The sequence below is a fragment of the Toxotes jaculatrix genome, chromosome 22 (assembly GCF_017976425.1).
Source record: "Toxotes jaculatrix isolate fToxJac2 chromosome 22, fToxJac2.pri, whole genome shotgun sequence".
NCBI lineage: Eukaryota > Metazoa > Chordata > Actinopteri > Toxotidae > Toxotes > Toxotes jaculatrix.
In genome coordinates this window covers 11,124,748-11,195,971 of record NC_054415.1, presented here as the reverse complement: position 1 = coordinate 11,195,971, position 71,224 = coordinate 11,124,748, and the positions used below count along the sequence as shown (strand labels likewise).

General features: G+C 42.8%; 4 protein-coding genes and 1 non-coding gene across 8 annotated transcripts; 2 read left to right on the top strand and 3 right to left on the bottom strand.

Moving 5' to 3' along the window:
- Window positions 1-21,381: 21,381 nt before the first annotated feature.
- brd1a (bromodomain containing 1a) lies at window positions 21,382-34,988 on the bottom strand. 4 transcript variants are annotated; one of them, XM_041030305.1, is made up of 13 exons: window positions 34,681-34,988; window positions 32,330-33,749; window positions 31,708-31,876; window positions 31,158-31,289; window positions 30,906-31,034; window positions 29,450-29,762; window positions 29,036-29,365; window positions 26,572-27,159; window positions 25,955-26,096; window positions 25,389-25,522; window positions 24,335-24,444; window positions 23,809-23,963; window positions 21,382-23,187 (listed from the first exon to the last, which is right to left on the bottom strand). In XM_041030305.1, the coding sequence occupies exons 2-13, from the start codon at window positions 33,730-33,732 to the stop codon at window positions 23,004-23,006; spliced, it is 3,789 nt and encodes a 1,262-aa protein (XP_040886239.1). In that variant the 5' UTR covers window positions 33,733-33,749; window positions 34,681-34,988; the 3' UTR covers window positions 21,382-23,003. The 4 variants fall into 4 exon arrangements, with proteins under 4 accessions (XP_040886239.1, XP_040886240.1, XP_040886241.1 ...); XM_041030306.1 differs by having other exon boundaries at window positions 31,720-31,876; XM_041030307.1 differs by lacking the exon at window positions 24,335-24,444 and having other exon boundaries at window positions 23,034-23,187.
- trnak-cuu lies at window positions 30,027-30,099 on the bottom strand. The gene has a single exon. It is a non-coding gene; the product is annotated as a tRNA-Lys (tRNA).
- Window positions 34,989-36,040: 1,052 nt separating the features above from the next.
- zbed4 (zinc finger, BED-type containing 4) lies at window positions 36,041-42,779 on the top strand. Its single transcript, XM_041030062.1, has 2 exons — window positions 36,041-36,179; window positions 37,984-42,779. Exon 2 carries the CDS (start codon window positions 38,175-38,177, stop codon window positions 41,958-41,960), a length of 3,786 nt encoding a protein of 1,261 aa, XP_040885996.1. The 5' UTR covers window positions 36,041-36,179; window positions 37,984-38,174; the 3' UTR covers window positions 41,961-42,779.
- Window positions 42,780-42,796: 17 nt separating this feature from the next.
- On the bottom strand, window positions 42,797-46,201 carry alg12 (ALG12 alpha-1,6-mannosyltransferase). The gene is made up of 9 exons (XM_041030063.1): window positions 46,007-46,201; window positions 45,368-45,500; window positions 45,066-45,239; window positions 44,749-44,943; window positions 44,555-44,658; window positions 44,177-44,400; window positions 43,868-44,037; window positions 43,497-43,572; window positions 42,797-43,401 (listed from the first exon to the last, which is right to left on the bottom strand). The coding sequence occupies exons 1-9, from the start codon at window positions 46,163-46,165 to the stop codon at window positions 43,110-43,112; spliced, it is 1,527 nt and encodes a 508-aa protein (XP_040885997.1). The 5' UTR covers window positions 46,166-46,201; the 3' UTR covers window positions 42,797-43,109.
- Window positions 46,202-46,488: 287 nt separating this feature from the next.
- Window positions 46,489-50,217, top strand: creld2 (cysteine-rich with EGF-like domains 2). Its single transcript, XM_041030264.1, has 10 exons — window positions 46,489-46,844; window positions 47,014-47,096; window positions 47,502-47,612; window positions 47,867-47,958; window positions 48,106-48,282; window positions 48,408-48,506; window positions 48,832-48,915; window positions 49,088-49,183; window positions 49,395-49,535; window positions 49,830-50,217. Exons 1-10 carry the CDS (start codon window positions 46,701-46,703, stop codon window positions 49,886-49,888), a joined length of 1,086 nt encoding a protein of 361 aa, XP_040886198.1. The 5' UTR covers window positions 46,489-46,700; the 3' UTR covers window positions 49,889-50,217.
- Window positions 50,218-71,224: the final 21,007 nt, after the last annotated feature.

Sequence of the window (71,224 nt, the reverse complement as noted above, 5' to 3'; positions counted from 1 at the left end):
CGGGTGAGGTCGTGTTCGGCCCGGGATGCCGCTCGCTTCCCGCTGTTGACTGCAGCTATTTACCGACTGTGCTTTACTGACACATACAGCCTGGTCAAATAGATCCAGATAATCTATGCAAATGTAACACAGTGTTTTCTCAATCAAAAGCCATTTAGCCGCCTGTGTATCTTCCTGTACGTGTTCATTGAGACGGTTCCCAGAGGGCTTCCAGTGGTGCCGGTTTGGTGATATGAGACTGATTAAAAACATTACAGAGTGGTTTGTTTAGCTGCGAGAACGCCAAACAAATTTGTGTTCTTTTAATGTACGCTGAATGCAATATTACAAGGATGTCACAGGCTTGTTTCTTCGTTTTTTTTTTTTTGTGCTGTTAGACTGTGGGAGAGCAGGCACCTGCAAAATAAAGGTTTTCAGGCAGAGAACTTAAAGCTGCTCTAATCAATATCTTTAAATCAACAACAGTTCAGATGAGTATGTGTAATGTGAAAAGTAGTCGCCTGTAGTGACGAATCCACAGAGAATTACCCCCCGACTGCAGTTCACCTCGGTTCTACAGAGCTTTACATTTATTTTATTTAACCTCTGAAGCTGGTGGAGCATACCTGCTCTTTCACAGCGGTGCCCTGTCAAGATTTCAGTAAAGTACAATCAAAGAGACAGGAACAGACAGAGACCATAAATAAAACAGAAAAACTGACAGTGAACGAGGTACAGACTAAGTGTAAGCAATTGCAGGCAGAGAGAAAACTCTTACTGCGGATGGTTAAAGTTACAGGGAGGTATATGCATTTTGTTTTTTAGTTGACACTGCAGATGTGTGGAGAAACAAAGAGGAAATTTTGTACTAAAAAGACCGAAACTGTGGAAGATGCCCACTTGTGGCAAACAAAGCCTGCGCCTCATCTCTAACATCAGAGTTAAATTCGTAAAGGATCACTTGGATCACTGTGGATTTTGCCAGTTTTCACTTCCAACAGAACTTCACCATGACTGGCACTCTTTGCTCGAAAGCAGCCCTTTTTCGAGAATAGCTTCCATGGGTTTTATGCCAAATAAAAAAAAATGTCTGCTGTAATTCAGTTTCGCTTGCATTGTACGTCAACCGTGTCACATTTTTCAGCCATCATTTAGACTTAGAGCCTTTATCTGTCATAGTCATCCTGAGGGATTTTCAGTGACTTAGCAGAGTTTGTGTCTTGCTCAGGGGCACCTGCAACAGCCATCATGGCTGCTGATGGATATATGCTGGCTATGGAGGTCTCAAAATGGTCTCGAATGCATCTTTAAGTGCTAGCACACCCTGCCACACGTCCACTTCTCTTCACCCCCACTCTGTAGTCTCCTCTCTGCCTGACACCCATCGACGCCGTTCCTTTTTGCAAGCCAAAAATCATTCATTCCTGTCCTACTTTCTATGCAATCCCCTCTCCTCAGCACAAGGCTGAGCTCAGAGCCAAAAACCTGGCTCTCCCAACCACGCACACCTCCCCCTCTCATCTCCTCCACCTCGTCTATCTCTCCGTCTCCTTGCCCTCCTCTCCTCTCTCCCTCTCCTCCTCTCCTGCTACAAACTCCAAGTCTCCTAATTCCTGTCATGCTAATTGGAGCTGACAGACACAGCTAATTATGCGCAGATAATCTGCTGCATCTGACTAATTATAATTCCCATTAGCTGCCGATAATGCTCATTAGATTAACTTTCTCCAGGAGAAATTGGAAATAATAGGCCAGGCTCAACGCTGCATCTTTTTGGTAATCACGGATACGGGTTCCTTTGGCAAGGAGGGCCGGTGTTTGTTTGGCATCAGGGAGGCAGGCTGGTAGCCCTCAATGGCTGAGGTGGAAACAGATATACCATCTGATACATCGTGACTACTGCCGCAGAAATTCAGAGACAGGGAAGCCGCCGAGAGGGGGGAATTATGTGGGTCTGTGCCAGGTCAGAAATGGAAACTAGGAAAAAAAAAACAAGACAACACAAAAGAGTATATATATAATATATATGGTTTTCAGGGCACTTGCAGGGACAGTTTTGGCAGCGATTCTGTTTCTTGGTGATGAGTTAAGAAGCTTCAAGTAAAAGGAGACACTGTTGGAGTTGTCTGTGGGCTGAAATACAGCACACGCACCTCTGGTAATGGCACTGCTCACGGTAATCATACATATAACAGCACATATCTATAACGAGCCCTGAAAGTTCAGGCAGGAAACTCTAGCTGGCTGCAGTCCATTAGCCCACTCTGCGGTGCGATCACTATAAACCACCAATCACACTTTCCCCTGAACAGAGGAAAACTATTTATTTGTTGCCCACTCAGTCTACCGCTGTGCAATCCGCTCTCGCTTTTGCTGCATGATACGACAATTTTGCTGCTTTGGCTCACCCACCACCGCCAGTTACCACCTGCTTAGATGTGCTTTTTATGTGCTGCGGAGAGGGATATTACTTACCCTCAGATAGGTGTGCACCGGCGTCTGCAGGGAGAGCATAAAAAACAGTAACTTTAAAGTCATACCTCTGTGTCATCGTATTATGTAATTTCTGTAAACTGAAAATACACGCTGTCCTGACTGCTGCTAAAGTGCACTGAGTACATAACAACCGATGCTGAAGACAACAGTTTTGCCATGCACATTCCATCAAACAATATAAAGGCTCTTATTTTGAACCCTTCTGTTTTTGTTTTGTTTTTTTCAAGCCTTTTTTTTTTGAAGATCAAAATCCTTCCTTTATGGCTCACATGAGTGCACTAAGTGAACTGGTGCATTACTAAACAGATCAAATTCAGCGATAACCATTAAAACTGATGGAAGAAATTGTTGCAAGCATTAAAAATTAACAAGAGGAAATCATCGAGTAAGCATCGATGGTGTTTGACTACAAGAAATGGAGAAATCCTCTGCTACAGCTGCCAAAGCTTGAGGAGAAACTGGACACAGAAACCAAATGTAATATATCGATGCGGTGCGGGGCCACGGAGCCCAAAGCCTGGGGAACACACAAGCCCTAAAACCCACAAATGGGATATTGATCGCTTTGAGGAGGGGGGGGGGGCAAAAAGTTATATTTAACCATGGAGTGCTTCAGTTACTCTATCGAGTGGTTAACATTCTCTCCTTTTCTCTGCCTCTCTTTCTCTCCCACAGCCACTTACACATACACTACATTCAACAGCGCTGTGACATTCAACAGTGTATGTTCCTATGACAACCCATTAAATCGCCCATTGGGAGCAGGGCTGACAGCACCTCAGGGTGTTCAAATGAAAAGACTGATCTGAACTATACAAGATTCTATAGTGGATGTGCTCTGTACTATACTGCACTGTACTCTGTGATAGGACAAAAAGAAGAGCTCAGGATTCTTTGCTCCACTTGTGTGTATTCATCTTTTTATTCAGCCCCTGGGGCCAGCCATAATCCACTGTGCGTGTGTGTGTGTGCTGCACACGTGTCTGCTTGCCTCTGCACATGTGTACTCCCATTTGCAATGTCCTGAATTTGATCATCTTAACCAGCACATCTCGTAAACAATAAGTACCAGACAGCGTGAAAAAGAGCATCCACTCCGTGTGAGATGGATCCAGCTACAAACAAGATACGTTGGCTAATCGCGAGCAGAGGAGCTTTGCTGCAATATTCACTGGCATGTATTTTAAAACACAAGTCAGGGCTGAAACCATAGCAACAATGCTTTACCAAAGAGGAAAACAAAAGCACAGTTATTGTCTGCATGAAAATGTTCAAGCCCACCTAAACTGTGCCGTCTCCGTGTACACGTCCAGAAAATGCCTCTAAGTGGTGTTGTCCAAAAGAAAAAACAAACAAAAAAAAAACAACAGGAAAACAATACAAGAATGATTGCAGGACTGCTCACTCACTGCTAAAATACAAAAAGGGAGTTTGATTTGATTCTGCATTTCATATTTGGGTAGCTTGGGGCTTTCCAATTTTCTCTGGAACAAAACAAAAACAGTGTTGTGTGTCTGCAACAAACTAGAAAAGGCGAGAGTCACTCCACACAAGTTCCACTCAGAGGTAAAGACAAAGACACAAAGTAAACTTCAAAAATGATTCACCTTAACATGTCATTTAGTCACAAAATATGATATTTTTCTGAGTATAAAAACAGAAATATTTTGGCTACAATCCAAACCAACTTGCTTCAGATTTTTTTCATAGTTAACTTTGGTCTGTGGTTTAATTTTTGAACACACACACACACACACACATATATATATAAATAAAAACAGGTATAATTAAGAATTTTTAATTATCCTCTATAGCAATGAGGAGACAAACAAGTGGCTGGATAAGTGAATGATAACTGGAAAAAACTTAATAGAGGTGCTGGTAAACTTTAGAATAATCGGTGGTAAAACAAATCAGGATTCTCTTCGCTCAACACATCAGGGGCACCATGTTTAACAGAGCAAGTAGCTCATTTTCTAATGTAAGTGGTGACTAAATTAAATTCGCCGCCAGTATCAAGTGTCTTAATTCAAGACTTCAGAAGTGATTCTGCTGATTTGTCATTTAATCCTCCTCTGTATTTTCGCCAGCAGTAAGAAAAAAAAAATACACAGCTGGTTAAAGTGACTGTTTGATTGTGTGTAAAATGGGGATTTGGACCTGGTCTGCTCACTTTCTGTGAGTCCCTCTCGCCAAAGGGGACAGATAAATGCCTAAAATGTAAATCAATAGAAAATCCTTAATAGAGTGTTGGATCACTAAAGCAACTTCGGTTAGAACAAACCAAAAATGTCTACCTGTGTTTGAGGAGCTGAGATGCTGCACCACTCCGAAAAAAAATCTATTATGTGGTGTTTTGTTTTCAGTAACACTCCTATCCAGACAGATAAGAGCACAGGAGGAGGTGAGGTTTCAGTGTCTTTGTCAAGGGCAGTTTGATGGGACGTGTGACACATTTGGCTGTTGCCTGTGAAAACTGCTAAACTCACCTGTGTGTGTGTGCGTGCGTGTGTGTGTGTGTGTGTGTGAGAGACAGAGTGTGTGCGTATGAGAGAGAGAAAGGATGAGATTAGGAAGAAATTCCATTATTTTTGGCTTTGTTGATCAGAGAAAAAGAAAACACTCACATAAAGCAACTTGGGTGGAAGTCTGCTGAATGAGATAACCACTGCACTGAGTTTGTTTTGTTTTCATCTTCATCAAACCGGCCGGTAATGCCCTGTGGATGAGGGTGCTGAGTTTCTGCAAAAAGCAAAAATAAGTACATATGATTCCTGCTGCAGCTCTTATTTTTCTTGCGTCTCTTCTGAGCTGTTCTAATCGTTCTTGATTATCACAACAGTTGCAGATTAATTTTCTGTGAACCGACTACTGTATTTTAACTGCTTCAACCCTACATGCTGTACTGATTTACACTTTTGGATGTGTTGTTTTCCTTTATCCAGGATGCTACTGGTTTCCATTCTTATATAATTACAAACAAGCAGAGACTGACAGAGAGACAGACAGACAGACAGATAGACAGATAGACAGATAGACAGACAGGTAGACAGACAGTCAATGACATTTGGTCAGAGAATAAGCAGACACATTTACGCACTACTTATGCAGCATTTACATTCCCATAACTGCCAAATCAGAAGCCTTCAACAACTGTGTGTCTCATTGTGTCTGCTGTTACAAGCTACACAGTAACACTTTAAAGTGCAGCTGTCATTTTTATGTGCCCTTATAGAGCAGAGAATGAATACGGCTTTTATGTGCAACACCACAAGCCCTCATCATTGGTCATTGCAGGGGTGGGGTTTGGCAGTGGCGGTGGCGGTGGTAAAAGGTGGTGGGGGGGGTAATGACAGTGGTAGCTGGTGCTTTAGCTGCAAGCTGTCCGTTTATCAGCCGGGAGGGCCCTGTGTAAAGATGTCAGTTCACGCTTGATTCACATCTGATGATTATTGCCGTCCCCTGTCTAGCTTTCATACCCGGATTGCTGCCCATTCGGCGCACTGTGCTGATGAGAGATACAATAACCACCTTGAGAGGTGCTTAGTGGCTTTAATGATGAGGCTGAGAGAGTGGCGCAATAAGAGGATGGGGAAGTAGCTGTCTGAGTGAAGGGCTCTAGCCATCAAAACTAAGTACACCCCTGACCCCTCTGTGTTCCACGGTAGCACATTTTCAAACATGCACACATGAAGCGCAAACAGAGCAACACTTGAACTTCGTCATGAAGACCATTTTATTGTTTTCCGTTTCTCCATCTGCCTCAGTTCTCTCTTCCCTCCACATTTCTCCCTTTTTTTTCTATTTTCTTCCTCATTCAGAAGTGAAATGTGACGATAACTGACCTGCACCGTCCAGTCAATCTGTCTCTTTTCCTCCTGTTCATCTCCTATTTGCCTTTTCTGGCCGAATGCTGCAGGATTTCTATAAGAGGAAACAAGACATGGAAATGTTCAAAAGGCAGCTCAACTGTCTAAATCAGGCTTCCAGCAAGGGAGAAAGGACTATAGCGTCCTATTTGCATGAGCAGACAGAAGGTTAATAACACAAGCCCTGCTGTGACAAAGGAGAAAAAGAACATAGAGTAGGTAGGAGGGATGAAAAGTGCTGATCCTCCACTTCTGGCTCCTGAGAATCCATTTAAGACACAAGGGAGGAGCGTGGAAGTAATTAGAGCCCTGGATATATGATGGGTTTCATGTACAGTCCCACCTCCCCTTTTTCTCTACAGAACCTAATTTCCCAGAATGCATGTTGAGACGGGACAGCAGCTGCAGAAGAAGCACCAGTGGCTGCAGATCTGAAAAAAATCAGGAATTCCAAATCAGTGGTACTTGTACCCCAGAGGGTACTTCTATAGTTACTAGGACTACATGAAAAGATTGTGGAGTAGCTCAACTAATTTGGAAAAATATACATTATTTTATGATTAAAAATTAGATTATAATGTGCACGGAATAATGGAATTAAAGAACTTTTTGTTTTTAACCTAAATACTGAACTTATATTTTTTCAGTTTTAATAATTACAGATGGCTGGGCAGAAAACTAGTTCCTTATGAGCCAACACCAGGGAAGGCCAAGTGCAATATCTGCAGCAAATTGCTGAGCATGAGGGCTGAAACGGGGAAAACACCACAAACATCTGGAATCACTGGAAGCATTACCACCTCCCTGCTTATGAAGAGGCACAGAAGAAAAACGAAGATGCTGCCAGAGCTGACTCACCTCAGCTTTCTATAACACAGATGTCTGACGCTCAGAGAAAATGGCAAAAAATCAGATCCCAGGTCAAAACAAATTGACACTTTAATAACAGAAACGACTGCCGCAGACAGAAAGGCCTTTATGTTTGCTTCAGATGTGGGATTTCAGTGGCTGCCGGCTGTAACAGAACCAAGGCAGAGCTTTTAAAGGTGAGAAGTACTACTGCTGCACAGTGCACAAACAAATCAAAACACTGACTGCACCAAAGAGTACTGTCTGTCACCACAGAGCAGTGGTCTGGAGAAACTGAATCATTAATGACTAACACGTCATTTTATAGACAATGACTGGGAAGGAAACCAGGTAGTCTTAAATGCCAAGGCCATGTCTGGCTCCCGTACCAGGGACCACATCAGTGAGCTCAGAGACACTGGTGCAAATATGATCAAAGGCATGAGACTGGCAGAGATACCGGACCTCAGCTGCAGCGCACGCACTTGCGGCCCGTGGAAAACGAGGGCATGGGCAGTCAGAGAGCAGCGGGGGGACGTTATCAGCGAGCTGAAGATGCATGCTAACGCACTTCAACCACTCTGTGCTAGCAACAACAGCGTCTGAGGGCCATTCAAGAAGAACTTGGCCTCCCCCAGCATGGGATCATTCAAGCTGCTCCCACCCGCTGGAACTCCACTCTGCATATGTTGCAGAGGACGCTGCAGCAGAAGCGTGCTCTGAATGCGTACGCAGGAGAGCACGGGAAGGTTTACATGTCCAACTTCAACAATGGGATATCATTTTAAGTTTGATCAGGAGAAGGGGACAGGGTCCAGAAGAGGATCTCTCTGGTCTTGTTGACCATTCTCGGGGCTCACAGTCATCATGGAGCTCCTGCTGACACAGAGAGAGAGAGAGGACACCTCTGATGAAACCAACCTTAGCTTTCTTGCGTCACTGGCAAAAAAAACCACTGTTCCCATCGAGGGAATATTCAGTGAAGCTGGGACCATTTATGAGAAGAAGAAAAACAGCCAAACAGGGGGGAAATGCAGCAGAGAAACTTTGCTTCCTGCATTACAGCTCGCTGCTCTTAACTGGGACTAAACACAAGAGATGCTGCCACTGCGTGCACTACACTAACATTGTTTATTTATTTCTTATTTATACAAGCATTTGCAAATTTTCCATTCTCTCTCAGAAACCAGGAGACGCTGTTATCTGCTGATAAATGATGCTGTTAAGGGCACCAAAACTTTTTGTTCAGTTTTTTTGATTACTTCTGGACATTTTTTTTAAATTTAAAATAATACATAGAGAGCAGACCTACTTACATAACAATGGGCGGTGATGATGAAGGGTTTTCTGAGCTTGTCTGATAGAGCTGTGGTAAGTCAGACAAAAAAAAAAAAAAAAAGTTTGGGAACCACTGTTTTACATGATGCAGGGGAAAGTGATGAAAGCTGCGGTGGCTGGGAAAGAGTGTGACAGTTGTGTGTGGGAGGTGGCATCGAATCAAATGTCTTTCCTTCCTCTTTCACTGTTTGCTTTAGCGAGGGTAGCGAATTACTTCCTGACAATAAAGCATCTGAGTGGAGCAAACACACAGGCAGCCGAGTACAGTTAAAAGAGTGAAACAGAAGCTAAAATGTGTTATCAATCTGACACCTGTAAACAGCAAACAGTGAATGCAGCTCACTGGCAGAGAGCTTCTCTAAGCCATCCTCCCTCTTCCTGCACCGTGGCTGAAGAGTGCAGTTCAGAAGTCACCAGAGGGAATTGATTACCAACAGGCGGGGGCTGGATCCTTCCCTACTCTGGCATAATGAAGCTCTCTATTTCGGGACCATCAGGTGTTCTTTAGGTTTCTTGTCGCTATTCCTAGGCTCTCTTGCTTCTTCTCTCTATCCTCGGATCATACCAGCCCAGATATGAGAGCATTGGGAATACAGCATGAATACATTTTTAAGTCTAATTCAAAGTTACAAAGCTTTTTTTTTGGAGGGGGGGGGGGGGGGGGGTCTGGGGTTGCAACTAAATCCGCATTGCAATAGTTTGACAGTGTTTCAACTGCATGATGGAAACAAACAAGGACGGGGGGGCCAAAGCTTATATGCAAACACATACACAAGCTCCGGCAATTAAACACACACACATACAGGTGCACGGGCAACAAACACGCACAAAGACACACAAACAACCTATAAATAGAGGAGATCCATGGCAACCTGAGATTTGTTGTTTGCCGTCACATGCTGCTGAGAGCGGAGAGAAGAGCGGGGACTTAAATAACATTGGGAGATTGGTTTGTGTGAGAGGCAAAGTCAAAACAAATTACGCCTTTTCTATCACTTTGGGCCCCGCCGGTAAAGCATCTGAAATAGCTTTGTGCCTGGGGACATTTTACCACTGAAAGAATATGGTGGCAATATCCTCCGAGGACCTTAAAAAACAAAGGGATGAGGGAAGGAGGAGAGCACGGGGAATGAGCAGGTTTAGTTTTACTGCAGATCACAGGTGGTGCCTTGACCACCTAACTAACTCTTTTCACTTTATTCTTTCCCGTCGCCCGTCTCTTCCCATCTCACCACGGCGCGCTGCTGTCACACTGAAGGTCTCCTCTGTTGAAAAAATGTGGAATACCATCACACTGATGCATCTTTTTTTTTTTTTTAAAAAGGGGGGTGGTCCAAAGCAGGCCCAAATTACAATGTTCAATATAATGAATATGAAATTCATTCTCTTGAGAGACAGCCCTGAAGGTTTTATCCAATTTCTATCAACTCCAGCTTGTTGATTTAACTTATTTTTCAGGCAAACAAGTCAGAAAGAAATTTCTGCTTTTCTCCATTTAAACTGACCTTCAGCAGACCTTTTACTTTCCTCTCTCTTTCTAATGCAAATAACCACTTGAAAACCACAGGCTTTGCACTTTCCCAGCATTCTGTTTTCCTCTGCAACATGAGCGCTGCAGCAACATGAGATATATATATATCAGCCTTTAATTGATTTTTGTTTTGCAAGATAAAGTAATTCGGTGCAATTGTTTCAGTTTGGTGGCGTATTTGCACTCGCTCCCATATGCTGTTCATTAATTTGCAGCTAGTGGGTGATTTATCAACCTATTACACTTGGGCTTGCGCCCTCGCCACACACAGGCACACACACACGCACACACATACCCGCCTGCAGTTTGCTCCCCATGGTATCTTGGGGAGGCATACATGTGGCACCACTTTGGTGGCTGGTGCTGTAATGGCTGTGCTAAAGGGCTGGGAGCGAGCCAGGCCCTGTCAGACTGCAGATGGATGGACCCATGGGCAGCACACAAACACACACACACACTGGTTGCATGCCCTGGCCCAGTCTAGCCTAGACTGGACTGGACTGGACTGGCCCAGTCAACTTGGGAGCCACAGCCAGGGTAAATGGGGCAACCAGGACTAAATAAAAACTCCAATACCACAAGATTAAAATCACTTGTAATTACTCGATTCCATTGCAAAAAAAAAAAATTTGCACCTTTGTTTTGGTTGGGAACACACTGTGTCCAACATTAATTGATAAGCCATGAATAGGTGCAAATGAATTCATTAATAAACATTTCAGGATGCAATCTAGGGACCTTAAAGAGTCTAACATCTCTGGCTTCTTGACAAATGCAAAACAAAAAAATCAATACGGTATAAACAGAGTAGAAAATATTAATGCCTCCTGATTTTTCCACAAAATAAACTGACCCATAAAATCCATATCAAAGATTTTTTGTTGTTTGCTCTTACCTCTTCGTGCATTAGTTTGAAGCAGAGGGGAAAAAAACACATTTTTTTTTTAAGGTGAAAAAAAAAAAAACTGAGACATAATTTGTTGAAATTGGACGATGAGGCTCAATAACAGGAAAGTGGTCTTGCTATCACGTAGCTCTCATAGTATTTCTAAATATATTTCATCACCGGTGGTGACGTGTGGTGTTATATTGTGCTAACTACGGTGCTAAATCCCATGCTGTTGCTTGGGAGAAGCTCTGATAAGAGAGAAGAAAACATTTGTGTTGTCGTGATTGCTTCGGTGAGCCAGCTAAATGGGCCGGTTTTATTTTGGATCTTTCTGGTTTTCATTTATTTATTTATTTATTTTTAGTGGCAGTTACAAAATTACAAACTGAACAATAAAGCTGTCTCTGCCTGTGACGAGTGTCACGGGTTTTTCACGTTTCATAACCTGGCACACAGTGGATTTTCAAGGGCGTACGACACGGCAGACACGTTTGCTGCGTTTGTCATTTTGTTAAAAAATCAAGAAACCAAAAAGCAAATTTGATATGATGGAAAAAGGCAGAAGGTGTCTGTATTATTGATGGAAGTTTGAAAAGCCCAAAGTCTCGTCTTTTGAGTCTTTCTAAAGCTTCTTTGTTGCTCTACCTCACATTGTAAAACGTCTGAAAACAACAGTCTTTAGCCACCAGAAGCCACTTTCTGTCAGAGTCTACTGCAAAAAAAAAAAAAAAAAAAATTCTCCACTGAAATATTTTGTGGGTGGGTGTGAACTACATATTTCTCAAGCAAATAAATACACAGTCGTCAATGCTGGCACATAGATATGCTTTTCATTTCATAACATTTAATGGAAATTATTTCCCAGCTTCCAACACTTTTTTTTTAATTCTCTCTGTCTAATTATTTAAAAGTGTTATTATGCCACTTAAAGCAGTTTAAACTGTGCTTTGCCTATTTTTAAACAAATCTACAGTTTCTTTACAAAGGCATTTCATTTAAGAGCACAAGCTGTCTTCACTTTCTTCCACATTTAAGGACTTTGAACAAATAGCCGCTTTAGATGTCTGTACATTCATGTTTCAAACTGTATATACAGTGTCCATCACAAGTGCCCACATGTCCCTTCAACAAGGCACCAAATCCTAAACTCCTGCTGATGCACTGCAGTGCAGGTCAGCCTGCGCTCTCTGAAGAAACAACATTTGACGTTTCAGCCTTTAATCCATTCATTTTAATTAATTATGTTGACACTATTCACACACCCTGGGTCATAACACTAGGTGCTACATGTTACAGCTACTCCGGTTAGTGGGAAGTATATTGCACACTGATCTTATTGTAACTAGTGGCTTAGTGGTTGTCAGTATACCTAAACTAGCATAACACTCATTCGAGATAGTATCTGTGTGTATATATTCCTACTTAACACAAATACGTGGATTCATTTCTTTTTAATCAAACTATGATCTCTGTTTTTTCAAAGACTTTTTTGTGTATTTATTAAGACATTGGAAAAGACAAACTGCATTTATCTTCTATGTAAAGTAATCTTCATCCTACAGAGCAAATACTTCAAACAGAAACACTCATGTGCATCAAGGATCTGAAACTAGACTGAATCAGTTTTGATGCATTGGTAAAGCAAACAGAGACAGCAGGCTGTGATCACTGCTTCCTCATTAGCTCAGTAAGACAGATCTCCTTATATTTACATTTACTCATTTAGCAGATGCTTTTATCTAAAGCAACTTACAAGTGAGGGACGACACTCCAGCTTCAGTACAGTAAGAGACCTTGAAGTAAGCATGAAGTGCTCAATCCGCCTGTGCTCTAATAGCGTGTGGTAGCTCGTCCCTCCGTCGGGGAACCACAAACGAGAACAGTCTGGACTGAGATTAGCTTGTGTTTAAGGATGGCAATGCCAGACAACCTCCCTATGTCAAAGAGACAAGCAGAGATCCAGACTGAGACCAGGGGTCAGGTATAGGTGAGTATCATTAGCATGGCAGTGATATTAGAAGCCATGTAGCCATTAATATAAAATCCACCAAGACCCCCCTCCCCCCACCCCCCCCAGCCTCAGAGCCAATTTAAAACCACCCAATCCAACTCACACAACTACAAAAACACCATCAATCCTTAAGCAAAGAGACCTCTAAGCCAAGAGTGTTTTTATTCATTTTTGTGCAAAGTACGTGCAGAAGTTTAATCAACCTTAATTAATTCGATGCATGTTTTGCTACTTAATGAGCTATAACATGCAAAACCACTACCTTTTTCCCCCCCTTAAGGAATCCATATTTCCACTAAAGACTTTTCATTAGCCAACTGCTGCGATGGCCCTGCCTTACTGTTTAAATGAGGAAATGATGGATTTTGTCAGAGAGGCCTATCTAATGGCCAAATACAGATGTCCTAGCTGGATAATACTTTCTGTTTCCTGTGGGCTTCAGTGACAAGAGCCTCGCTTTCAGCTCCTGATGCATTATACATCGCAGGGTTAAGCCTCCAAGCAAGCCTGCACACACACATATACGCAACCACACACACAGACAGACTCGGGACGGGTATGCAGATGAAATCATAGCCGACATTAATAGGTAAACACACCAAAGTAAATAAACTCCATTAAAAAACTGACATGTTTAATTTAGCTGAGTCTTTTGCCTTATCAGCTCCACTGTGTTTTTGTTTAACGGAGAGAGGGAGTCAGCGAAGGGATGCGAGGAGAGAGTGGAAAGAGAGCACTGCAGGTAATTATACTCCATACACTTGTAATCTAGGGGTCAGCCCGAGTCCCTCCCCTTTGTTCTACAATCAATAGCCTCGGAGGAGGTGGTGAGAGTGAGGGGTAGAGACAGAGAGGAAGCGAGGGGAAGAGACGGAGCGAGAAAGTTGGTGGGTCCTTATATTCAGCATTAATCATTTAACAGCATGAGTGTGGGCAGGTGGGAGAGCGAAAACACAGCAGAACACAAACACTTAAGTAGTCAGGTGCAACAGGGAAATATCTGGTGGCATTAACAGGCCCCTACAGGAAGAACAGGGACTATACCCTGCAAGTGGATTTGTTGGAGGAGGGGGCACAATAAAGGAGCTACAGAAAGAGAGAGAATTACTTAATCCAGCGATCTGTGGGGAAAGAAACCGCGCTGACTTTATTGTCGCCATCTAGCAAGAAAACTTAGTGAGTTTATTTGACAGGAGAAACGGCACCAGGTCCAGTAATAAAAAAAACAAAAACAAAAAAAAAAACGAAGCAGAGCAGGAAAGAAAGTTCATCACTATTCCTCTTCTAAGCTGTTAGACAGACCATCCTTTATTTTTTAACAACCTCCAACCAGAGTGCTTCAATCAGCCGCATCTGCAGGTGCAACCAGAGTAGCAACCACCCAGGGAACTTACATGGACTCATCCCCTTGTCAAAATAAAGGCGTCACTGTATAACCCTCTACACATACATCTCTCATTTTGTCATGACCCAAAATCATTACACTTGTCATGGCTTTCCTCTTATAAACAAATCATTTTACCCATTTACGAAAACCAGCAAACAATTCTGAGAAGCTGAAAATAGGGAATTTGCTCTCGTCTATTTTAGATATAAGAATAAGATTAGAAAAGGTTCACTTAGCAGCGAAGCTTTGTTGGTGCAAGTGTTGCCGAGCGTTGCCTAAGAAGACAGGTGCTGGGGAACAAAACTCCCTCCCGCTGAGGGAAGGAAAGTTAGTTTGTGGCTTAATTTTATTTAGATTTACACATTAGATTACTTCTCTGAGAACAGCTGCGGAGCCCAGGTTTGCGTAAAGCTATTCATAAAGCTCCTGTAGTGACTAATAAAAACTGGAGAGCATTCTCCTTATTCGTGGAAAAACTGCAGGTATTAAAAAAAAACTGCAGGATCTTGCAAATATTCTGGATTTGTTGAACTTGCTTTAAATTATGCAAAACTGCAGAGGATGCCTGGAGGGATTAATATATGGTCAAGCATGTAAATTATTTATAAAGCACTTGTAATATACAGGTTGATAACAAAGATCCTCCAGGACACAAAGGCAGATTAAAACCGGAGCACATCACACTCTTTGTTTGCGCACATGTGCATACATATGAATGGATAAAAGGACACCACTTCAGCGGTGCCTCCACATGGAACCAAGATAGAAAGCCATTGTTTCCTTCTGAGCTGAATTAGGAATCTGTCTTGGTCTGCATTCGCTTCCTCTGCCTCCGAAGCAGACAGAGATAAGGAGGGACGCTATTGCAGTAATGTCAGTCTTCAGCCAAATGGATAAACCTGGATGGCAGGCTTTTCGCCGGCGATAAGGATGTTACTGCCACAGATCTGTGGGAGACAAGAGTCAGCTATCTAAAAGCCGGGGAGAATGGGGCCCCTGCTTGTATGCCCGCAGCTTCACAACACAGAGCATGGTGAGCTGATGCTGCCGTTTTCAAACATCTGAGTGGTATCGCAGTAACGACAAGCTCGAGGTATCTTTATTCTGGCTGTCTTTGGGATTGATGGTAGCTTGGTGTAAAATTCTGCCTCTTTATGTAGACGCTGACAGCTAATGTCACTGTGAAGGCTGTTCAGAAGCCTCAGACTCGGGCCCAGTTTTATTTCAGGCACCACGCTGCCATTTACAGACATGATTAGGCCTTGATTTATACACAGGGAGGGGAAAAAGTTTTGCCTGTTATGCAACCAGGAGTTGCCACACCACCTCACCCCAGACAGAGCGGGGTGCGGCGTTTCTGACAAGCCCGCCACAAATCATTGTTTTGTTTCATCTCATCAGTGCTTTGAAGCGTGAGGCGCCAGCGGGGGAAGTGCGATTATTCAGCTAAATTCTGCAAGGGAAATTACAGCTCTGTGGCAGCAGGTGCATCTACAACCCCCCCAACACACACACACACACACACACACACACACACACACACACACACACACACACTCCACTCCACCCCACCCCAATCCTCTGGCATAAACAGCCACGCAAACATGGACACATATGCCACAACACACATCTGTACATAAAATACATACGCACGTATCAAAACAAGCTCGCACAGTCACACCTGCTCTTTTTTTCCATTCCGTCTTTCACATGCACAAATCCTCTCCTACATCCCTGCCATCCCAGGGAACAAAAAAAAAAAACACACAAGCAGCACACAATCACTCAGAGACACAGATCCGCACATGATCTCACCACAATGCAGCAAGCAGGCAGGCAGGAGCTGCACCAGAAGAGGTAATACTGTTTCTGTTTGTTCGACAGCGAAAAGGGAGGGGAAGATAGTAGTGTCTGTGTGTGTGTGTGGGGGGGGGGGTGTAAATCTAACATAGGGGCCCCGTGGCAGAGCCCCCAGGATCAAATCCAATTCTGGCAAGATACACATTAAGCCCGTCAATCACAATAGTGTCCTTGGAATGCGGCAGAATGGTGATGAGAACGGCGGGGGAATCTCTTTTCCACGAGAGCTGGGGATGAAGCCACTTAGAAACACATCTGTGTCGGTGCATACGAGAAGTCGCATCACCCCGAGGGGTCCCCATATTTAACCCCGCCCTAACACACACACAGACACGCGCAGCTGCAGGACATGATCCACACGTCTGCATCTAAACTCAAGTATTTTTACACTCAATATATTTTAGTTTTACTACCTTTAGGTCAAAAGAGAAACAAGTAAAGGATTTGGTGTTTGTTCAGTATTCCTGGCAGCGTGGAGAGAAAACAGAAAACAAAACTGAACTCAACAGTTCAAATAATACAATATGAATAACTTAAAATAATTAGACAATTTTAATTAAGTTTTGGTATCCGTCAAATGTTTCTAAGAGGGGTGGGCACATTGAAGGGACTTATGACCTCAGCATATCTAAAATCCTGACTTCAGCCCTGGTGGTAACCCAAATGCCAATGCAATTAACAAACACACAGAATATAAATCTTCATACAGATCCCTCAGATAGTATTGCTTTCCTGTGACCAAGATATATTCCAAGCAGGACATTTTACAATTGAAAAATCCACCTGTCAGTGCTCTCTGGTGGGCAAACTATGTAAAAGTGACAGTTTTAAATTACATCGAAGTTTGTTTGGCGTTTCAGTACTGCAAGTTCTTATTATTTATCAGACAACACATAAACCAGCACCAACATATACCCGCAATATACTAATATCAGGAAACAAAATGTTTCCTGATATATGTTTACACGCACACATATGTCAGACCTGTGCCCAAATCCTAAATCTTAAATGCAACTTTCAGCACAGAGGAAACATGCCACGCTGTTTGGCTCGCAGCTTGGGCTCATTCAGGCTATAGTGAAAGCGACAGTTAGCCTATTTACTTTTATTCTGGACTTTGGCTAATTATCTTAACTACACAAGTAATTATCTTTCACATCAAAGGGCTGTGCTCTGAGTCCTGCTGATCTCCCCCCCCGCCCCCCTCCCCTTACCAACCACCCCTCTAACACACATAAACATTCACACACACACCGCCATCACCACCACGTTTCCGGGGCCAGCTGAATCATGGCTTTAACAGATAATTAGACGATCGGCTGGCTGCGTTCGATGGGGGCACATGTGACGAGCAGCCGTCTATGAGTCGAGTTAGCGAACAGGAATCCAGAGAGGTATTATTCACAGATTTAACAGTAGCTATTAGATCTCAGGTGTTAAGCCGCAGCTTCGGTGAAAGCCTGCATAGTTTGTTACAGATTAGCAGTAAATAAATGACACCCTGAGGGACCAGATGATTTTTTTTTTCTTTCCTTTGGCTTCATCCGTGAAGCTCTTTCATCTCAGCCATCAGCAGTTTCTGATCACGGTCCACTCTGATCAATGAATAATGTAGCTGCTGGTTTGATTGCTGCCCAGAAGCCACGACTTATTGGCAGAGGACCTCATGACTGCGATATATAAGGCACATGTTTGTGTGCATGTGCTGCAATTCACTTCATCTACTTCATTCACCAATGCCTCCGGGCTCCTGTTTCTCCAAACACACAATAATCAGGTCATCTGGCATCAGGCGCGAATCCTTCATTAACAATCTAACGATAATCTCCGCAGAAACATGTGACTGTAGGAGAAAATTTACATGAACCGCATTTAAATTCTTTTGAAGTTGTTTGTTTTGCTCACCTTGGAAACACACTATTTCTACTTCTCCTCTGTGGTAAGAAGTAAACGCACCCCATAAATATTTATCTACCTAGGGCCCGTGCTATTCTGGCCCAGTGTTTTGAACATGGCCACTGGAGATCGAGCCGATCAGGAGGGGAGGGAGAGAGAGAGAGAGAGAGAGAGACAGAGAGAGAGAGAGAGAGAGAGAAATTTAGGGAGAGGGAGAGAGTGTGTATGTGGGGGGAGGGTGGGAGGGGAGGCTGGAAGGGAGCGTTGGAGGATAATATGTTTGTGCATGTTCCAAAATGGAAAGTGGACGGTTTGCGTGATGTTTAATGCAGGAGGATCGGGGCAGGGTTCAGAGTGTGTTTTCCTTTCGAGTCACCTCACACACCTCCGAACTTTCAGTCGCAAATAAGAGGAGTCTCAGCAGCATTTTTAAGAGGGTTTTTTTTTCTGTGTGTGTGCGCCTGTAGGGAACTTTTTTTGTCTTAAATTCAAGGTGAAAACATGTTTAACTTCTTCAACCCCACCGCTTCACTGATCGGTCTGTCAGTGGAAACTCCATGTTGGTTTTAAAAACAGAACTTTATTCTAAACTCTGCTGGAGATCCCAGTCTCTAAGTATACTAAATGCGTCTGGCTGCATTTGACATATGACAAAGATAAACAGCGGGCCTTCCTACCTGAGAACAACTTATTTTGCCTGAAAATGAACAGAAATTATTAATGGATTCTCAAAAATATTTCAGCTCTACGTGCTTCACATTAATACTGGTTAAAAAGCCTTACTGTATTAAGACGTGTCTGATAGCCACAGTTCCGGCGGCATAGGCAAAAACCCAGCATCTCGACTCTGAGACTGCTGTCAGAAAACCAACAACAATGGCTCAGTGGTTCGGTGAATTTCTATGGTGGGAAAAATCTAAGAAAAGAAGCAGTTCTTTTCTTATCGCCAAAATCTTGGAGGTGGAGGAAAAGTTATCAGGAATTAGCTGCCAGGTCTGACACCGATGTGCAACCCAGGCATTTCTCGCTGTCACTTCCTGACACAGCAGCCAAAGAACTACTCGTGGCACAGGTTCGTAATAATCAGATGGATGAATGTGGAATATGAGCGCACACACATTTACAGCCATGAACTGGTGCGGCTCCATGTGCCTGCCTGCGCCCAAATACATGCAGAGGAGTGTTTCTATGCGGGAACCTGACGTTTCCTCCCTGAACCTTGGTGACACCTCTGTGCAAAGGGGGGGGCTGGTATTATACCTGTCTCTTTCACACACACACACGCATTCACACACATGCTCACCTGTGAACTGGTGAGCTCTGCAGGCCTCCACAACTTCTGAGCCCTCCACCTGGATGATATTGCAGCCCCCGGCACCCTGCTCCACCACTCTAATGAGCCCGTCTCAACTCAGTCAAAGTCATCTGATGACACTGATGTGGGGAGATTGATATTCACGCTTGACTCGCCGTCCTCTCCACTTGACTGCTGTGTTTACCTCCCCACACAATTAGTATCTGGTGAAGACAGACAGACAAAGAGAGGAGAGAGGGATGGAGTCAGACTCTGCTGTGCCGTCTGTGCGCGACCACATTAGCACCAATTGTTTATAAAGATGGGAGATGTCTTTCAGCGTGGCTTGAAGGTGGCTTTCTATATCACAGGGCCATTACTAGCTCATTTAATCCCCATAAACCTGCTTTACCTCTCTGAATGTCAGTAGCTTGAAATAACAAAAGCTATATTGGCTTAAGTAAAATGCATATTTCAACAGTTTTTCAGCCAGATTTAAATCTAAGACGCGCCTCGCTCTGCACTTATGAATGAACTCACACAGCCAGCTCCACAAGTGATGATGGTGAAGGTGCAGGTTCAACCTCTGCCCACACGGTGCTGTTTACACTTCAAGCTAACTTTCACCATTAGGGATGCTAACATTAGCATACAAACAAACGGTCTCCGCGAGGAAAAAACAACATGGAGGAAGACCAGGTGGGCAGGTGGGGGAGGGGGGAGGGGCGACGGTTAGTGACTGTAATTAGCAGACTTTTTTTTTTTTGAGAGGGGAGCCAAACCTGCAGCCATGTCTTCGAACCGATTTAGGAACTGACATTCCCTCTAATCGGTGCATTGAGCATTTGAAGTTGCATTTGCATTAGTGATGAAAACGGCTGACACGCTGAATACTGATGCCTACCTGACGGGAGGAACGGGAGGACCCGTGCTCGGCAGGTGGACGCTCAGGTATTATGGGTATGTAAACGACCTCTCTGACAACGTGGAGGAAGGACTGGGGTTTGTTTTTGTGTTTGTGTGGAACCACAGCGCCACTCTGTGGACAGACTTAAAATGGCCGCCTCTCTCTGTTCAGGTGATGCTGAACTTTTTATCTTTCACTTAGCTTGAACAGCAGGAGCAATTTAGGCCTTTTTTTTTTTTTTAAACTTTACTATACCTCTGTTCCACCACACTTCAGAAGGAAATGTTTAATTTTAATGTAACTTAAACATTCTAAATTAAGCATCCAGTTTAACTGAAATAGCTGTTCAAGGCCCAAAGATGTAAAACTGAAAAAAATCTACCAAACTGAATATCAAGTTAGCTTCAGTTACAACTGTAAAATGCTCTTCGCACATTGATGCATTGGTAAGAATAATCTTTTTTTCAGAAGAATTTTAAATAATAATTTGGAAATCCTACATCTATTATCAAATTTAGATTTTTTCTTTTTGTTGTACCATCCCCCTGATGCTCTCAGCACATGCAAAGTGTGCAGCAGCCTGTCAGGATTATGTTTGATCCATGTAATAAAGCAATGTGTTCTGTCACAGTTCATAAGCTGAGCCTTCTTTGAAGCCCACATTATGTAGCTGGCAACCTATAGGACACGATTTGCAATTTAAGTGGACAATCATCAGCTGAGAAGATGAGCATGGTGCAGTGCCATATGGCAGGTGGTAGGATGAATTAGTGTCTGCCCTCTGCCAAGCATGAAGGAGATACAGTCCTTTTAGGTGGTATTTATAAGAATTAAAGTCTCTCTTGTCCCCCAGATAAGTCTCAAAAAATTAAAATTTAGTAACAAATTAAATTTGAATTTTTGGCTTTTTATTAAGAGTTGTTTGGTCACTAATTTGTGCAGTGGGTTTGTGGTTGCTTGAAATATTTATTAGAACAAATAAGGGGAACGTGAATAATTCAGTAAGTTTTGAATGATGCACTATCATTAAGAGACACTACCAAAAAAAAAAGAAAAATAGAGGCACATGTTCATATTTGTATGTTTATTTTTGCTTTGCTACAAAAAACAGTCCCAGCAATATTTCGTAAGACCTGATTAAAAAAAACTACTACAGTTAAGTACAAAATGAAATATACCAAAACTACACAATGCTACCCAGAAAAAAAAAATAAGTAGTATAAAATGAAATGTCTTGAAGTCTACAACTACAAACGAAGGTTAGAAAAGGTTACTTAAAAAGAAGGCAAGTATCCACCACAAAATGTGCCACTTTACCACAATCAGTTTGCACGTCTTTCCTCGAATATAAAGTAATGCAAATACTTTACAATAAGTTAACGCAGGCACATCTCCCTACGACTACAGCAAAACCAAGTAACAGTCAAATGTATCACATAAAAATACACTTTTTTTTCCTCTTTTTTTGGCAACAATTTCACACATCACACAGAAAATTAATCAGCAAAAAACATCTGGGTAGCAACATTTTTGGTTTCTTGAGAACAATATATGTTCTGTGTCCACAACATCAGACTGTCTGTATGAGCTTCAGAGACTTACATACTATTTTACTGTATATTCAAATCATATAAATATATATGAACAAAAATATACTAAAACTATTTTTATACAAAAAGGATTACTGCCAAATGGAAGCTTATGATTATAAACTTCAATAACTTAAAAAAAAAAATGAAAAAGGGAATACTTTCATACTTTTCAGAAACATGACATTTTAGCCCTAATCTCCTTAATACGAAGGCTTTCGCACTTTTTTCTTTTTTAAATTCTTCTTGATCACACATCACTGGCAAAACAGCACTCACACCTTAGTGCCAAGAATGCATCAAGTATAAATACTAAGAAAACTCCTGTACAGTACCCATTTATGTCAAAACTACAAAATAAGTTAGTGTCAGGCAACTGTACAGATTATTTACAGTTTAAATACAAAGGAAGATATCTGTAAATGGAGATGACTTCAGCATGTAAATGTGACCTTGATATAAACGTAAGCTCTGGCAACAGCTGGTTCAGTGCAACTGAGAAGCCTTCATGTAAGCAGGAAATGAAATCCACTTTAGCTAGTTTACCAGCTGCTAAATGCTTCTTTTTTATTAACTTGTAACCAAAATGATGATTTGACAAATGCCAAATAATAACGGACAGAGCTGAACAACTTATCAGACGCATCCAAAATGTGAAAACCGGTTTTTGTCTTGCTACCAAGTCTTGACACCACAGGCACATTTGGTAAGGTTACCAAAATGTACGGCATCAATCACTAACGTTTTTTTTTCTGCCTTGAGGTGATAAATGAAAATGACAGTCATGATTGGTGGAGCGAGGGTGAGAGTGACGAAAAAAAGGGAGCAGTCTCTAAACACAGTTACAAGCCTGGAGGTGGAGAGGATAGATAGACACATTCATTTCAGCAGCAGCCGTATCCCATCGGCACATGGTAGGAGTGTGTACGAGTAGGAATGGATGAGGAGCAGACACCACCTGTTACAGCAGGTGCCCAGTAAACATTTGAGTCTCCTGCAGAGACAGAGAGAAGGGGGGGGGGGGGGGGGGGGGGGGGGGGTTATTTGGTACAGGAGAGGTACAAGCTCATGTGTGTGTGTGTGAGGGGGAGAGAGCCAGCAGCAGTCATCAGTCCACGTCACTGAGGTCGCTGACTGGCTCGTCCTGCACTATGCTCAGGTGGTTCATGGCACGGCTGAAGGCGACCTGGACAGCCTTGCGAATGCTGGATGTGCGTCCCTCCATCATTTTGATCTTGTCTATGGTCTTGTCCATCCCCAGAGGAACCATCTTGGATCTAGGAAGCCACTGCCTGAAGGGGGAGAGTAAGCATTGACATCTTTGAGGAGGGAAAAAACATGATGTCAACATGCTTTTTTTTTTAAAGAATATCTTCCTACCACTTTGCACTTTGATTCAATATGGATATTAGTGGGTTTAAGTACTACAACACCATCTCAGTATAGTTTCACTCCACTCTCATACTTCTCTCTGGAGCTCAAGTAAGAACAGGGCATTTTGTGTTGGCCCCTGAGCCTCTCTTCTGAATGGCCTCTTGTCTTCTGAGTGACACACAGCCAGGCCAACCACAGGCACCAGATTGTAGCTTGGTAAAACTCACCAGTAAATGCAAATGTGATGGTCGGTCAGTGCTGAAATGAGCTGAACGGGCGGTCAAATTCAGACTAAAATGGTGCAATGTTTCAGAATATAATATAAAAAGACCACAGCGTGGAGACTGAAGAACATTTTCCTGGTGCTGGGAGTCCAGGTGAAATTTTCAAATGCCTCTTGAAGAAAGAGCCATTTGTCGCCTCTTGACAAATGATGTCACGCAGCCTCAAGAGAATAATGCTGACTGACAGGCTGACAGGTTTACCCTTGTAGAAACCCGCTGCAGCTTAAAATCCCGTCTTCAGATAGCGGCACTCACCAGCTGCGCTTGTTGTCGAAGAAGAGGACGAGGTAGAGTTTCTCTTCGGCTTTGTACTGCATCTGTTCTCCGATGCGGAGCACGTCCATGGGGGGCATGGGGATGGACACCCCGTTGTGCTGGCAGCCCACACGTGGCATGTGGGGGTCGATGATCTACACACAGCAGGGGAGGCGAGAGGGGAGTTACACAGAAACTCTCCTGAATGGAAACGCATGGCAAACACACATTCAAGCAGAATCACTCAAGAATACAGTAAAGATGTCCATACTGTATATACACACACACAGACACACACAATCATTTGTCCTTTCATGCTAAGGTCAAATTCAACTGGTTAACAGTGAAAGGCTGCCACCTAGAGGAAAAACATAGACAATTCTTTGAAACATGGGCACTTGCCACCTGAAAGAACAGCTGTAAGGAAACTATTGCTTGATCCTGTGAGAGAAGAGTAAACGTCAGAGTAAAAAAAAAAAAAACTTTAGTCAGTGACTGTCATGCTTTCTCGCCCACAAACACTCACCAAGGCTGGGTAGGAAGGGTATCCACTACATTTGGCCCAAACTAGCTTTAGGGGTTCCAATGCAACTGTTGCAGCGCTAGCGGGCATCCAGATATTGCTGTTGCCAACCTCTATGGAAGCGGGAACAACACCAACCAAGTTATGTGTGGGTTTAAAACACGCACAGAAACACATTTCCAAAGCCATGCCTTACGTGCAGGAGCACACAGCAGGGTGGGAAATTAACTTTTCCCTGGAAGAGCCACAGTGAACGACAGATATTGAAATTTACCAGCCACTTGTACCGTTTAATCGGCCAAATGTGAATTTTGAGATGAGAAAGAGTCTCCAGATGCTGGCTGGTTACGTGCCACGGTGCCAGGCAGGGTACAAAGACCCACTGGTCACTGCCAAAAGTCCCAAGAACTTGGCTGGTAGCTGCTGTTAATTTCCAACCCTGCTTTTTATACGTGTATGAACACCAGGTGTCTGCAAGTTTTTTTGTTTTTTTTTTAATCAAATTCAACTTTTATGACTAAATTTATTCAGAAGTTGGAATGAAATATAACACCCATCCTCCAGTTAGACAGGTAGATGAACTAGTTTACATGATATAATTTGAGGGACTTTAAGGTTTATAAGACCTGCAGACATCTGGAAAGACACACAAGTACTCACTGTCCATCATTTCTGACAGGCCACATGGATAAATGGACCAGATTGCAACAGTCTACATGACATGTGGTGTCCTGTTTTAAATTCACTGACAGTACGTCACCTTCTGATACCGGTAGGGCTGCAACTAACAATTATTTAAATGGTTTATCTTTTATCTATTAATACTGAACTCAAGACTTTGGTATATTTCAGGTGCTGATTCATTAGTTCTGTTTACAGACAGTCAGAACAATTGCACTGAAGTACAGAATTTCATATAATCAATTGAATTTCAAAATTTAACTGCAACAAAAACAAAAAGATACTCTATATACTCTCTGTTTATTTGAATAAAATAAGTCTGTATAGAAAATTGAATGCATGAGGTTTGTTTTGACTCTTAGAGCAGCCAACTTACCAGCAGCGATTCGTGCTGCTTTAGCAAAATTCCCGGTTTCGATGCAGGCGATTAATTCGCTCTTGTCGTCCACAGTGTTTCTCCGGACCAAGGCGGGTTTTCCCTTCCCACATTTTGGAAGACTGAGAATGGTGCTGGACACGAGACAGAAGACAAACACGCAGCAAAGCCCACTTTAGAAACAAAACATCTGGCGCAAAGTGTTGTACAACGTGAACATGAAAAATGGTGGGAAGGAAGTGCACAGCAGCTGACACTGCCTTCTTTATGGTGTTCTCACACATACAGACACAACGTATCTGGCCTCTCATGAGTCTGTAGTTCTGGGAATGTGTTATGTTGCATACTCTTGTCTCGTCCTTCTTCTTCTTCATGTCCAGCAACAATCAGCTCTTTCCCTCCATTTAGTTTAAAGTTAAAAAAGGTTTTAAGTTCTTTCACCTAGTGTAGTAGTAAACAACTCTGCTTCTTCATTCTTATTTTGCTTCTGATCCTCAGTGACAAAATGCTCCAAAAAGAAAGCAGACAGACAAAACTGACATTTGTTTCCTTATCTCCTGGATTACCTGGTGCTTCCTGGCAGACTGCTACATGAGGAGATGGAGGACTCAGAGGCACAGCGTCTTCGTGGCTCCACAGGTCTACTGGTTCTGCTGGGTTCTTCTAGCTCCTTCTCCTCCTCCACCTCCATAAAACCACTTGACAGACCTGAGAGAGCACAAAGCAGAAATCCACAACCGATCACAAGAACGTAATACTCTGAATCTGAGCCACTCCTGTCAAATGTTGATGTATCTGCATCGGCTACAGGTTGTTCAGCCAACCTCTAATCCAATTTAAGCAAACAGATGTAAAAGAGTAAACAAGTGTATGTTGTTACTTACTGCTGCGCTGTTTGGAATTTGACTGTGATGACTTGTAAGCAGTGTAACAGCTAATTGCAATGTTTGCGCTGCCAGTTGCAGCAGTTGGCAACGACGCTAAATACTGCTGTACTAATTTAATCAGGCAATTGAAGAAGTGCCATTCAAAGTCTCACACACTGGAACTCACAGAAATGTGTAGTCATGCAGAAAACTGCATGACTGTTACTGTGAGACTGTGAAAGTACTGATGGCACTGAATGACCAGATCTAACACACAGTTCATTTTCAAAGCTTATTTTTCTCTGTACACTTCTTACCAGTGTCAAGCCGTTTCACAGGAGACTCTCCCTCCTCTTCATGCTCTCCCTCTCCTCCCCCCTCCTCCTCGCTGTCTCTGCTGCTACTGTGCTTCCTCTTCTTGCTGTGAAGCAGCGTCTCCAGCCGTGGTATGACCACTGACAGGAAGGATTTGGAACCCAGCTGCGCGCCGTCTTCATCTTCCTCCTCCTCGCCTTCTTTCCTGTCGGCGCTGTCAGCCCCCTCTCCGTCTCCGGTCCGCGGGGGCTTGTGTGGACTGGCGGCCTTCGATTTGCGGAAAAGCACGGCAGTCCGACGGTTAACCGTTCCCGTGGGCTCGGCGACAGTCGATGTGGCCACCACGCTCACATCTCCGTCCAGCAAAGAGTTCTGGAGGCCGTCGCGGGAGTGGCCGTTGAGGCGTGGAGCAGAGGAGAGGAGGTCTGGGATTTGCCCGTCAAACTTGACTTGCTTGCTGTGAGTCTTGTCATCACAGTCTGGGCCGGCGTCGATCGGTTTCAGGGTGGGGGGCTCAGGATCTGTGTCTGAGTGGATAAGGGGTGGTATGGAGTCTGAAGGCTCCAGTTTAGGAGGAAGAGACTTGTCTCCTGTGGAGTAGGAGAAGAGAAAACATACAGTTTATGGGTGTAATTCTGACTACAGAGCCAGCATTGATCATTTAAAGTACTAAGAACAACACACATTATTCAGGTTATGAACAGTTAAGACTGTTTTTATGGTCTTTGATTATTATGCACCACAATTTGTTTTTCTTTGTTTTTTAGGCAAAGTGCTAGTTTTATTTAGGTTTTAATGTACTATAGAAATAAACTATATTACATTTTTAATGGTAAAGGATTAGCTATGCAGAAGAACCTAATGAAATCTTTTGGAAGAACAGCATAAAGTTATTAGCATGAAGTAAAAACGTAAACAAATATAATAAGTCCATGACAGAGACAAAAAAATGACCTACGCTAGAATGCTATTAGCAACAGCAATGTGCTGCAACATTCACACTTTGTCCTTCTGTTAGCAGAAACGCTGACACTGCATAATATCACATGGGTTTGGGGTCTGTCATATAAGTAAAACTATGGGCCATTTAGCATAACACTGAGGCACTTTTATAAATAAAAAATGAGAGCAAAATTACGTTTCCTTTTTCTTTTTCCCTCACTCGCTCAGTGTAATGCTCTCTTCACCGGACTTAATGCAACTCAGCAAGTGCTATGGGTTTAAATCTGAGGAAGCCTCTGCAGCGACACAGTGTGTGATACTGTGTTATGACCTTGTTTATAAATATTAGCTGGTATATTTTTGTGGATATGGAAAATGATGGTTCCTTGGACTCAATCAGAGAACAGGTCCAGAAGGACACACATGAATATTGTTAGGATTCACAAGATATGAATGTTTGGCTCTGTGCTTTGGAATAAAAAGTTCACAAAATGTTTTGTGTGTTACTAAGCCTCTTGAACAACTTAGTTTTTTAACTTTGATCATCCTTTATATAGGTCCATGTTGTTGATCCACGAGGAGTTGTGTGGTTTTGTTTTTTCACCCTTCCACTGACTTTTTAAAGTCCTTCTCCTAAAGTTTATGCTTTTCCTGAATAAAAATAAAACTATATTTGCATACTTGAAGCTAAAACCCACAACTGCTATTCCTACACTGACAGTTTAAACTGTATTTTTTTCTTCCCCAGGGTTATAGCCCAGTGAATAAGACCTGAATCTACAGAGTAATCAGGACACAAATCCTGCAGATGCCTCATCTGCAATGAACTTCAACTTTTTTATGACTCACACAATGTTTCCTGGACCCATACTGTGCCAGTTAAGATGTACTTTATAAGTGCAATAACTAATCTGAAGTGTGTGCCACTGTCACTTACAAATCTTATTCTACGTTAAAAAATTATAATACTACCAGTAATAATCCCATTCTCATTCAATGGTTCTTATGAGTTAATATAATAATTAAGATGGATTTGACTCTCGTTTCTAGTTTTGGGAGAAAAAGGTTAATGTTCACAACTACAGACTTTCCCAAATACCAAGTACACTGCAAATTTCAGCAAATTTCCCTGAAGCAAAAGAGAGATGTTCACCTCCATGTAACAGTACAGGGTTTTATAATGATTATATAGTAGCATGATATCTGATTTAATCCCCATTCTGTTCTCTTCAAATCACCAAAAATTATAAGCTGTGTGAAGCAGAGGCTGGAACCAGGCTGGTGTTATAGCACTGAAAGCAGAAAAAAATGATTATACTTTGATGCTTCATGCACACTTTAAAGCAGGCAGATCATGTGACTCTTTTACTCTGTGAGGTTATGTATGGGGTAGGGGGCTAATCTCTGGGCTCTGACATGCGTGAGGACATGTGATTCTCCTTAAAATCACAGAAGCTGTGTGACGAGTGCAACGCCAACCGTAAAATTAACTTCCTAATAAATTAAAAACCGATTCACACATACCCTCATCGTCCGGAAAATGTCCATTAGGTTTCAGTCTCTCTTCTTTAGATTTACCCGTCTCTGAGTGGGAGGGAGCTGATGAAGATGATGCTGATGTGGAGGCAGCTATGGAGGAAGAACAGTGGTGGTGGTGGTGGTGGGAGGGTAGGACCCTTTTTAGGCTCATTTCATTGCGAACATCGTTGATGGTCTTTTTGAGTAGCTTGAGACGCTTGCTACGGGAGGGGCTGGACTTCATGGCACAGGTCTGGTCAAACTTCTCCAGTAACTGCTGCAGCTGTTTGTCCAGAGACAGATGCTCCCGATTGGTTGGTGCGAGCAGGCGGTCCACTAAGAATTAAACACATATCCTTAATATTTCTCAGCTAAATGCCGTGATACATATATATATATTAGTGTCTTTGTTGCCCTTACCATCCTCCCAAGAAAAGGCTGGTGGTGCTTTGAATTCCGGAGCACTTGCCAGATGCATGCCGCTTTCCGTGTCAAAGCCGATTTTCTCTACGTCACGCCGGGCCTTTCTAAGTAAGGCACCGCCCTGATCTCGCAGGCGAACAGCAGCACGGTAGAAATAGGTGTCCTTTGAGTTATACTTCATGCAATTTTCAATAATGAGATTGAAGTCACTCTCAAACTGCTCAAAATTGTTGTAGGCCTGGGCATCAATGCGCTGCCGCATGGTGGAGAAATCCATTGGGTGCTTGATGTGGTCGAGGTAGTCAGGCACCTAAAAGAATCAGCAGATTCACCTGATCAGATCATTTTGGTGAAGCATGTATGTTCATTCATGTTTCATATTACTCTGTTGGTGCATGTCATATGTCTTTTCAACATGTAGCATCTAAAAAGACTCACTGATAACCACCACTACACTGTTCCATGTCTTTCCAGAATATTGTAAAATCTTAAAATTCCTATTATCAACAAAGTACTTTCCCCTGATGTAAAGCTAACCAAGAAGATGAACTGAAATCCAGAGTTAAAAAGCCTGCGCCCAACGTGGGGCTCGAACCCACGACCCTGAGATTAAGAGTCTCATGCTCTACCGACTGAGCTAGCCGGGCTTGAAGAGAACATAACCCTTCACCTTTTACAGGCGTCACCATCTGCCACTAGACCTTAATCTCATGTTACACATTCCACTTACCAGCAAGCCACACCACTCAGTAAGGAGGGGGGTGAATTTACATCCCAAGTCACCATGATCCTAACTTCTATCATGGAGTGAGCAGTGGTAATCTTTGTGATGCTTCTGAGTGCAACTTCTCGTAGATACAGGGGCAAACAAAGTTCACTTTCTAAGAGAAAGATTTTTGAGATCCGCTTGGTGTGTTTGTTATGTTAGGAGATTAGGGAGGCTCAGATCACTGATACCTGGGTACAACTCGGTAAAACACAAAAACCGCAAATGTTTGTGTGACTTACATAGAAATACACATGCCATTATTTCAACATTTCTGCAGCAGTTTTCTAGCAATCAGACAGAAAAACAAGTAACAGTTGTATTTCTGCTAGTGGGCTATCACCCTGACAATGCCACAGTGATTGAAATGCAAAGGGCTGTGTTGAAATGTGAACCAGCAAGTCCAGTTTTACGTATCAAACAGCAAGTTTCTGGATGGCAGTTTAAGTCTTTGCACTCCCTTAAAGCCAGACTGTACACTTCTTAAAAACACTCACAATGTCAACCTGTGCACACGCACACACACAAAACTAGTAATACACAAAACAGATAAATATCCCTCGAGAAATTGCTGTGTAAAATAAATAGTGTTTTTGCAACATATGTACACATTCATATTCTTGAATAGGAAAATGGTTTATGTGAATAAGTGGAATAGAAAAGAAAAAAAAGTGTAGCCAAGTTCACCTCGCTGACATCAACTGGCTGGGCGAAGATCCTGGCCTGGTCTTTTGCCTGAAGCTGGTCCAACAGAGCTCTGAGCAAAATACTGAAGGGAGTCAGCTGCATCTCTAGAAGGGTCTCCTGCAGCTTAATCTACAACAAACCACACAAGGAACCATTTAGAGGATCAGACTGTTTCATTTATTTAGTGGAATTTCTCCCGCCAGTGGTAAAAGTTTTATAGTCCGTTGTCTCTGTCCATCCATCCACTCCTACCTCTTCTCTCTTCAGCTTCTCCCTCTTGCGGATTAACTCCAGCAGCAGCCGTGTTCTCTCCAGGTCATGTCGGAGGCGGTGCCATTCCTTCAGCTGGTCCTTTAATGCCCTGCTCTCCTCCTCACTCTGCCTCTGGAGAAGACATTAAAATAAAAACACATAAATTAAAGACCAGAATAGAACAGAGAGAGTGCACAACTTGCACAATAGGTACATGTTTCTGAACAAACTCGTTTCTCAATACAGTGAGGTCCTGTATTACTTTATGGGCCACAGATCCACACTCAGGAGAAACTAGAATGTATACACATATATGCACATGTATACACACAACATTAGCAAACATTTTGTTAATAGCAGCAAGCTGTTACAACAGTGGTGTTGATCTGCATACTGCACAGAACACTTAAATGTAGAAGGGTTAACAAAATGTGTGAAAATGATGATGGGCTTTATGAATTATTGCAACACATGCTTCAAATTCTACAAACTACTGGTACTTTGGTAAAAAGGCAAAATGAAGACTGAAAGTCTTCTGTGGTTGACTGACAGATGAACAAACCGGTTGCGCATTCTTCTGAGACTGCAGGCTTGTCTGAAGGCGTCTGATGAGAGGAAGCCCGTTCCTGGATTGCCTCTTTAGTGTCCAGTAATTTAGGACCAGCTCCACAAAAGCTTTCTTCTTCTGGACTGACACCTGGTTCAGAATGGTTTGTAACCTGGAGGAGCCAGGAGCACAGGTATTAGAAGGACAGAGCCAGGGAGAGATACGCAACACAACTATCACAAACATTTTGTTACTATCTGCTAGCAGTGCTTTCCCAGCAAAGTTCATTTTTAGAAACCAGACTGTGGAAACTGTGGCTGGGTAGCTTTGGTTGTGGTTTTCAGAATAATATTAAACTGAAGAGCCACAGACACCTAACACAGAAATGGATAAATAAACGCAGATCACTGGACAAGACAAATATTAGCCAGTGTCACATGGTCAAACCCTGCAACAACAAATGTCTGTACATCAACAACTACGTCTTTCAGAAAAACACAAAAATCCTATCTACACCGCCACTCGCTCACAAAGCATCAATGCCTAAACTTTAGTTTAACTGAATACGCCATCCCAATTAACCAAACACTACAGTTCCCATCATTAACACAACTTATACATGTACCTGTGAGCAGGAAAAGTAGGCACAGTAGCAGCGGTTGCAGCTTCGCTTTCAACTTCAGGCTCAGGCCTCTTACTCTTACTCTTTTTCTTCTGCTTGCCTTTTGACTGTCCTTTACCAGCAGCTCTGCCTTTGTCCACTTTCTTACATAGTCCATTTTTGGGTTTGGCATCATCATAGATTGTAAGGGGTCTCCTTACACACCCATTAGGTGTGTGGGCTCCACAGTAGGCCGTTTTTTTCACAGAGAAGGTGGGTTCTCCTGCTTCTGTTACCTCTTTGATTGGTTCCATCTTCATAAAGAGGCCAGCATTTTGGGCACAGCTGACATGGAAGGCGGTGTAACAGTTGGCTTTGTGGCACTGGATGCATGCCCCAACACCTTTCTCCTTGCAGAGGTAGCAGGTGAGCTTCCAGCGAGCTGGAGGAATGTGGCTGACGCCATCAATGGGTTCAATAAAAGTGGTGTTAGAGAAGCCGACCTCGGGGACCCAGAGTGCACACACCACGTGGCCCCAGCGGTCATCATCTGTCTTTTTCAATGCTCCACCCTTGTTGGGACAAAGGATGCAGTCTGCGGGCTGAGTGGGTGACTGGAGACAGTGTCTGCACAGCCACTGGCCCTCCGGAATGTAGGGCACACCGTAACATTCCTGATGCACAGCCACGTTGCACATATCACAAAATAAAATAGCGTTGCTGTTGTGACACTCGCCATCCATGCAGATGCAGCAGACAGCATCCTCATCTATGGGAGCTTGCTTTTCAGTGCCTTGATCCAGGCTCTCCAGGTACAACTCTTTCTCAAAGCGGTCAACAAGGAACTCAAAAACATTGTGGGATACCTGACTGACCCCTTCGCTTCGCCGTTTTTCATTGACCAAATCTAGCCAGGCGTAATCTTCCTCGTCCATGTCATATTCCGTTTCTTCATCCAGCTCTTCCTCAGTTTTCTCTGTGTATTTATAAAAGGCTGCTGGACGCTTAGGAACTGCAGGGAGGTTATATTCCACTGTACGGAATTTAGGCTCTGGAAGCTTTGGACCAGCATTACCACCAGCATGATGCCCCGCTCCTTCTCCGTGACCAGTGATGCCCAGTGCAGCGTTTCTCTTCTCCTGGTTGTTTTTTAGTCTCACTGATCTTAGGAGGACCTGCTGCTGTGGTTTCTCAGCATTCTCTTTATTGCTGGTGCACTCCATCATCTCCTGCACCATGGGGTCATCATCTGAGATCACATCCAGCTTATCATATACGCTGAGCCGATGGATGCGGCCGTCGATCTCAAACTCCACCATGCGCTGTGCCTGGGCGTAGGTCAAGATCTGCTTGTTGGGGGAAGGTTTGATGGGAGACGGCGGCCTCTGCGGCACCGCAGCCCGGTGCTGCCGAGATTTCTTCTTCATCTTGATGCTCCGTGTTGCTGTGGAGACGCAGAGCGAGGAAACACGGTTAGAGATCTGTATGTATTTCATTAGGGTCAAGTAAGTCACACCAGGTCAGAGAAGAGGGATGCATTTTACTGGGAAAGCTGGGCCAGGAAAATCAAAGACCATGATAGTTTATTGACACAGTATTCTATAGTGCTTATTTATGATAGGCACTGACTCCCACTTTATACAGTACAAAACTTTTGACCAATACTGTAGCTGACAAAGCCCAATGTGTACAAAAGGTTTTCCTCAACAGCATATGTTAACTAATAATCTTGATAGTTTCACAAATAATCACATCCCTAGTAGCTATTTGCTATGATAGCTCACCTGTTTTACACTGAAAAATAAGCTCTTCTAGTATAAATAAATATCCTCTGGACCAAAACACAGGAAAAAAAAATATTTATTGTTTTGAATGCATTACACTTCAATAACCAACTCATTAAGAGAGCAAAGGGGAAATACAACTTCCATTGATGTTACTGCCTCGACCCACAGAGGGTATCTATGTTGTGATCTGTAATGCAGCAGCCTGCTCTCGGTTTTACTTTTGTCAGTGAGATGAGGCATTTAACTCCGGTGGGAGGCGGCCAGACTGGGCATTTTAAGAGTGACTGCGCAGGAGTTAGCACTTGCCCATTTGGTGCAGAGATGCAATTGCCTTTTGCACTAACCACCCACAGTCAAAGTAGCCAAGTTGCTAACAATAACATTAGCTAGCCAGCTAACTAGCAAAAGGAGCTAGCCACCCCGTAAAACGGAGCAAATGGCGTCAAACAAAACGAGAGCTCTTTAAAACCAGTGTTCGTTAATTCATACCCGATTTGTAACAATAAACACAAAGTCTGCAGACGCACCACATGCCTTCTCTTCGTCAACGCATAAAGAAAAGAAAAGTGAAAAAACCAAAGCACATACCTCGGATTCACGAACAGTTTGGCTAGCTGAAGAATTCGGTAGCTAGCCAGACGCCTTACAAAGCAATGGCGATAGGGCCTGCTAAGTGGCTCTAATTCCGTGCACAACGTTCTCATCCAACGGGTGATACTGGGGTCTTTTCAGTTGCTAATAAAGGAGAAAGAGGCCTTCTTGGCGCCCGTGAAGTTTCGATATGAAATTCTACAGAGAACACACAGTTAATTGCTTTGTGGACCATTCATAGGCTGGAGTCGCTCGCTAGCCACAGTCGACCAGGAGCAAATAGCAGCAGCAGCACTACGGACGGCTCGTCCCCCAACACAACAATGCGTTTCACCAGACAACTCCCACCCGTACGCACTACTCTACGTGTGACGCTGGAGGTCATGTTGGTGTTTCAGTCGTAGATTTCACACAATAGCCCATCTGTCACACAATCAACGCATTGCCTTTTGTCAATCCTTACTTGCCTTACACAAGACAAAGATACAAACAAAGGGCGAACTGGTTGCAGAACTACTTCTGAATACATTTACTCAGAACTACTTTACTGAGTAAATATGAGACCTGTTCGTCTTAACCAACGGATATGACTTTCAAACTTGTGTGTCCATCAGCCAGGCCCTTGGGCCATCTGAATCAGCATATCTCCTTTAGATACAGAGGACAGGGAGGACACATGCAACAAAACACAGCCATGCCCCACCCAGGTGACCAGTTCGCCCCAGACGCTGTCCTTCAGGTCAAGAGACCCCCGTCGGTTTAGAGCAGTAAACACGTATTGTGGAGATAAAAATCACGTATAGTGTTTGTTCCGCAGAATGACCGCACAGGAGCAGCCAGTCATTCATTCACTGAGCAGTAATTATTAATTATTTTGTAGTTACACGTTACTCGATTTTTATTTTTATTTATTTATTTATTTTTGAAAAGAACAAGTCGATCCTCTGGTCTTTATAGGTTTCAACGGAAGCCGAAAGAAATAAATGTATTTCGGCTAATTTACAAACCGAAGGCAATTGTTCAAGAACTAAGTCATAACAGATTATTATTATTATGATTGTACAAAGTTACTTTGGATGTTAACTGTTACTGTTAATATAATAAGCTCTCGCTGGATATATAAATATACATGTATAAATATATGTGTGTGTGTGTGTATTTGATTAACAAATCACACATGACCACTAAATCTGTCATTTTAATAGCAGTGGCGACAGTAAACAAAAATGTGACAAATCAGAGTAAAACACGGAGTTGTATGACATATTGCTTGAATTTATTACCCCCTTCGCCATACTAGAGACCCTGCGCCCGGTGACATCATTAAAACATGTTCCTTCCGTCCGACGCTGTGTGGAGCTGCTTCGGCCGAACGTGAACTGCTAGCAAACCAGGAGACAAAAGCAACAAAGTGAACCCCCCTCCGGATCAATCAAATGTGTCATATTTAACTGTTTAGGAGCCGAAACCTTGTGATCACACCGTCATACTCGACAGTAAGTATGTTGAGCTCATGTACGTGTCATGGGGAGGGTTTACTGAGGCCAGGACGTCGTGGTGAGTGCTGGTCTGATTCGGATCCCGTGTGGTTCGTGTGTTGCCACGGCTGGGTTCTGCCTCGCCAGGTTAGCTAGTATGTCCTGTGTGTGGCCTAGCTGGCAGCTAACCAGCTAGCAGTCGTGGTGTGGTCCGAAATTTACCTAAAGCCATTTTCAGGTCATTATAATGTTAATGGGGTAGTTGTAGAAGTTAGATTGGCTCTAATATTTGTGCTACAAATCCATGTGACAGAAGTGCTGTACCTGTGTGTTGTTTTTATGTGTTTATTAGCCCTGCGGCTAACCTAGTTAGCATCAGGATAGCCACCGTGGTGTTTACTGATGATGTAGCCTAACTGCCTGAAATGTTTTATTTCATTGTTAAATATTTATTAGTATGGGGTCGCACACGTTTCGAGGTTCATGTTATATGTTGTTCACTGAGTGTGAGCCGAAAGCCGGCGTGTAGATTCCCATTTACAACTTGGTGTGTTACGTGAAGAAGAAAGCTAGTCAGCGTTGGCTATTTTCTGCTGTCCTCTCGCATCTTCCTGCCTAGCACTTAAGCCAAACCCGGAAAAACTGGCTGTCACTGATCACTTAGCAAATGGCTTAACGCTGACTGTTTTTTTTAGATGCGTGCTTAAATGAGATCACGTATTAATAATCTAGGATAAAAAAAGGAATATGTTGGCCACGTTTATAAAGTTAGATTAAGTTGAATGAACGATTATTTTTTGATGACTAATTAAAGCTTGAAATACGTTATTCTGGTTTTCATTTGGGTGATACTTGTGTAGGCTAATATTGTCAGAGCTGATGTGTGCTGCATGTACACACGCTGCATATTGTGTAGTGTTCAGGAAAAAATGCTGAATTTTGTAGTGTTGTATTATTATTTATTTTATGCTGTATGTATGTATGCTTGGTTTTTCAACCCAATGATTAATGATATGATCTGCTGAAGTGTTTCAATGTAATAAAAAATCTATATACAACCATCTATGTTTAGTATATTAAAGATTTAAGCTGCTTGGATGTAGAGTTGTAGCACATTTTCTGTTGTGCATAGATCCACTGTAGCATTAGGCAGTTATACATAATCAAATGTGATAAGAAGGTTTCCGCTGTTACAGTTAAAGCCCCAGATGCCAAGTGGCATGCATTAAAATTCTAAATTAACAGTATAAATATTTTGAAGATTTTAGTTAACAATTAGTTAACAATTATTACAGTAGATTGGTTTGTATAAAGTTTTTGAGGGTGGTGAAGAAGAGTATTTAATGTGTGAGGTGGAGCACATGGTATTGTGATTCAAAATGCTGACCTTATAACTGAACTGACTGAACCTGTACTTGTAAATGAGATGATGTAGCCTCACAATGGCCAACAGTAACGTCATGTAACGTTAGGGTAATGCAAGTCACCTTGCAGACTCAAACATTTCCTTGTTTATTACCACAAAGTTGCTCTCAATCAAAAATCAAAGTGGTGTGAACTAGCAGTGCATTTGATGTTTTATGTTTCTTGGAACTTGATTTTATAACAGGAGTTTTAACTTTAAACTCCAGTACATCGTTGGTGCTGCCAGACCTAGCATTAAAAGTCAGTTTTATATCAGCCAGCTTCAGAAAATAAAAATGAAACTAAAATTTGGTGTACAGGTCTTCTGTGGTATTGCAGGATACCTGTATTACCTGTTTTTTGGAATCTCATTATTACTGTAAAATACTCTTTGATTTTTTTCTCTTCCTCTACCTAGGTTGTGTGAACAGGTGGAACTACTTCAGTCATAAATGGAGAGGGACAAGCAGGCACCCTGTGTCCTGGAGAGCCATACACACATTACAACACCTGCTTGAGAGCTGCTGTATCGATGACTACACCTGAAATAAGTGATTACATTTGACAACGCAGGCCTGACTATTCTACAGAAACTCTTGGGCTGCTGCCATGGATGGGGAGGAAGAGGTGTCTCACATGAGTGAGGATATGGTCAGTGAACCTAATGGCTCCACAGAGAGTAAAAAAAGAGAGGCAAAAGGGACCTGCCTGAAAATTGAGGGCCAGGATGGCTATGTGTTCAAATCCTACAGCATTAACCCTCACGAGACTGCGGATGCACAGTCACCTTCTTACTCCTCAATAACACTGGATAAAGACTCTCCCCTTTCTCCCCAGTTATCTTCTCAGGGTGACAAACAGTTGGAGTCAGATGAAGCAAAAGAGACTGATCCAGCTTCTCCCACTCTTTCAAACAAATGCCTAAACACTGATACTGAGGAAAATGCAGAAAATGAAAAGTATGAAGATAGTAATGAAGCAACTCAACATATCAAAGATGAGCTTGGGGATGTGCAGGGAATGGAGGAGGAAACACAGGAAGATGAAAGGCTAGCATTTGGTAGCTCAGTTGGCCCTTTTGTAACAAGAGATGGTGATGAGTATAGTAATTTACTAAGTGGGTACACAAGCACCCTTTATGATGTTGCCATGGACGCTGTCACTCAGAGCCTTTTGTCATCTATGAGAAGTCATACCAATCCAAGAAAAAAATCTCCTGCATGGAATCATTTCTGCATATCGCCACGAGACAGTACCAAAGCAATCTGTTTATACTGCATGAAGGAGTTCAGTCGGGGTAAGAACGAGAAAGACCTCAGTACAAGTTGTTTAATGAGGCACGTACGAAGGGCTCACCCCACTGTGCTTTTGCAAGACGGAGCGGACGCATCCTCAAATAATCTGACTAGCTCTCTTGCCTCATCTTTGATACCTCCTTCCCCAAACTCACCAAAAAACGGAGACTTGACAAATAGCGTCACTACTTCTGCCTCAAAGAACACTTCACCGTCCACCTCCTCAGCTGAAAATTCAGACCTGTCATCCAAAGAAGTGTTATCCAAAGTCGAACCAAAACTAGAACAGTATGCCAACCCTGACACAGTTGGCAGCACGCTCTTATCCTCACATTCCAGTGAAAACAACCATGAAGACATGTCAGATGGAGGGCCTGAGCGCCTTCCTGGGACCCCAAAAAGCTCTAGTTCCCGACGGAGATCAGCTGTGTGGAAACACTTCTACCTGTCGCCTGCTGACAATTCCAAAGCAGTGTGTATCCACTGCATGAATGAATTCAGTAGGGGTAAAAATGGGAAAGATCTAGGGACAAGCTGTCTTATTCGTCATATGTGGAGGGCTCACAAAGAGGTTGTCATTGAGGAAAATGGACAGGGCAATCACATTCCCCCACCCTATACAAACCCACCCTCTCTTTTGCCCCGCACACAGCTACAGGATCCACTGGAAATAAAGAAAGAATCACCCCTTCTTCCATCCTCACCGGAAACCATATCAGATGAAGTGCCCCAAAGCATGGAGGAAGGCATGGATATAAAAGAGGAATCTGATGAGGTGATGCATCTCTCAGGGCAGGAGTCCTCTCTCAATCTCTCCTTCAAAACTCAGGGAGAGGACACGCCCCTGACTTCGTCACCATGTGATCTCTCTGAGGGCCCCAGCCTCAATCAGGATCATTCAGTTTTCCAGCAAAACAAGAAGATCATGAAACGGGTGAAATCCGAAGTGTGGCACCATTTCATAGTGTCACCAGTTGACCAGTTAAAAGCACTGTGCCGTTACTGTCCATGTGTGATCAGTCGAGGAAAAAGGGGCGACTTTGGTACAAGCTGTCTGATGAGGCATCTTATGAGACGCCACCCAGACGTCCTCAAAAACCAAAAAAGCACAGATGAGAAGGAGTCCTCCTCTCCTCACCCCTACACCAGTCTCACTGCAACGGAAGCAGTTTCAACCAAAGAAACTGACAGCCCGGCCAGTGAGAAAAAGCCACAAACCCTGCCTGTTTTCAGTAAAAAGACATCAAAACTGTGGAACCATTTCTCCATTTCACCTGCTGACCCCACAAAGGTGGTTTGTTTGCACTGTAGCCGCACAATTAGCAGAGGCAAAAAGACTACAAACCTCGGCACAAGCTGCCTCTTCAGGCACATGCAAAGGTTTCATGGACACGTTCTTGAAAGTAACAATACTATCTCAGGTGATGTGCCGTCTGCTGAAATTCATGTTAAACAAGAGCTCATGGACACGTCTGTTTATGAAACAGAACAGACCCGTGAGCGGTTTGATGAACACCACCCGGTTGCCAAAAAAATCACCAAACTTATCGCAGAAATGCTCGCACTGGATCTTCAGCCATCAGCTATGGTGGAGAATGCTGGACTGAACAGACTGCTTGAGTACCTCCAGCCTCAGTATTCTCTACCACCCTCTTCTTACTTTACCAGCACTGCCATACCAGATATGTACGAAAGAGTGAAGGATGTTGTGCTGACCCACCTGAAAGAGGCTGAAGGTGGTGTTGTTCACTTCACAACTAGTATCTGGGTCAGCAGCCAGACAAGAGAATACCTGACCCTTACTGCCCACTGGGCGACGTACGAGTCAAGTGTCAGACCCCAAGGTCAGGACTTTCACTGCTCCGCTCTTCTAAGTGTCTCACAAATAGACTGTGATCACGATATGCATGACATCCCAAAGCAGCTCGAGTATCTGTGGGATTCTTGGATCACCTCATCAGGGCTGAAAAAGGGTTTCACTGTAACCGATAACAATACCATCAGAAACACCTTGGAGGACCATGGCCATGTCACCATGCAGTGTTTTGGACACACTATAGACCTCATTGTTAGCGAAGCCATAAAGAGCCAGAGAATGGTTCAGAACCTTCTGAGTATTGCACGAAAGATCTGTGAACGTGTGCACCGCTCAGCAAAGGCCAAGGAGAAACTGGCTGAGCTCCAGAGGGTCCACCAGCTGCCAGAGAACCAACTGATTCAGGATGTTCCTTCTAAATGGAGGACCTCCTTCTTCATGCTGGAGCGGCTGGTGGAGCAAAAGAAAGCCATTGATGAGATGTCGATCGAGTGCAATTTCAGGGAAATGATCAGCTGCGATCAGTGGGAGGTGATGCTGTCGGTCTGCAATGCACTGAAACCGTTCGAAGTGGCCTGCAGGGAGATGAGCAACCGCACTGCCACTCTGGGACAAGTGATACCACTCATTCACATCCTCAACAGAAAGATAGACTTACTGTTTGATGAGACCGTGGGTATAGACAACATGCTCAAGTCTCTAAAGGAAGCCATGGTGAGCAAAATGTCAGCAACTCTGCACGACCCACGATACACCTGGGCAACCATGCTGGACCCACGATACAAAACATCCTTGTTCACAGAGGAAGAAGCTGAGCGGTGTAAACAAGAGCTAATCCGGGAGCTGGACTTGTCCTCTTCTACCTCAGTTGCAGTTAAGTCACCGCTGCCCAACGGCTGCAACGAGGCCCCCATATCATCCAACAACTCCCACTCAAACAAAGACAACCTCTGGTCCTTAATGGCTGACATCAGGCAGAAGATAAAACATGAGGAGAAACCAAAGTCCTCAGAGCTGGCAGTGCTGGAGTACCTTGAGGAAGACATACTTGATCAAAGCTGTGACCCCCTCGACTATTGGAACCTGAAAAAGTTCCTGTGGCCCGATCTTGCCAAAGTAGCCGCCCGTTACGTTGGCTGTCCTCCCAGCATCACCCCAGCAGAGACACTGTTCAGCACAGCTGGTGTCAACTGTGCCCTAAATCAGCCCAGACCTTTACTGGAAAACATGGAGGGACTGCTGTTCCTCAAGGTCAACCTCCCCTTGATTTATTTTCAGTACTGATAAATATTGAGCATTAACTTGAAAACCCTTTGCCAAGGACCAAGTTGCATAGCTGTGAAATGGGGGTTTTCTGTTGGGCAAAATGTAAAATATCAATTTATACACTGATTGAGTCTCAATGCAAAGGCCAGATTGAGGTTTTATTGTATTCTGTGTACTACTGTTGAACACTTTGGAGCTGTTGTGATAAAAAGTCTCAGTCAGAAGTGTATCAGGGAGGGAGGGGTTTTCTAGCTGTAGGGGTTGGTGATAATGTGTTTGCTTGTAAATCGATGTTTCTGTTTTCTGTGTCTACTCTCTCCTTGTGCCTTATCCAAAACTACTTCAGGTCAAAAATGCTGTAAATAATTTGTTAAAATGCGCAGATCACGTCAGGATGCTTTTTTTCTTTGATTACTATGGATTAAAGATAGATGCAGAGTTGTTTTCTGAATGAAAACATGGCCCAAAAATAAATGCTGTGACTGAAAGATGTTTTAAGTTAATGTTATTTAATTTTCATTGTGAATTTGTGGCTCATGGTACTGTCATTTAGAAGTAGACCTTTTTTTTTTACTTGCTGAAATGTTTTTAATAAGATCATGTATAATATTGCTGTATTTTCAGATTAAGGAGTTTGTTTGGAATATACAATTTGTCTCTTAAGCACAATTTAAGTTTATGTCCAGGGGATTAAATTATGGGTTTATTATTGAGTAAAACAATGTACTGTACATTTTTATATTAAATGACTTCTGAACCTAATTTGATAAATGTTTGAGCATTGAGACTGGAACCATGCAAATTTTGTCATTTGTAAATAAAGGTTTTCCTTATGCAATATTGCAGGGGCCTTCTTGGTTTTTAATCAATTAGATATTTTATTATACAAAACATGGGAGTTTGGGGTCCAAAGTTAAAAAATATAGATGTTTTGACTGTTTCAAATGTTTTTTTCCTGTGTTCACATTCAGCTGTAATTATCTATAAAACATTTATCTACAATTATAATACTACAATATAAAAATCACATTCTATAAATAATACAGAAACTGTTTCTTGCTATTCATGAGAGCTTTATAACTCCAATACCTTAACATCTGTCACAGGAATGTGACAGATGACAGACCCCTCCTTTCTCACCCAGAAAAATAACCTTTACATCCCAATCTATACTATCATAACCTGTTCTGTCATAATTTTGGTCACCAAGAACTGTTTCTGGTACTCTTTCTGTTGCCAGTCTTTTCTCTCCATCAGTACAGTTTTTCTCACCAGTCGCACACTGACGGGAGGGAAGTGGAACATGTTGAAGGCAATGTTGCTGTAACCTTCTATGAAGGCCAGAGGCTGATGAGTGTCCTGCAGTAGCTGTATCTTGGTAACATTAGCCTCCATTAGCAGGTGTGAGTACATCTTGATCTCAGGATTCGTGGGACTCATGTCCTCCCGTTTGTCATATCTGTTGAAAAAGGTAAGTCAACGCATTAGAAAAAGTTAAATGTCAACAGCAGACACATTAACTTTGATGGACTTAAGAAATAAAAATCCACTGACCTCCAGTTTCTGTTTTGCTCTAAGAAGCGTGATGTTCCAGTTTCAGCAGCATAGGTGTCAATATGAACAAAGATGTCTAAGAGAACAAAGTGTAAACAATGTTTTTAATACACAACTTTGTATAATTACTGACCTCAATAATAATAATATGGTTTGTCATAGATCTTGTACACATTGATAAGATCAGATCTTTTAATAAGAAAATAAAATCTGAAACATACCACCAATATTGTATAAAGGTAATTATACCTCAAATTTAAAACGTGATGCATTTTTGATAACTGAAAATTTTCACTCATAGTTTTTGTTATTACTGATGTGACTGATTCTGTTGGGAACGTCCTGCAACTAGAAATGGAAATGATTCCAACCTGCAGTGGCTGACCGCAGCCTGTGTAGTTCCTGCAGCCCGTGGCCCCCTGGGTAGTTGTGGTAGGAAACATGGAGACAAATACTAGAGTACACTGCGTTGCTCAACAGCTGACCAACCACAACCGCCGAACCCAGTTTATACATCCAGGATTTCTGGTAGTTGCACAAACTAAAGCACACAGGAAAAAAAACAAGAAAAGAGGAACATGAGTAGCAGCCTTTGTAGTGGCTCATCTACAAGAGCAGCTACTCTAAAAGAGACTGGTTAATGTTTACTGTAAATACAGTGGTCTTATGTTTTGACTTACATGAAAGAACAGCCTCGGGCAGCCACCAAACTGAGCACGGGGAAAGTGTATATGATGAAGCGCAGCTCCTTGTGGGGCAGAAGCGAGTAGATGAGGATGAAGCCTACTGTGGGTAGCAGCAGCAGCCTCATCCGCCTGTCAAGAAGGCCGAGGGGGACAAAGAGCAACGTGCAGCCCAGGGCACGGGGCACCGCAGAGTAAAAATACCAGAGAAAGGGGGAGGTTTACTGGCGAGAGGAGTCAAGGAGAACTGGGGAGTGGAGATTATCATCTTTTTTAGAGTTAATAAATTGCTAAACGTAAATATAGAAGTGATAGCTAGGTTTTGCATACTTATAAATGAGAATAAATACTGGAGGAAATGAAATGAAAGGATATTCCCCAGTTGGAACTTTTGTTGAGAATAGTGTTGTACCACAAAACTTGACCCTCAGGCCATAGAAACTTCCTCCAAAAGAAGGTGTCAACAGCCACTGTCAGAGCTGCAAAAGACAAAACAAATCAAAACAATCGTCGTGCACATGTTCAGTTCAGGCAATGTATTATTTATATACCGTACATTCACCACTCACCCAGTGACAAGATCCCAGCAGGAACAGCATAGTAAAGCAGCTGCAGGAGTCCCAGCTTCCTGCTCAGCAGTGATATCAGTAACATGAGACCCATGAAGATGCAGAGCTCTGACCGGAACACAATGATGGCTAAAGCAGAGAGGCTGATGAAGCGGCCATATTTCTGAGCCATCCAAGATGTGAATGCTACAAGAACTGGGGAGAAAAATTTACTGTCACTTACTTGTGGATTTGTTCACTAATTCAGGAAAAAGGAAAAATAAACGCTTCATCCAGAGTTTCAGGAAAATCAGATTCTTATTAGCAGTGCATCTTACCTATTGGTAGTGCAAATACATTAGGGAGAGTCCGGGTGCTGTAGAACATTAGGTGAAACTGTGAAGCACATGTGAGACAGAAGAGAATTGCAACTGTGGAGCCAAACTGCCTCGTCACCTCTCTCTGCATGTGCCACAGAGCACCAATAACACAAACCCCCAGGGAAGCTCTGACTGCACAAAACACAGTGAACATACACAATTTAAAACCCAAGAGGCAACATTTATTTTAACATACAGAATCAATTGCTTGGAAAATGGCAATTTGTGAGAAAATTTGTGAGATGTGGACGGTGATTTACCTATCAGCTGTGAGTAGAATTTTGGTGCATCCAGCAGAGAGGACAGAAACACAGCAGGGGAGGAGAGCACGGAAAGAAAAAGGGGGCCAAGGAAAGTCCGTGGCACCACACCAGGAAACTCATGATGGTCATACTGAAAGAGAGGACAGATTTATTATTGGGTCTCTGCAACACTGAAACACAGTCAGAACATCACACTGGAAGTCACCTCAGTTTTTAAATTCAAGTTTGACATGGAAACAGCAGTTAATTCAGCAGCTGATGGAGCTTCCAATGACATTACATCATTTCTTTAGCAAGAAATGGAATTCACCCAGTTGTCATGGAAATGTAAATGTTCAGTAGTCACAGTATATGATTTAATCTTATGCATAGTTTTGTTTGGAATTAAATATTAATTTACCAAAACGCTGTAACTTCAATTGGCACAAATATGTCTTTTAATAATCAGACAATGCTCTCCTCTACAACTGACAAAGCTGTGAAAACGGTAAATTTGACTGTTAGTGTTGTTTGTATTTTTTTTTATAACGTATTGCCAAATGTTTAATTCAAAAATAAAAATGTTTTCATTGTCTGGTGTAGCGCACAGTTAGCTTGTTGGCACATCTATTACCTGAAGCCACAACACTTGCTTACCTTGTCAAAGTCAAGCCTGTGATACAAAATGTCGTGCGCTGCTTGTAAGTTAAAGCTCTCCTCAACTTTAGTAAACGGACAAATTAGTAAATGCAAGAGAGCCACTAAAATTAACAAGAAGAGCAGTGGCAGCCCCAAAACATTCCTCTTTACAGCCATGACAGCTGAAACACTGCTGTCATTTCCGGTCAAGACAGGAAGTAAGATACGTGACATGTTTTCAAATCGCTAAAATGTTAACATTATTTTTGTAATAAAGACATTAAGATATTGTTTATAAATCAAAGCAAATACTTCATTCAAAAGCGAAAAACATACATATTTTAAATACTACTGTAAGGTTTCCTGAATTTTCCACGTGCGGAAGGATCTTTTTGTCCCGCGCGTGGCGGCTTGTGATTGGTTGCAAATATGATTGACCGTAAGGAGAGCCAATCAGCGCAAGCCACAATTCGACCAAGAAGCTGACGCGGAAAACTAGAACGGCATCGTTTTTTTTCCCACGACCGGCATGTAAATACGACTTTATTGCGCTTTGCATAGATCAGGCAAACTTAGATTTAATGTTAAGAACAGCTCATTTAGATGTGTCCGAACCGTGCAGCGCTTTAACATTAGTGGGAAGCTTGCTTGCGAGTGGCTGAAGCTTGTGTCCTGATATGAAACTGGGTCTGAAGTGATTGAAGTGGTTGAGATGCTGTCCACCGGTCCAAGACTGCGGCTACTGAGGCTTTTGTCTTGTGTAACTCTTGTTTTACTTTTCCAAGACATCGACGCTAAGAGGGATTTAAAAAGCGCCTGCACCACCTGCCAGCAAATAACTGATAACTTCAACAAGGTCAGATATTCATTTATATTTATGAATAGATGTGTTACCCTATTATAGTGAATGTACACTGCTACCTTAAATGGTGCCAAACGCCTGAAATGTCTTTAAATTTAAAAAATTACTCCAGTCCCTTCCCTGCTTCTTTCTGTACAAAAACAACTCTGTTTTTTTGTGTTAGGGCTTTGACAGAACAGCAAAGCAGAACTTTGGCGGAGGCAACACAGCCTGGGAGGAGAGGAAACTGTCTAAATATGAGACAAGGTGAGACCACACATCTTGCCCGGTCCAAATCACAGGTCATCATGCCCCAGGCACATGTCTTATTGTGTTTGCTTTACCATAAGTGCAGGCTTTTGTACTTGGTGCACGAAGCTTATCAAAGTTTCAGATAAGCAACACGCATTTGAATCTATAACTGGCAAGTGGCCGTTAGCGTAGGCAAACTTTCACACTGTTGAATGGATGTGGGATGTTACTTTGGCACAGCCTACCAGAAGTAACAGTTTGTTTTTATGTATTTACACACACGTGCAATCTTCCTCACTTCCTTTTTATCACATGGCCGTATATGGTGACAGGTGCTACCTCTTCCCTTGCAGACTCCTATTACTTCTTCCCATATGTTGCTCAGTGTCTGTCCAGTTTGACCCGTCCTCCTTTTTGCAGTGAGATCCGTCTGATGGAGATTGTGGAGGGGCTGTGTGAGAGCAGCAGCTTTGAGTGCAATCGCATGGTAGAAGAGCACGAAGACCAATTTGAGACTTGGTGGTTCAAGAAGTGGGTGTTATTTAATGCAAATATTGTCAGAGTTTCAGTGTCAGTATGGTCACATTTGAAAGTCAGCTTCATAACTGGGATGTAACACAACCTTAGTAAAAAATAAAAGACAGACAGATTGATGTGCTTCCAGTATGATTAGGCAAGCTGACAGAGGTATCACCTGCAGAGTTATTTGTGTACAACAATTTGTTTCACTTAGTTAAATGTGGCAAACCTCACCTCTTCCTGTTTTACTTCCTGTTGCAATGCAGGAAAACCAAACATCCTGATCTGCATAAGTGGTTCTGCATAGACACCATCAAAGTGTGCTGTCCAAAGGGAACATTTGGACCTGATTGCAATGGTGAGGAAAAACGCAGTGGTGCTGCTTGTGGCAGACTACAGTTACGTGAAACCAGCATTTTAAACAAATAATTCCAGTAACCTGTGGAAGTTGCACTGATGTTAAATATTTTTGTGTTGCTTTTGTCTTTTCCATTTTCTTTTTAAGCCTGTGTGGGGGGCTCTGAGAGACCTTGTCACGGAAATGGAATGTGCGATGGCGACGGGACTCGCGGAGGGAATGGAAAGTGCAGCTGCGTCCACGGTTATAAAGGGGAGTTTTGCCTCGACTGCATCGATGGCTACTTCAACGAAGTGAGGAACGACACCTTCTCCCTTTGCACAGGTACTGCTCAACACAGAAACAAGTGAATAAGCAGCGGCTGTTGTGCCACTGACATGTCATCAAACTTCATATACAAATGTGCAGAGAACTGATTAGTATGTCTGTGGTTTCTCTTCCTACCACAGAATGCCACTCTTCTTGCAAGACCTGCACTGGAGCAACCAATCAGGACTGTGATGAGTGCAAGGAAGGCTGGGAGGAGGATGACCAGGAAGCTTGTGTTGGTAGGAGCATGAGCGATAACTCCACATGTAGTGATTTGTGAGTGTGGAGAAGAAAGTTACAATAGCTCTAATTAGTGGGTAAAGCCAGAGCTGCATGATTATGCTTAAAAAGATATTAATCTTTGGTTATAAAATAGTTTTATTTCACTTGAACATTGCAAATTGCAGCTGTATTTGTCAAGCAGAGATCAGTTTATCAGTTAATCCCATCAGTCAGTTGCATTTGAAACAAAAGCCTGTCAGTCTGATGTGATAAGGAGCATGAAGTAGATTACACTCTGTGGACACCAGTGTATCTTACTGCAATCTATCTGATGCGTTGCAGATGTGAATGAGTGCTCCAAAGACCCTTCTCCCTGTGATGAAGATCAATACTGCCTTAACACAGAAGGCTCCTACTCCTGCAAGGGTAAGAGCACTCACAGCATCTCATTTCCCTTTTTAAAACAGGATATGTCCTTTGTCTACTGAGAGATTCTCAAAACTATTTCAGAAATCAGGAAAGTCATTTAGTTCCACTTCAGATTTTATCTAATGCAAACACTTTTCTTTGTGTGTGTGTGTGTGTTTGTCATTCACAGCTTGTGACAGAGTTTGCTCCGGCTGCACTGGAGCTGGTCCTGACAAGTGCCAGGCTTGTGCCAGCGGGTACCAGGACACAGAGGGCACCTGCACGGGTATGATGTAAATAATTCACTGTTTGAAAGCTTTAAAAACACTGCCTGTGTTCATCATCATAGTAAGATTATTTTTACTTTTATTACATGGACTTTGTCACACTGACACATTCCTCCTTATTGATGAGGGCTCTCTGTCTTAGGTGACATTACCAGAGGGCAAACTTTCTCAGTCCATCTGGTTTATCAGTATTATGTTATGTTTTCTAAGATATCGATGAGTGTTCCCAGTCAGAGTCGGTATGCACAAAGGAGCACCAGGAGTGTGTCAACACTAAAGGCAGCTACGTGTGCATCTGTTCGAGTGGCTACGAGGAGCAAGATGGCGAGTGTGTCCAAACACCACAGCCAGGTGAGGATTAGTGTTTGTTTAAGGACTGGTTTCATACAGTGTGTGTTACACTCATTCTGAAAACACAGCCAGGTTCCCAGGAGTAGTTCAAGAAGCCTTATATTATTGTTTTAGTTGAATATACTGTTTGATATTGAGCTAAATGTTTGTATTGTCTGCTACAGCATTTGAAACCAGTTGACAAGACATCCTGTATTCTGCACTGGAAGTGTTATGATATTATCAATGTTGAAAGTCAACATACTGGTTCACATCTAACTGTTTATTATTTACACATGCTTAAATTTGCATTAGGAAACACAGAGGAGTCAGAATCATCCGAGACAACCACAAGTCCACATGGGGAGCTTTGACTTTCAGAACTGGAACCATTAGGAGCAAAACAAGAGGAACTGTTGAAAAGTGGTACATCTGAAGCTGCTCGTTTTTTAAAATAGTCAACTACACGCACTTACATACCAGCTGCACTTAGAACCAACAAAAGTTGCCAGGACAGTGTTTTCCAGCTGTGGATCATGGATTAAAGGACAAAACAAAAAAAAAAAGAGACATTTTATGCTCTTAGTATGCTGGTCGTTGGTGCTTTTCTCTGGTGTGCGAAAACTACCACTTGTTGTCTTTATTTGTTGTATGGTTTTAAAAATCCAAGATGTTTCAATAAAGGAATTATGTTAAATTTAAGATAAACCCATGTCAACACAATGTGTATGTGTTCTTCTACAAAATTTTTCTTATTTATTTTAGTGGGTTAAATTAGCAAGTGGAGGTTGTGCAGTTGCAGTTATCATAGATGGCCACAGGGTGGCAGTGTAGCCATATGAAATATGGATGCTCCTTACTGAGTAGGGATGTGTCTTACTGAAACTGAGCTAGAAAGGACAAGATAGTGTCTCTGTTTTTACTCATGGTCATTCATATTCATACATATTCAAACACTCATACAGACATTTTGAACAGACTTGAGTGTGTTTCATCACAAGGAATCACACTGAATATTCTTTCTTCACACCTACATGTTCTGTGTTGCTTCTACACAACATTAATCCACTTAATTTACTGTGTGATGTGGAAGTGTTCTTTTACAAATATGCAGCAGAGTAATCACTCAGATGTTAGGATGCTTTTTTTTTGTTTGTTTTGGAAGACCTTCCTCTGGCCCTGCTTGGATCAAAGCATATTTTTCTAACCCAAGTCTCACCTTGGAATAAGTCTTCCCGGCTTCCTGCGGGATGATGTCAGCTGTTTTGACTCGACAGGCCTTCCAAGGTGGAAGGAACATCCAGTTGAGACCTGTCTGAGCTGGTGGTGAGGCAGCAGAGATGCAATCATACCAAAGGCCCACCCCACACACACACACACACCCCTCCACTTTTCACCCCTGGATGTTAACTCCACAATATTGAAAGGTTTTATCAGGGAGGATGAGGAGAGGTTATTTTCCAATTGTGCAGCATTACACATCTTTTTAAAACTAGAATAAATATAATTTTATACACAGGCCACACAGGCAAAATGTAAGTATTTGTCTTTTTGAGAGGATTTAGGCAAGATGAGAACCAAGCAGCAGAGAAAACGAGAGCATTAGCATGAGTCAGTGTGCAGACTAATGCATGAGTCAGTGTACCTACTATTGATGCTGCAACATTCATCTCAGTGAATTTAGCCTTTATTAGAGGAGGAATGTTTGATATGAGATACCCTCTCCACTGCTGGAGAGCGATCGTGTCGCAACAAGCTGATGCTGAGTGAGCTGCCGTGAGTAATCATTGTACATTCACCTGGCTTTTCTGACTCACCAGGGCTTTTCTGTTTTCTGCTACACAGTGAGGCAGTGCAGTTGTGTGTTGTTTTGTGTCGCTCATAAGTTTGGTATAACATCAACAGAATTTCCTGTACAAGAGCTGTGTACACTTTAACTGTGTCACATGACCAATAGGTATTTAAGTTCAAATTCTTTTTGCTTTTTTGAGCTGCAAACATGCTTTTAAAAAAAATGTAAGAAGATTTTACATTTGAGCCTAAAAGATCTCAACACTTACAAAAAGAAAACAGATTTTTTTGGGTCAGAGCTATTCAACAAGCAGGCAGATAGGTCTTCAGGATCTTACTTAAAATTTCAGTGTTTTGAACTTGTAACCTTTCTAAGACAGCTCTTCTAACCACTGGGCTTGCCTGCTGTTGAAATTAGAGCATTGTTTATTCCACATGCTGGCCTCCCCTTTCGTGCGGCGTAGTGAATCCCCGGTCGGATTCCACAAAACGTGCATCGAGACGTGGACGGTGTTTGTGTGTCTGCACATGCACCGAATTGCCCATGCGTGTGTTTATACTGAGTGGAGCAGCATGTGCACAAATACTCTGTGGTTGGAGGGGCACCCTGCTCTTTTCTTTTGACCTTGTGTTGGTTTTCTTCTGCCAGTAAACCTCAGCTGTGGAGCACATGGTCCAGCTGTAGCGGGGTGACTACGAGGACACTGACAGGGTTACTGAGGAAACCCAGGAGCATGCAGAGCAAGAAAACGCACAGAGCACTGAGCTGATAGCACCGTAATCTCCTCCATTCAGAAATGCTTTTTATTTCAGCAGGCCGGGACATCCTGCCCTCTATTCCCGGGCATCAAATTGTGATTCTAATTCTCATCTTCATCCACATTCACCAGCAGTTAAATCTCAGAGCTGCTGTTTCCCAAAGCTATCCTTAGACAACAATCCTCTTTGTTCCATTGTAAGGCAGTGGGACAGAGATAATCATAGTGCTGAGATATACTAAGGGAAACCGCACGTTAAACTAGAAGCCAGATGTGGCACCGTGCGCTTCTGTTCAGCTGTCAGTGGCCTGTGCCGCCTCTGATGTCAGGCACTCCTTAAACTTGCTGCCCTCTCTGATGCGGTTGGGGCTGCCTTCCTTTCACCCAGCTGGACATTTAACCGCCAACAATTAAGCCAGACAAATTGGAAACTCTGCAAAACTCCAATATAGAACTTCTCAAGGTGCCGTTTGGGCCTCTTCCCTTTCAGGGCGCTGTGAAAGAAATGCAAGGAGCCTCATTGAATGCACTGACACCAGCACTCCTGCTCCAAGACTCTTTATGAAACACAGATTTTGGCGGGGAGTAAAAGCATTAGATGGAGGACAGAGGAACAGCTGGGGCTGCATGTGTAGCTGTAGCTTGCTTGCCTGAGGTTAAGGAGGGGGGAAATTGGAAATTTGTGTTGTGTGCGAAAGAGATATAACACGTTGACCTGCAGTCTGTGTGACCCCTGAAACACAGATGAACCCAAATGCAGGATTTCACCAGAGACCAGGTTTCTTTACTTATTCAGTTGTATTTCAGGTTACAGACAAGAATACATATACATTCTTCTATTTGACCAAAGGCTGCAGATGAATTGTGTAGATCTCTTCTGTTTTCAATTTTCTAGTTATCAGGTAGTTTTATCATCCAGGTGGGTGGCATGGTAAAGAGCTTGAATAAATGACCAGTCAGTGTGTTTGAGCAATGGATGGAACATTTATCTGAATTGTGCATCTATAAAAATACTACCAAAGAGAAATGATAAGAGGTGAGTGTGAAATTAATGCAGTATTCACTGATTGTTTTGTGTTGTTTTTTTTGTCCACTTGAGGGAAGATCTGACTGTTGTGTTAGCAAACAATATACTTATATACAATACACTATATACAACACACTACACACAGCAATGTTAGCATTCAGCTCGCCACATTCCAACATTCACACTTATTTTAGCTTGGGTTCTCTCTACCATCTTCTGAGGGATGTATCTGGCTCCTTAGCTGCTACATGAACATGAGAAAATTCACTTCATTTTACGGTTGAACTGTTTCTTTGAAACAAATCAAAGCACAAGTAAAGGTCATTTATGTTGTTTCCAAAAGCCTCCTGCTGATCCAGCTGTGTAACTCCAGTTGTTTTTGCTGTCAGTTGACAACGTTAATGTTTAAAAGGAAGATTAAAGCTGTTTGAATCATGCAACACTGCAGAGTCAGCATTTACCTTATATGTTATTGGACTGATGAACACATTGGTCTGTGGGGGGTGGGCCTGATGGCCGTGAGCAGTAATGTAAATCTGAATTATTTACGTCATGAAATCATGATTTTGTTTCACAACAAGGTGCGCCTGAGCCTGGAGCAGCAGAAGAATAATAGATTAGCAAAACATTCAGTACACCAGTGTTTTCCTCTCCTGTGTAAAAAAAAATAATGTTCTACCTGGAACTATTCTGTTCAATAGGAGTGTAAAACCAATCCAAACATTTTTAATTATTCAGCATGTTATGTGGGCCTGCTGGTTTAATGTGCTGGAATTGAAAGTTAGGGTGAAAATTGTCCTTTTTTTTTCTTCCTTTGTTTTAATGTTCCATGTTCTTTTATTTTGTGTATCTTGTGCGTAGATGTTGACTTGAAAGCCTCATGTAACTGGAAATATACGTAGTGTGTACACACAGAAGTGCTGTATATATGGGAGAGAAGGTGATGCTGTTCTTTGGTCTGTTAACATGTTCCGCAGAAGAACATATCGTAATAGAGATTTCTGCACTTCTTTGCTGTTTTATTAAAACTAAATGCTGGTTTCAGCTCAGACTTTAGCTGGTGCCCTCGCTTGCACAGCACAGCCTCTCATAGAACAATGCTCAGACTAAATCGTCTTTCAGAGGAGGAGGAGGAGGAGGAGGGGGTTGGAGATGGGGAGTGACGCGGTGCTGGCTGGCACACTCTCTGCTGTACAGAGCTTTCGCAGACAGGTAGGGTGGATTGATGTTACCCACCTTTGTTAGATCTGAAAGCCAGCTCCCATGTCTCTGTGTGTGTGTGTCAGTCTGCACGTGCAGGCTGTGTATATGTGTGCCTGCGTAACAGTATGATAAGATTTGGCTTGTGTGAGCGTGTGTCTGCGTGTGTGCGTGCAGCTCTACAGTGTGACTGCATCGCCTGGCCTCTGATCTTTTACGGCCATCGGGAATGAGAGGAGACAGAGAGGGCCACTTTGATCTCCCAGAGTTTTTTTTTTAAGAGATGCTGCAGTCCTGCTTCTTAAAATCTTTGCTTTTTTAGACTCTAAGGTGATGAAGTCAGAAAAGACAGAGAACTTGAATAAATCTCTTCCCTGCTGTGCAGTTTTAGTCTTAAATGACACACTTAAATTAGAGGCTCTTAATCGAAGCTCCAATCCATTTCACCTAACGATAGATGGTTTACTGTCTCTCTTAGACTGACATGAAATAGCAATACTTTTAAACTGCTACTCAAAGCGTTTACATGCACTTAAGTGACCAGGTTACAATCAGCTTTCTCAAGTAGCCCAGTTACTTAAATAGCATGTAAACAAGAAACCTAACCTTGACACAAGCACCAAAAGCCAGCACTACAGCAGCAAAGATAAATTACTTTAAAAGCTTATCTGAACGCATGCTGAATGCAGCCTACTGGTGCTGTGCCTTGTTTTGTTCAGAAGGATGAAGACTGGACAGTTGAAGACTGGAAAAACGCAGCCTGGTCTGATAAATCTGGATTTCTGCTGAGGCTGCAGATGGTAGGGTCAGAATTTGGCATCAACAGCATGAATCCATGGACCCGACCCGCCTTGTGTCAACAGTCCAGGCTGCTGCTGGTGGCGTAATGTTGTGAGGAATGTTTTCTTGGCTTACCCCTTAATACCAATCAATCATGGACTGAATGCCACAGTCAGAGTATTGTTACTGACCATATTCATCGCTTCATGGCCACAGTCTACCATCTTCTAAAGGCTACTTCCAGCAGGATAATGCTCCAATGTCACAAAGCAAAAGTTTTCTCAAACTGATTTCATGAACATGACAGAGAGGAGCTTTGTATTTGGACAAAAAGTTCACCTACGTAAACTCGCAGATTAACCCTGACAGATGTTCAACACCTGGTCATATAAACGCCAAAACCAGACATCTGTTAACTGCTGGAGTTTTTCATAGTATTATTTCTATTTTTAAGGTCAAGAAGTTTAAACATAAAAACCTAAACTTAGAAAAAAAAGTGTATCAGACATGGTAGAGGAGGCGCAGTTTGACCTACTTCACACTGGGGTTGTAAAAGTAGATTTTTTTTTCTATGAATAAGCTGCATTTTGTATTGTTAACCTTTTTAACACCTGCAGCAACATAAAACATGAGCTGCCTGCCCACATCAAAGGCATATTTCTCTCTCCCTGTTGGACACAACTTCAAAGTATTCTCCAAACCTTCTCCTCTAAAACCAGTTGTAAAACACTGGTGGAAGCAGAGGCCCGTGTTCCCTTCTCCTCGTAGCGATGTGTGTTGCCATGGCGATCAGGTGGTGTTGACACTGGAGGGTGTAAACAGACTTGGAGGCGAAGGAACAAGGCGGTGGAGTGCAGGGGGATGGAGGAGGTCACACACAGGCCCAGACAGACAACACAGTCTGGGGGGCACAGAAGACTAGTGTTTAGTGTGAGAGTGGAAGGTCACGGGTTTGAGCCTGTGTGTAACTTAACTGTTAGCTGTGGATTTATTCAGCAAAATCCACACTCAAACAAGGGAAATACTAGGGATGTTTGAATAAAACATGCAGTGTGGCGTCCAAACCGCTGTGATGTGACGTCATAATGCAGTACAACGCATTAGCTGCAAGTACAGAATTAGAAAAATGGACGTCCAAATAATAAAATGGGTGCAAAAGTACTGCACATAAAGATTAGTTAATTCTTTTAAGTGCTCAAAGAGGCTGGATGTATGCAAGACTGAAACGCTGTGTCCTCACAGGAGAACGTGACAGACTTGCATGCTCTGCTGGGGCAAGAAGAAGAAGAAGACTGGCTCTTGGCTGATGAGTGGGTTGCAAACTACATTTGTATGTATAACTTCACTCTCCAAGTCTAATTTGTGGCATTTGTTTGTTTGTTTTGTTCTAAATGTGCACAATTTACTACGCAGTCTAGTTTTAAATGGCAGTTATGCTATTTTTTTTTTCAGCCTCAGCTTTGTCAGTTGCACTGTCAAAATACAGGCTACTCCTGCTGGGTCATCAAAACATTCTCACATCTTCATCCAGCTTCCTAAACGTGACTCTGTCTGATCTGTGTTTTATTGGGTAGCTTAGTGGATGTGTTTCATTGCAACGTAATAAGAGAGGACGTGAGTCTCTCATGAACCTTCAAAGCCGCACGGCCACATGAAAGCAAAGAGCGGCCTATCACAACAACAACAGGCATCGATTCCATTTTGTCCTTATTATAATCGAGTGGATATGAAACAGGCCTGGGCCTCTGTGTCATTCTCCGTGGAACTCATTTCCTGGCTGGTATCAGTTCATATGGCTTTGTTTTTTCTGGATGGGAACCCTAGAAAAGAGAGAGCTGCGATCACAGGAGGGCTCAGCAGCTTAGCCATGCTGACCACCCCACTGATGGCAGTTATGCAACTGACAAGGCTACTTTCGGTCAGTACAAGGGGTGATCTGCGTTCAGTTCAACAACCTCAGGGTAAAAAACAAAACCCTTTCTTCATGATGGCTCTTGTGATGGCACATTTGGAAGTGACACATGCTTCAGTTTGAAGGTTTAATGGAAATGAACGCCAATCAAACCTGTTCTTTTCTTTTCTTTTTTTTTGACTGCAAAGTGTAAATGGGACAGATTTCCAGGAAAGAGAGTGCATTTTATATTGAAGGCTATGCTGATGAGTCTGCAGTCAGACAGAGTGAGGGGGAGAGAGAGCAGCACTGCTGGGTCAGCTAAGCCTTGCCTGTCACCTCTCTGTCAGCTCAGCACTTTTGGACATGTATCTGCCATGTGGAGCTGCTGGGCCGGTGACGTGCCGCTCATTCCCAACCGAAGCCCGCTCTGCTGAAGCCTCTTGCTTCCTACATCCCCTCTTCTAACTTTGCACACTCACATAATAGCTCATACTCAAAATGTGTCCAATTAAACAGGCAACTAAACCAGAATGTATTATTTTAGGGATGGGATCACTAGATTTGTTACTGGACTGTGATATGTGTGTGTAACAAGGGGTTAAAAAAAGGATTAGGAAAAGCAACATAAAATGAAGGATCTTAAGTGTGAGCACCTCAAGTGCTTGGTTACTTTCCACCACTGATGCTATCAAATGCTACAGTGCACTCAGTGTAGCACTGACTCAGGTTATCTGATTGGCTGCTCTCCTCCAGTCTATCCAGCACCAACCACTAGGTGGCGACCTTGTTGTGAGTAGCAATCAGTCAGCTGTCTCACTGTGGTCTGCACATGCACAAAGTTAATAACCATAAACATCTGGACACACGAACAATTCAAAGGCTGGACACAGCTGTAGACAGGAATCATCCAGCAGAGTGCTTTCCTCCAGGCGGCCTGTCTTTGTTGCACCGCTCTGAGTTGGTGCCTGCATGAGCTTCTTCGCCTCAGGACCTGAATCTTTAAGTTTACGACATGGTGCTAAAAGACATTGATCCTCACTGTAGTTACGTCAGCAACACCATGACTTCCCATTATGTCCCCTCCTGGTGGTATATGCCCTCGGGTGATGATCCTGAGTCAAGTAAGTTCGGCTTGTTTTAGTTTAAAATGGCTCACATAAGGGGTTTGATCCAGAATCGGGGTTTTGTTTTATGCTGACCTCACCATGATTGCATGCTTGCATGCAAATTTGTATGCAAGCATGCAAGCTTTATGACCAATTCTCTCTCTGCTCCTTCATCAGGTATGTCCCTTTTTCTCAAACCTGCTTTCATCGCTAAAGAAAAGAAAAGGAGAGGAGAAGAGCTTCCGGTGTTTAATTCCATTGCTGAAAATGTAAATGAAGCGTGTGACCAAATGACTACACAACTTGATTTGGCAGGTTTGCATAACGCTGGAACCAAGTCAGTTTCCTGTAGCCAAGCAATAGCAGCTCCGGCTTGGCCTACATCCTGCTTCTGGGACTCTTTAGCAGTGGCTGTGAATGGCTCTGATAGCAAACGGCATGGAAGTGTCTCTGACTGCAGAGAGAATGGAAGGCAGTGTGCAGCCCACTCACCAGCCTGCTGCTGCCCCCGCACACAGACCAAATGCACATACACATACACACTCTCATGCACACAAATACACTCACATATACAGGAACGCTTGGATACTGGCAGCGAGGATGGCTTCGTTCTATTCAAATCATCGAGTGGAAAAAATAGAAATTACAAAATTAAATTCTGAATTTGATTTGATCGATTGCATTAAAGTGGATAAGGCTAATAGACATACACCCACAATGTTCATACACACACTCTCTCACACACACTCACTCGCTTGACTCTTTCCATCTTGCTCTCGCCCACACACTGACACACTCTTACACATGTTTGTACGTGCCAATAGAGTACTCCCAGATGGACTACTACCAGAGCAGGAATTACGTAACAAAGGCCTGTTTCAAACTACAAACTTCAAACTTAAACAGCGAGACACAGTGAGAAGATTTTGTTCCACATAAATGCATGTTTGCCATCTTTTGATAGTACACACTATGGCTCATTGTAATGGCTCTTTGAGACTGAGGCTGATGTAAATGGATAATTGCAATTTATTACAACTTGGGCCTCATATCAGTAGTTTTGCCCACCATACAACATCATAATGTTGTACTATTAACCAGAGTAATTGCTGAGATCTGGGAATGCTGACAGGGCTAAAACAAAGTCTGACAAAGTCTGAAACACGAGCTGTTACATGGTGCAGACAAGTTGGTAGTAAGGGAACAGTTTTGCTAGATTATCTAAACCACAAATATGGAGGTTAAACAAACAGTGTGCACACACAATACAAAAGTGGAAGGTTATGTTTGAACTAGGATGTCGGTTTGCAAAGTATAATGGCAGACTCTCACTAGGCTAGCTCACTTTGGGGCGGCCGTGGCGCAGCAAGTGTGTGGCTTTGGACTTTGGACTGCCCGGAGATCGGAGGGTCACCGGGTCGATTCCTCGACCAAGCACAATGGATACGCACAATGGATATGGCTAGTGGCAGAGGTGGGACCAAGTCATTGTTTTGCAAGTCCCAAGTAAGTCTCAAGTCTTGGCCCTCAAGTCCCGAGTCAAGTCCCAAGTCAAGACAGGCAAGTCCCGAGTCAAGTCCAAAGTCAAGATTGACAAGTCTCAAGTCAAGTCCAAAGTCCTACACTTTGAGTTTCAAGTCCTTTCGAGTCCTTTTAACCACACAGCAATAATATATTATGTAAGAGGTAAGCATATTAAACAGATGTCAGAACATCCCTTATAGCCACACATGAACTGTATTGAAACTACTCTTAATTACTCATATTATTAATATCAATCTTAACATTGTGTGATAATATATTTTGTATCTTAGTGTGTTACGTTGCAGCACGTAGACCAGCAACTCACGTGTGCAAGCTAACTTGTTTTTTCGTCAATGGACTGCTAGAGAGTAAGAGCAACGAGCAGTATAACTTTGTTTTCCTATCGGAAAAATCCGTCTGACAGCAAGCTAAAACGGTACACATATTCTTAATATAGCGCACATTTAAAGTGACCTTGATTTTATTAGGTTTGCCTCTTTGTAGGTGGCTAAAATATGCGTTGCTGCTAACCGCCGTCTACTGTGTGATACCTTGACTAATGTTATGTATAAGTACCTCAACCATAGCCCTGTTAAAAAAATACTTAACAAAGGTATGAATAAGGGAGTGAACTCGCAGTAGACGCAACAAATTACCGTGTTTGCAATGATTTAGCTACACAGCAAAGAAAAATTAGCTACTTAGCCAATAAATGTAAGCTTTCATTCAGAACTTACCTTTCTTTGTGCAACTTCAGATGTCGAACGAAGTTCGAAGTTGTTGCGTCTCCATCTGTAATCTTCGAGCCACATGTTTTGCATACTGCAATTCGTTTTTTATTGACCACCTCGTAGTTTTTATACCCGAACGAAACTATCTTTGGTATCATTTTTTCCAGCTAGCGCGCTGTTTGACAGTCCGTCTTCATTGGTTGTCCTGCAATTTGATTGGATGGATGCTGTCGGATCAAAACAACGTTGATCTAATTTGATTGGATGTTGTGCCGACAGCACACACACAGACGCACACATACAAAGAAAGATACAGAGCGTTCCTTAATAACATCCTTTTTAATCTTTGGGTTTTTGAGGAAAGTAGCAAGTCTTGTCGAGTCAAAAGGCTCAAGTCCAAGTGAAGTCACAAGTCATTGATGTTAAAGTCCAAGTCGAGTTGCAAGTCTCTTTACATTTTGTCAAGTCGAGTCTAAAGTCATCAAATTAATGACTCGAGTCTGACTCGAGTCCAAGTCATGTGACTCGAGTCCACACCTCTGGCTAGTGGTGAAGGAGACATGCCCCCCCGCCTCTGCGACCATGGCCGTGGTGCCCCTGAGCAAGGCACCGATCTACCCCAGCTCCCCGGGCTCCTTCTAGGGAAGCCCCCTGCCACAGCGTCTCTAGTGCATGTGCATGCTTGTGTGTGTGTTTCGTTCACTTTGTGTGGGTAAAATGCAGAGAGTAATTTCCCCAAGAGGGATCAATAAAGTATAAACTTAAACTTAAACATGACAGAGCTGAGCTAGGGCTAACATTAACACGCTAATGTCTTTGCATGTTTGAGACATGGGTTCACTTATCTTTTATTTATTTTCTATTCCAAGTAGATTTAGCCAACTAGAGGGTTTGTTTAATATGATCGACTGACTATTCGTGTTCCTTTCTAGGTTGTTTTTCTCAATGTTTTCGTGTTCCCAAATTGCGGGGGTTCACTTGGTGAATATAATGTTATTATTACAAATAAAAACATTGGCCAAAGCTACGAAAATAAGCACGAAGTTTGGAGAATAAAAAAGAAAAAGCAGTCATGCAATCACTAAAGGGGATCATGACATAGTACTGCAACTCATTAAAATCTCCTCAGCCAATGTTAAAATCTGAACTGGTCTCCACTTTGAATGCAGCGAACAGGATTTGTATGGTTTTCAACTTTCACCCTGTCAGGGAGGTGGTTACACAACTAGAGGTTGCAAGAGAACAAGATTCGACTGTTAATGTAGGGCATCTCGCCTCATCTCCCGCCAAGCAGCGAAACCCCTGGCCCTTAAAGCCCCACATGGCTGGCAGAATGCTACCATTTACAAGCTGGGGGTGGGGGATGAGGGGTGACTTGGAGGGGGGGTAACTGAGAACAGATGTAACTTCTGCCACGCACACACTCGCCTCTTGATCCTGTTCTCCCTATCGTTCCCTCACTCGTGCGCTCTCCTCCTTTCAATATCTCCCTCCCTCCTTTTTTCCTTTTTCTCCTTTTTCCCCCAGCTCCCTTACATTTCTCCTCAAACACCCCCGTGTCTTACCCCCCACACCAACCCCTCTTCTTACCCCTTACCCCTGCTCTTCATGTGCAGGTTTTAACAACAGGCTCAGTGTGGCCCACTGGCGTCACCTTGCTCCTCCAGTGGACACAGGCCACTCTGTTTGGGTGCAGGAGAGCCAAAGTGGGGGGGCCGATGTGACTCTCCACTCACCTAGTACCACGATCTGGGAGACACGAGCTGAGAGACCAAGTGTGTGGGGGAAAAAGAGAAGAAGAGAGTCTTGAATGCTATTCCAGTCTTGTCTCAGTCTATATCCTGTTTATCTGTCTTCTCTTTTTCTCCCTTTGCAATGTAAGACACCCTCACACCTTACACACCTGTCTGTAGGTTAAACAATACGATTGTTGTCAAGTACAACACTGTGAAGAGTTGTTTTAAGTCCATTTTCCCTCCTTGTCTAACCCTCTCTCTCCAAACTTCCCCCACCTGGCCACATCACACAGGGAACAACACAATAGTCTTGTTGTGTTGGCACTATTGCTCAGGAGAGAAATACAAGGTTTGTGCTGTCATACCCTCCCTCCCCTTCTTGTCTCTGTCTCTTACAATCAACTCTGATGAAAACCGCAACCGGAACAATTGCTCCTTTATAAAACCTATAATTCCCTACAGCTCAGAGTTAGATGGTTAGAGCCAGACCCCTGAATGTTGATCATGGGGGTTACATTTAGCCTCTCTGGATTAAATTAAATGCATCCTGCTTGTGAGAAACTGTGGGGTTAGTTAAGGTCTCTTCTGAAGGGGAGTACCACCCCTTGCATGTGTTGCATTATGACTGGAAGTGATTGTTTAGAGAGTTGCTCTGTTGCCGAGGGGGCCAGATGAGGTAAATCTAGGTGAAAGTCTTTAATTATTTTTTTTTTAATTTAACCTGTTCAAACTGTAAGAAGCACCAAACAAGTTTCTGCAAATAAGTTTCAGCTATGATAGTGGTTAGGAAAAAACAGAAAATATGTGTGTATGCTACATTTCCTGAACTGGTACTTGTTCATCAACTCACCAGTACTTTAACTGTGAATACTGTCAACTTGGAACTGTGTCGTCTATTGTTCGCTCCTACGTGATGCCCATTGTCTTTTCCCCTGGCCTTGGAAAATTATGTTTCCATCTCGACAGTCGACCCTTACTACGAACTGATTTCCCTTTCAGATGGAATATGGAGGTCTGCAGAGAGGAGGGAATCTGTGACAATGACAGATGAGGGCTCTCTCCTCCTTCTACTCCCTGCTCTCTCTAGCATTATATGAGATGACAATGCTGCCATGTTACAGGAATGCATCCTGTATTCCCCACTGAAAGAAGCAGGATGTTGCTGATGCTCATAGGTTCTTTCAGCCAGCAGGCCCCGCCCTGCGCCCCAGCCAGTAACAAAAGACCCCGCTGCCTGCTCCGACTGATTAACCAAACAAATGCCACCGGTGGCACAAAACATGTCTGTAAATGCACGTGGGCATTCCTAACATGCCTGCCTGTTTATATGGCATGGGGTTCAGGGGGGTTCATGTATTTGTGTGAGTGTGTGTGACTGAGGGGCAAACTTGCTGTATGGGACGCCAACCAATGGCCTGAGTGAACTCTACGACTGACTTCAGCTTTTTCACGTGGCTTGTTGATGGTACCTACTGAATGTGTGAGAGCTACACAGAGCGCTCTGTGATGTGTCTGTGATTGTTCAGCTTGGACTGCTTTGTCTTTTCATATGCAGTTTTCAAGTGCATTAGTGGGAGCAACATGGAGGAGGAGGTTGAAGAAAGTGTCTTCCATTGTTCAGTGCATACACACATACTGATGGGTGACCAGTTAAAAGAAAAATCCCCATATAGTGTCTAAGGACACCACAATCCTCCAAAACAGCTTTAGTTCTCTCATAATGGCCTTGTTTCTGGAGGTCTGTCAGAGGGATGGACTCCCATTCTTCCAAATGAAGAAATTAATCTTAATCTTATGGACTTTTGTCTTAAGACTAAAAAGAAACAGAATTCTTGGAGAAAGATCAAGGAAGCAGTGTGATGCAGTTAGGAGAAAACTATGATGACAGGCATTCATGGTGCCTTTGAATACGGCCATTCAGAGCAAGTATAAATACTTATGCCTTAAGACATGTTCGGAAAACACATCATACAAACGTGTTTGCTCAAAGCATACTGATCACTTAAACAATCACGATTAACCACGTAGCCTCAGTCACATGCCTACTGTCATACACACTACCGTAGCCAGCCTCAGAAACAAAAGCGCAGTACTTGAAACATCTGTCAGTGGAATGGAGTAAAAAAGTGAGGGACTTAAAAGTACGAAATAAAGGAGAGAATATGTTTCTCATATGCCAATCCTTCTCTGAAAGTATATTTATCTGCACCTCTCTCGTCCTTCCAAAGGTATCTTTCTTAACACGGAAATAATTCTGATGATGAAAGGCAGATACCGAATACGACGTCATTATAAGATGGTGAAGACTGACATCAAATTGAGCTTGATCCCACGCGAGCAAGAGAACGATGAAGACATACAGAGGAGAGACATAGGGGGGGAAAAGGGACAAGACAGCGAGTGTGTGCAGCATTGGAGGAAGTGTTTGACTTACAAGAGGTGACAGCCGGGGGAACAAAAGGTGTTACGTAGGGGGGGTGGACGTGACGCACAGGTGCGCACACGTGGACATAAACACCCACAACTGTCACCCCAGAGAATGACTTCTCACCTTGGTGCCTGCCACAGATGAAGAGGCAGCTAATTCACACAGGGTGAGTGACAGTGAGCTCTGTCATTCAAAGGGTCCCTCAGTATTCATCTTGTCTAACTGTGCGCAGCGAATGACGCCATTCCCTGTGACACTGACATACAGAGGAGGTGCTGGTGAATACTGTTATTTGAGGTTAAGGATGTTGTTAAAAGGTAAGGCTGGTGCTATTCTATGTTTTTCTTACAGTCAACAGATCACATGAAGATTTGTTGACTTACTTGTGTTGACTTTGAGAACTGAGAGGTCATTTGTTGGAGTTGTTTTGAACACAGCCAACGAAGACAAGTTATATATAACATTTGCTGTAGAATTGATGAGGTGCCTCCGCTACAAGCTAATGATGATGATTCATGATGACTTGCTATCATGGTGTCAGGCTGGTATCATGAGATTGCTCTCTGAACACGGGTCCAAGGCTTCCTTCATTTTTTTGTCAACACAAACAAACAGTTTGATGTGGCAACAGCGCATGCAGTTCCTGCTGTAAAAAAAAAATCCCAACTATAATGTGAGGTTGACTCACTATGTTCATTGTAATGAAACAACATATTGTTTAGTGCAACTGTGTGGCTAGTTTATGTGTTTTAATAATTTTTGGACAACAATGGTGGGATAGAGGACTTGCAATTTGATAAGTAGATAAATATGTTGTTAACTTTTTATGGGATTTGCTAATATCTAGAATATTGCCAGCCTTATATTTTACTTCAGGCACAGAAGGATGTGAATCTGTGCCTAGAAACAAGACCAAAGCCCCTTCTAGAAAAAAAACTGCATCCCAATTACAAAATCCCAGTGATGGAGGAAATATATATTTTACCATTACCAGAAAATTATCTTTTTGGTGCTTATTTTATTACTAGGACCCTCCAGGTTGGTAGAGTGATGATGCAGATTAAATCAATGCTTTGTGAAGAGTAAGAGTCAGGCGTTTAATAGCATCCGTTACAGTCAATTTTAGGCATTAGGAAGGGAAATAAAGGGAATAGCCGTGTGTGTTGGGAGTGTGTTCCTGTGAGCGAGCATGTGACTGTACACCTCCTACTCCTCTGACGTCGGATGTTAATCACGAACAGTGTGAATGCGGATGCACACACACACACACACAGTGAGATAAGGGGGAAAAGCCTAGAAGATATTATTATTATCCAGCGGTGAGTGAATGACACAGTGACACGCACTCAGCAGTGACGCAGGGGCTTTCATCCGTCTTCCACTTCATGTCCTGGAAACAAATGGCAGCAGGCGAGAGGGAGAAAGAGAGAGAGGGAGACAGAGGGAGGGAAGGAGGGAGGGAGAAAATGGCAGTCCTCAGCCGTTTCCAGTCTTGAATAATTAAGCAGTGCTGAGCAGTTCACTGAGCAGATAACTAAAACTCTATTTTTAGTCAGCATGAGCAACACTCGCTGGTCATGACTCATTAAAACGTAAGAGGTGGAGCTCAGACAAATATATACGTATGGATGCTCGCATTCAAGCATAAACAGTGGATACACACACACACACACACACACACACTAGAAACCTAATCTTGTTTTGCAGGCCATAGGCACACTTGTTCTCTCCCCTGCATTGCGTTTGCGTGCATAGACTCATTCTCAACACAAAATCATACAGTCACATGATGGCAGCTCTGTGCCTCTGGCCAAAACAATGAGCCCAACATCAAACATAACAAGAGCAGTGTCATAAATCTCCCTGGATAAGTTTTTTTTTTTCTTTTTTGCAAAACAAAAACCTTTCACAGTAAAATGCACCACAGCAACAACTGACAAGCATTGACCAAAGGACTGATGAGGATCAAACCCTCCTTTTCACAGCAGATATTCTGATTTGTCATAGTGGGAAAAGCACAGGTTTTTACTAATAACATTAACAATAAGGTTTTGTTGTCTTCAGTTGTCCCAGTAAGCTGTGAAAGTGTGACCGAAAGCCAGCATCAACAATACCAAGACCTTGAAACCAACTACACTTAAAAGAATAGCTAAACATTTTGGGAAATATGATAATTTCTTTACATGAGAGGACTGTCTGTTAGCTTAGCTTAGCATAAAGACTAGAAACAGGACTGAACATCTGGCCTGGCTCTGTCTAAAGGTAATAAAATCACCCTACCAGCACCTCACAAATTGATGTGTTATTTCTTGTTTGTTTAATCCATACATAAACTGACTATTTCTTTGGAACAGTTGCCAAGGCAACCAACGAGACTCCATGAAATTACTAGTCCCAGCCAAGAAGTAGTTTGGCACATTAAATGACAAATTGTCTTTTTTACACTTTTCGTTTTTGTACTGCTTAGACAAATGAGATATAACGTTAGTGAGGAGGCTGGTGGGAAGATTTTCTCACCTTTGCACAGCGCCAGGTTAGCTGTTTCTCCCTGTTTCCAGTCTTCATGCTAAGCGAAGCTGCATATTTAAAGAGAACGGTATCGCTTTTCTTATCTGACTCCAAGAAAGCAAATAAGCGAATTTCCCAGTGCGCTGAATGATTCACACTGCATATATTCTCCCAGATGAGGGCCACAACATGGTCAAAAACACAACATCAGCCATTTGAACCAGACAGAAAACAAAAGCTTTTATCCATTTTTCATATTCAGTGAAAATCTCCATATACACCTAAACCTTTCTGCACATTAAATCTTCTCCTTTCCCCTGAAAAACATTGCACAGTATTACTGGCTTTAATTTACGCTCGAGGAAATAACGTTAAAGTAAAGAAACACATTAAAGCAGAATATGATGGAAATCTCTGTATCATAAAGATAATATGCATATGCATATGTGCAGGACTGTGCATATATGGTCAAAGCAGATATCCTTTTCCCTCAAGCTTCTTGTGACCTGCATTTGTGCTCTGGCCTACCACTGAACCCCCAAAGCCTGCTGGGTAAGAATCCTTCCCAGCAGCCAGGCAGGCTGGGATTGGCTGACTGTGCTGCGTAGATAGATATATGTAAGTTTTATATATAGATTTCTTAGCAAGTCCCAGCTCAGTCTAATAAAGTTGCTGACCATTGTTTTTTTTATTTCTATTCAGCCGTGCCTCGTATTTGTCCTCTTCGCTTCAGTAACCAGCACGATCCGTGCTGTCATATCATGTCTTATCATCCTGCTGTAGAGGATTTTTTTAAGAGTTCATGTGGAATATCACATCGAGGATAGAGGAAGGGTAAAAGAGAGAGAGAGTGTGTGTTTGTGCGTGCGTGTGTGTGTGTGTGCTTGCTCATACACGTACAGGACATACAAGTTGCATGGGCGGTGAAAAGTGCATTAATGTGTATGAGCTTGAGGGTGACAAGGGAATGTAGGGAAATGCGATAGGAAATGTTGACACACTCCAACGTCTTAGAAACTCACACACGCACACACACACACACACACAAAATTTGCCTCTCCGTGACATCGTCAGCACAGTGCGTGACTCCGGGTCTGACACTGGGCTCTTTGCATGCCAAAGTCACCAACGGTTGACCAGGAATCATATCATTCCCTCAGAGGCGGACCACAGAGGAAATATCAGGACCAAAAGCTGGTTTGAGATAGTGACCTGTCACCATGTTCTCTCTGATGACACAGTTTATTGTTGGATTAATCAACTACAGCTTTTATTCCCAACATTTGTTTTTTTTTTCTTGTGTATTTTAGCTGCTCTGACAGATTTTATAATAGAGCCGTAATATCTGAAATAATACCCAGTGGGTGTGACATGTGGTACGCTTACTACCTACAGATATTATATGAATCTGGACAGACATGGATATGAACTGCAACTTGACTGGTTGGAATGGAGACACACAACCACGAGGAGACTATTCTAGTTTATTCTGTTTCACGGTAGTAATTGCAGCCATAAAGTAGACATATATATGTTCACATGCCCACGTAAAATCAATTTTAGTCAAGTCACTCCTGGATCTGTGTGGTGATGATATCATGGAGAGAGTTTCGGCTCCTCTGTCTTAAATGTCACAGAAATTTATCCACACTTCTACTTGATATGAATTTTACCAGTATCACGTATCTGTCAACACAGATTTACGCGAGTCCAGAACTACATTGTTCATGAGAAGCTGACGGCTCTGAAAATAGATCTGACACAAAAACAGATGGGATACCTGATACTCATAACCTTTTATATTGACACACTGTGTGCGTGAGCTGTGCTGGTGACATCACGGCGACCTCAGTGATAACCGGGAACAAACAGAGGGGAACGCAAACATGTGCATGAATGAATGGACGTAGAAACACCACGCATGGTGCACAGTTGTGGCAAATCATTTATATCAAGTAATAGATTGCAGTAGATTGGTTTTTATTACGGGTCAACGGTGACGTCGTGGAGCTGGGCTCTCAGATCGGAAATGTAGCACAGCAGTCAGTGGAGCAGAAACAGTCCTCTGCTGTGAGCTTCTCTCCACCTGCTTAAAGCACTCTTTTTTAGTCAGTAAACTAATGGCCCAAAAAAGAAAAAGAAAAAAAAAAAGCTCTGGAAGTGTCCATAGCCCTGGCAGCATCATCATTTGTTGAGTAACAGAGTCTCCTGGGACCTTTGCCATCCACCTGAACACGGAAACGCCCACGTTAGTATCTCTCGCTGGTTGACTTCCAGAGTTTTCCTGTGTTACTCCGGCTCTTTCTGTTCCTCTCTGTGTGTTTTTGGTAGAGAACAGGAGAGCAAGGTGCTTTAGAGATATTTATTTTGAGTTTATGTGTTCTCACTCGACCTCCAAACGGAATTCAAGGATCAAGAAGAAGAAGAAGAAGAAGAAGAAAACCATCCTTGTGTTCGAGTAGGCTATATTGATCCACTGACCCCTTCAGGTTTTTTTTTCATGGTGTACGTAAAATCTTTTGGATTTAAGCGGAGAATCCTATCTAAATACCCATTTTATGAAAGAAATACAGGTTTTTATACTGAAAATATATTCCTCTGGTCCCTAAAGGTTTGTAGTAGAGAGGGATTTGGCAGAAGGCGACATATAACACCACTCGTGCATTAAAAGTGATAGTTGGACTCTATTTTCCGAGTCAAATCTCTTTTGTGTGCCATATAACTTTCAAAAACAGCAAGGTTGCAGAAAGAGGCAGAAAGTAGGCCGTAATCAGTGGCCTCACTGCTCAACCATAGTTCCACTTTGCTGTTGTGTGTTATGACGCTGGATGTGACCTAGTTCTGTTTGGCCAGCATCTGAGCTCCCTGCTGCAGGTTATACTGCATTGCACTCACTCGCCTCTTATAAAACTAAAGCGTTTCGCCGGGCTGGGTTGCAGAAAAAAAGCCTGTGGGAATTCGTGCTCGGCTGCAGAGGAGCCAGATGAGCAGCGGCGGCTTCTATGCAGTAGCGTGAGTGAAAATTCACGGCTCAGCACTGACTTCAGTTTTGTTGCTCTGTCTCCTTTGCTCTGTGTGACACACTTAAGTCCTTGCTCTTATCTTTTCTTATTCACACATTCATTTCTGATAAGTGACAGCAAGGTAGCCCACTGACAGAGGAGTCAAACATTTGCACGTGATGTTCTAAACTTTATGTATCATGTAGGTCTTTCTCAGGAACAATCCAGGTTGTGAGGCATTTTGTTTGATTAAAGAGAAGAAAATCGGAGGAGTTTGCTTGGGAGCTGATAAACGATGCAGAGTGATGTGGGAGCATTCAGACAATATTCCTATGGACTTCAACATGGTTACCGCTATTAATCGCTTAGAAATCACACCAGATAAATGTCAAATTAAAGGGACACTCCATTAATTTTAGACATGAAGATCAGTTCAGTATTGACAGGGAGTTTTACTCAGGTTATAAAAACAGCTTTATACTGTCTTCTTTGGCTCTGATGGAGAAAATAACCCAGATGATGTCATCAGGGTTATCGCCACTCCATCTCAGACACAAAGTTTCATAATACTTGAGTTTACAGTTAGGGCTGTGACACATGTTATACAAGGTCCCAAATTAATGATATTATAACCATTATATCCAAATATTACACCCATGTTTCCTGTAACATCCAAATCACACACAACTGTGTGAAATTACACACCATATATGTATGTTTGTGCATTTGCTTGTGTGTACATATTTGTGCCTTTGTGTGCAAGTGTGTATCTGGTGTCCTTTTCCTGGTGTAGCTGCATGTTCTTGTGTGTGTGTGTGTTGTGGGAGTGGAGAGGCACTGAGAGAAAGAGCCTTTTGGGAACAATGGTGGCTTATTATTGGGAATCCCTTGTTTCCCTTTTCTCAGAACTGGCTGTCCTAGTTGTAACATGATCACTGTGACAACCGTGGCCATCACCGTGGCTACAGAGCGACAGGTAAACAAGGGGGAGGAGCAGGAGGAAGAGGAGTCGAGGAGAAGCAGGGAGAGGTGAGGAAGAGGATGACAAGGGGATTAGGAAAAGGAGCTTGAGCACGAAACTTGAAATTAGTAGTAAGATGTACAGGAAGCGCTAAAACCAGAGAGGAATACAGGAGGAAAAGGAGTAGAGTAATGCAAACAGGAAATAAAAGTGTGTAAGGGTTCAACCAGAGCCTCCTTACCCGTATGTAATGAAAGCAGCTAA

Bases quoted from the DNA above. Each gene is read 5' to 3' on its own strand.
- alg12 (XM_041030063.1), bottom strand. From the start codon at position 46,165: ATGGCTGTAAAGAGGAATGTTTTGGGGCTGCCACTGCTCTTCTTGTTA. The intron at 44,944-45,065 runs GTAAGATGCACT...TTTTCTCCCCAG, and splicing joins TGTATTTGCACTACCAATAG to TTCTTGTAGCATTCACATCT. The intron at 44,401-44,554 runs ATATCCTTTCAT...TCTCGCCAGTAA, and splicing joins ACAAAAGTTCCAACTGGGGA to ACCTCCCCCTTTCTCTGGTA.
- creld2 (XM_041030264.1), top strand. From the start codon at position 46,701: ATGCTGTCCACCGGTCCAAGACTGCGGCTACTGAGGCTTTTGTCTTGT. The intron at 46,845-47,013 runs GTCAGATATTCA...TTTTTGTGTTAG, and splicing joins TAACTGATAACTTCAACAAG to GGCTTTGACAGAACAGCAAA. The intron at 49,184-49,394 runs GTATGATGTAAA...ATGTTTTCTAAG, and splicing joins CACAGAGGGCACCTGCACGG to ATATCGATGAGTGTTCCCAG.
- brd1a (XM_041030305.1), bottom strand. From the start codon at position 33,732: ATGAAGAAGAAATCTCGGCAGCACCGGGCTGCGGTGCCGCAGAGGCCG. The intron at 24,445-25,388 runs GTAAGTTGGCTG...CCGCTTCCATAG, and splicing joins AGCAGCACGAATCGCTGCTG to AGGTTGGCAACAGCAATATC. The intron at 23,964-24,334 runs GTGAGTGTTTGT...TGCTGTGTGTAG, and splicing joins ACCCTTCCTACCCAGCCTTG to ATCATCGACCCCCACATGCC.
- zbed4 (XM_041030062.1), top strand. From the start codon at position 38,175: ATGGATGGGGAGGAAGAGGTGTCTCACATGAGTGAGGATATGGTCAGT.